At 37.7% G+C, this 72,089-nt stretch overlaps 1 protein-coding gene across 2 annotated transcripts; it reads right to left on the bottom strand.

Moving 5' to 3' along the window:
- Positions 1-17,170: 17,170 nt before the first annotated feature.
- On the bottom strand, positions 17,171-40,770 carry LOC149814926 (uncharacterized). 2 transcript variants are annotated; one of them, XM_089988620.1, is made up of 7 exons: positions 40,587-40,770; positions 39,995-40,035; positions 35,170-35,702; positions 33,937-35,074; positions 23,879-24,169; positions 17,819-22,183; positions 17,171-17,695 (listed from the first exon to the last, which is right to left on the bottom strand). In XM_089988620.1, exons 2-7 carry the CDS (start codon positions 40,031-40,033, stop codon positions 17,294-17,296), a joined length of 6,768 nt encoding a protein of 2,255 aa, XP_089844746.1. In that variant the 5' UTR covers positions 40,034-40,035; positions 40,587-40,770; the 3' UTR covers positions 17,171-17,293. The 2 variants fall into 2 exon arrangements, with proteins under 2 accessions (XP_089844746.1, XP_089844745.1); XM_089988619.1 differs by having other exon boundaries at positions 40,594-40,738.
- Between the last annotated feature and the right edge of the window lie 31,319 nt (positions 40,771-72,089).

A 72,089-nucleotide genomic window follows, 5' to 3' on the forward strand; every position in this document is an offset into this window, starting at 1 on the left:
TGCAAAGATAGAAATCTCCAAAATTTGTGGCTTTAACAAATCCGCATGGTTGTTTGGTATACGTGGAACAGTTCAGCTTAGGATTTACCACTTTCACTGGTATATGGCTATTTGGAATGTAGTTGAAAAGTTGAAATTAAGACTAAGAGAAGTGTTGGGAAGCTCACCAAAACCATTAGAATATTCACCAGTGTAAGGACTGATGTAGTACTTGGTAACTACCACCCTATCAAGGTGGGAAGTGAAACGAGGAATGCTTCATCCATCCCAAACGATTTTTGCGCTGGGTATTCTTCAGTTCCATTCTGGCTACCACCGAGGGTAGTTTCCAAAAATGGCCTTAGAGAATCGAAATTTGCAAAATAATATTTCAATCTGGCTAAGAGGATGGTTTGTACGTCTAGAGTTGAAGAGATGTCATGAGTTTGATAACTGTGAGTAGGGATGGCAGACGAGCTTGGCTCGCTCAAGCAAGTATGTATACAGGCTCCGCTCGAGTTCAGTCTGAGCCTGAACCACTGGAGTTCAAGCTTGGCTCGACTCAAGCTCGTGTTGGCCAGTGTTGAGCAGGATGCACACCGCAGGCTCGAGCCAGGATTAGCATGTACAAGCTTGGCTCACCCAAAAACAAGATGTAGAGGCCCATCCTGAGCCTGAACTAAGTTGAGCTGTGCTTGTACATGTTGAGCCCAGGTCACTGTTTCACACTGAGCACAATGACTCGAGCTGGCCCAAGTTCGATCCAGGCTCAACAGGCACACACACACAAAAGAGAGAGAGTGAGAGAGAGAGAGAGAGCATACCCACCATCAGCACCAGTCACCAGTGTGGTGGCGACATCGCCCTTCTTCTTCTTCTTCTTCTTCTTCTTCTTCTTCTTCTTCTTCGAGTGAGAAAGGGAAAAGGAAAAGGAAAAGGAGAAGAGATAGTGAAAAAGGAGAGGAGAGAGAGAGAGTGAGAAAGAGATAGAAAGAAGAAGAGAGAGCAAGAAAGGGGAAGAGAGAGGCCGAAAAAGGGAGAGAGAGCGAGAACAGGAAAGGGAGAGAGAGCGAGAACAGGGAAGAGAGAGAGAGAGAGAGCAAGAAAAGGAAAGAGAGAGGAGAAGAGATGGGACAAGTCACGTTACACATCACAGGGTGGGGCTCAAGAAGGGATTGGGGATAGAGAGAGAGGCTCGAGGAGAGGTGGCCAATCCAAAATGATCGTAAAACTAAGCCTTATCGGACCAACCAAGCTTTATTGAGTTCGGTAGGCCAATCTGACTTGGCTGCTCAGCCTAAGCCTTAGAGCTTGTACAAATTTGACTCATTTAAGGCATGAGCCAAGCTCAAGTTGAGCTTAATCGAGTTGAGCCTGAGCCAACTCGGTTCGTTGTGCATCCTTACTTGTGAGATGTGTCTCTTGTTGCAAGACTGAAGCTAATGGCTCCACTTAGTGGACAAAGTGTCCTATGAGGTTCTATGATGAGTTTGTCTCAAAACAAGGCATTGTAAACAAATACATGCTAGCCAGTAAAAAATAATGATTTTTTCTCTAGTTATCCAAAAATAACATTTTAGTACGGATTTAATACTAATTCCACCGTCACCACGGGGTTGCCTACAAGTGGAGTGGTTTTGAGGGCACTGAGATGAAGGTGCCCTATCAAACCTTTCTAGCACAAACTAAAAATTATATATGAATATAAAAGATATAATTAGTATTGACTTAATATGTTGTCCTAGAGTCTAAGATCAGTGACAAGAAAACTTATATGTCTCAGACTTCAGATTCATTCGTCAACTACCCATCACAAGTGGATGTCCTCTCTAAGATTTTAGGACAAAAAAAATGTGTATCACTACACGAAAAATGAAGATTACCGACAAATGTTATTCGTCGCTGAACTATTTAGCGATGAATAGCATCTGTCATAATTTTTTGGTCGCTAATTAGCGATAAAACTGATTTGTTGCTACTTTTGTCGCTAATTTGTGATGGATTAGCGACGGCTATAATCCATTGTGAGTCCGTCGCTAAATAAGTACAGATTTGGTTTTATGACAGATATATATCTGTCGCTAATCCATCGCTATGTTAGCGATGGATTACATTCCGTCACAAAACCAAATATTAGCGATGGATAATATCTGTCGCTAATCCGTTGCAAAATTAAAAAATAAATAAAACAATATTGTTGCAATCTGAATTATTGTGATAGATGGGCCCACTTTGGGGCACTGCTTGCAGCAAAACTGGCACCCTGGGCCACGAGTGGCTCTCGAGGTGCATCTCATGGAGGAGTGCCTATTGACACGAACTTGATGGTGGAGATGGTCGGAAGGTGGTAGGTAGTCTGGTCGAAGTCAGCCTTTTGATCACTAACACAAATTGTTAGTGAAGATCACAGTCTGAGCTAAGGCATGTTCACAAGACGGGCTGATGGGTCGTTGCTACATGTGGCACCCTGCACGAGATGGGCTGACAAGCCAGCTATGCACGCAATAGAAGTGTGCTCTCAAAAAACCATCGACCACATTGGGCATTGTCTGTTGAGAATTCTGATCGAGTCACCAGCATAATAGCGGCAAAAAGATAGAGTACGAACCTTGCCGAAATAGGGCCTGATTTAGCACTTGAATACCGGCAATCAATAATCGACGGCGTCACATGGCATCCAGAAATCACGGTGGCAATGGAAAGTCTGTGAGCTATAGAGGTGCACCAGGAAACGGGAAATTTTGGACATCACCGCAAATACGTAGCACATCGAGAGGAAGGTTGAGAGGCCGCAGAGAAAGCACCAGAGGCACTCCACCGTTGATCTCACCGCGAATGAGGATCACGGCTCGTGGGTTGGCAATATGCCAAACGGGGTCAAGGGGGAGCAGGTTGTGGGGGGATGGCCTTCTTGGCTCATGGTGGTGGCAAGGGAAGCTATCAAAGATTGGGTTCCCCGTCAGGCTGATTCGTTCGAGAAATTAGACAAGGTTAACCAATTTCTTCACTTTGTATACTTATATAGGTTTGAAGTGCACGATGCTTTGTGCTCTGATTGGTAGAACGCTACCGCACACGGATTGCCAACGTGGCAACCAATATGAATTTTTGACTACAAACTAACGACGAAGTAGCGACAAAAAAAATCCGTCTCTAATTTGCAACGGATTTTGAGACAAAATTTTTTTGTCGCAAATCCGTCCCTAATTAGTGACGAATTTTGAGACAAAAATTTTTCGTCGCTCAAAATCCATCACTAAATTCACAACTAATTCCAATTTTATGGATGACCCGTTTTCTCTAGCTAATCCCTCGCAAATTTTCATCGCTAATTAACATTTTTTTTGTAGTGTATGGATGTTTGTCGTGTGGTGTTCACCAAGGACGTGTTCGATGAAGGTCCAAGCAAGACAAAACTCTTTCAACAAAGCAGTATGTATTGCACCGATATAACTCAAATGCAAGAGAAAATCGGATATTTAAAATCTCAGTTTAGAGAGTTGAAGAAGCTATTCATGGGAATGATGGCCAACAATCAAACAAGTTTTTCACAAGCTCCTTAGGTAAGTTTATATAACTGAAGATTATAATCATGTACATGAATCTGTATTTGGTATATATAAAAATATATTTGTGTGTATGCATATGTCTGTAATTCTTTCACCTTTGTTTATTTGCAGGCCTCGTACAAGTATTGTGTAAGGTTCTAAGACTTTCTCCTTTATGTAATTCATGAATTGAGATATTGTATACATATTTGAAACATTTTTTTATTTATTATTTGACATCTGTTTAAAAATACTTCTGATTTATGCATGACTTTTTTCATAGTGGGAATTATGTACATGTGAATGTTGGAATTATGACGGATATAGTTATTGAAAGATAAAGGGAGAGTTATATAAGTATGTATAAATGCTTTGCATGTTGTGTTTCTTGTAGGGTTTCAATTGTCAATGTTGGAGTTATGAAGGATATAATTATAGAGGGTTGAATGAATAAATATGATAATATAGTATTTTTGTAATTGTTTTGCATGTGTTTCTTGCAAGTTTCAATTGTGAATGTTTGAATTATAGAGGAATTAAAGAAAAACTATAGTAGTGTGTGTATGAATGATTTGCATGTGTTTCTTGCATGGTTTCAATTATGAATGTTGAAGTTATGGAGGGCTGGAGGAAGAGATATAATAGTTTTGTATGAATGTTGAATGATTGGATGAATGAATGAATGTATAAACATATTTTGTAATCAATAAATTATCTCGTCATGAATGAATGAATGTACGAACATGTATATATTATTGAATATATGTATAGTAAGATTATTAATGAATGAATGTATGTATAAGCATTTTTTATATTCAATGAATGTATATATAGGTTCTTTAATTAATTAATTAATTAATGAACAAGTATACATTATTGAATGTATGTATGAGCAGGTTTTGAATGAATGAATGAATGAATGTATAATCAATTTTTTGTATTTAATGAATCCTTAGCCAGGTTCATTTACTGAAATGTATGTATGAACATATTGATAATGATGAATTAAAAAAATATTAAAATTACTAAAACTAATTTTGTGTCAATAATTCTAATACTATTGGCACAAAAATGCCAGAAAAGAAACATTTAACATTTCTAGCACATTTTTTGCACCAGAAAATATTACTTTACTAAAAAAATGTCAGTAAAATAGGCTTTATTGGTGCAAAAAATATGCCAAAAACAATGTCTTTACTAGCATGAAAATTATGCTAGTAAATATTTTTTCTAGAGAAAAATAAAATGTGAAAAATCTCTTTATTGGTGCAAAAATCATGCCAGTAAAAAGATTTTTATTGGCTCTAATTTAGCGCCAATAAAGATAGTCTTTACTGATGCTACAAGATAGTGTCAGTAAAGGTTTTTACCAACAAGACATATTATGATGCACTGACTGACTTTTTCACAATGCCAATAAAGCCTTTCTTTATACTATGGCAAAAATCATGCTGGTATAGGTGAAATTTCCTGTATGATTGGTTCTAGGGATGGCAATGGACCGGGGCGGGGGCGGGGGACAAGGTCTCCACCCCCGCCCCGTTTCAAAATCTTTACCTCCATCCCCGCCGGGGATGGATTTTAACCTCCACCCCAGCCTCCATCCTCGTTTCATGTCCTCCATCCCCGGTCCAAACGAGGGTGAGGCCTGTTTCCCCCTTGTCTATAGTCATCCCTTAAGGATTGGGTACAGGGCGGGGATTGAGACGGAGACAAGGCGGGGCGGGGGGAAACGTACGTCCATCCCCGCACGGGGATAGATTTTAACCTTCATCCCCTGTCCAAACGGGGCGAGGCGGGGTGGGGCCCATTCTCCCCCGGTTCACTGCCATCCCTAATTGGTTCAACCATTGTCCATCTTGCATCCGACCCATTTGCACTGTTGCTAGATCAGCCTGCCACCGGAATTGGGTAAGCTCGGACCCAAATCTTACTAAGAAATGCAAACCGTTGGAACCCTAAATCAGACCGCACCCTTTGTTACCAAACTCTAGCCCAACCCAATCTGGCACACTTTAAGATGGCTCCACCCCAAACCAGTTGACGCCCCTACATCCAACCTTAAAAGCTGGGCCGTGTATTCATTGATCTCCTTTCACGTGATCGTCTCCGTGTAGTGGCTCCTCCGCACATCCCAAAAATTTGATGGCGTAGATGATACCTCCATCAAAGCTACATGAGCGAGGTGCCCACGTAAGTACTCCTCATTTCCTTGCACCTTTCGATAATAAGGAAAAAGAGCCAAACTGCAGGTTCGTCTTTTATAAAAGTTGGGGAGGATAGGTTCGTCATTTCCGGTCACAAAGGGAGAGGCTTCCTTTTCGGAAGTGTACAAAAAGAAATTGATAATGCGACAGGCAGATCTGGTTAGCAATTTAACCATGGTTAAGTAACGTTTATCGCAAAAAAGAACGTAGTCGAAACAAATAAACTTGAATTATTAAACGTATTGCATAAATGCCATCTCGTTCACTCTTTATGCCAAATCACATATCAAAACAAGATGGCAGAAACGTTACTTGTTTCATTTCTGGAGTACTTTGTCGATCGTATTCCCAAAAAATTTGATAATACCACACGAAAGTAATTTCTTTGCTTCGTCTGGTTTTCTCAATTACCAATTTGTCCCCAATCGATAACAATCATCACCAATGCTTTGTTAATTGTGACAATTCTATGGATTCGGGTCATGATAAAACATGGGTATAGTAGGGAGCCTGATCCATATCCATTTTATAATGCTTACAGAGACTCGTACTAGTCGTCTGGCATGCATACCTTCACATCAAGGATGTCCAAGTGTACGTCAGTCATTTCTGGATTTTCCGGATCGAATAAGGATCCTAATGAGATTCTGTTATTTCACAAGTAATTCAGGATCCATTACAAAGGCAAGGTGGTAATTGGGTTCTGATAAACCAAGTGCTATTCACATACAACTAATAAAAGAACGTAATATAGAGTTAAGATCCTAACTCAATTATTGCGGTTCCTCAATCGGATTTGGCTAATTTGGACATAAACTGAATTAATACTATTTATTATTTGAATCAAAATATTCACAGATGACAGAACCCAAACCAAATCCCTACCATTTATGCACCCATGGTTAAGGGTGTCATCAGGTCAGACCTTGTTCGGATATAGATAGGTCCAACCCTGGATCTGACTTTGAGGTGCTGAAACTAGATCCATACCCAAGTCCCATTAGACCTACATAAGCACATGAACCAGACTCGGTTCATACCCGATAAAATAAAAAATTTCAATGAAAAATTGTCAACCTTAATCGGAACTTGGATCCACCAGGGTTTGGTATGAAAATTTCATGAACCACACCCAGCTCCAAATATGAATCACACCCTTTTGGGGATGCAAACATTTTTGCAGGCACAGCTGGCACAAAAAAGAGGACAGTCACTATTTGTTGAGTTTAACTCACTAGAATCTGGGCCATTCAAATTTTTAAGCTGACAAGCGTCAACCACCATGATGAATGAATATGAAACCATGATGATGTGTAAATTAACTTGGTTAATAAGGACCAAAACACAATAAAGGGCAGATTTTACTGAGTAAGATTGTATTCTGTGAAGCATGTTATGATTTATCTCTAAGGGTATGCTTGGAGGATTTATCTATCCCAGCATCCTATGGTGCGTGCACTGCCAGGTATATCTTCTTTGCCCTTCGCCTGAAAATTTAATATCCTGCAACCTTGCTTATCCAAACTGCTGTTTGCAGATTTCTTTGGCATGCCTGCTCAAAGCTGGGGTTTCCAATTGCAGTTCATATGCGTAATGTAAATCCCAACATGTCTTTTGTACTTGGACACTGTTTTTAACTGTTCTGCAGTTTGATATCATTTACTGAAATCTCATTTAGTTTGATATCATTTACTGAAATCCCAACATGTCTTTTATGATTTTCTAGCTTAGCACCAACAACAAAGAACCTAATTGTTGCGGGAGGCTTGACTGGATTTGTTACAGGTGTGTATTTTTACACCATGAGAGCGGTGGGAGGGACTGATGAGTTGCAAGTAGCAATCGACAAATTCGAGGTGCAAAAGAATAAGAGTGAAGCTGATGCTTAAAAGTCATGAATCTTTCTTTTAGCAAACTTCATATAACACAGAAGGATGTCGTCTAATGTTTTACTATATATGTCACAAAGTTGGCTAATCTGGATGAATTCACAAATAAAGCTGATAACTTGTTTGAATGATTGGAGCCAATTGACAAACCTCACCTGTTTCTTCCGGCATTGGCTTGATTGGCCTTGTTTAAGTTGAGCTGAATCTTGTCGTTGACTATACATGATGAGGTTTGTAGATAAGTTTGATTGTCTTCATGCAGGTTTTAGCTGAATATCACTTGTTTAGTTCTGCGACCAGCTTGAAATTTGTGTTGCAAAATCAAGGGTCTACTGATTCTGCCAGCACACACTTGCCTATGTTCTGTTGTGTTGGAGCAGCGGAAGTATCCAGGGCAAATACTTGAGAAGATAGAATTTGAGAAGGAAATATGATAAAACAAGTGTAGACTTTATTTTGAAAAATAATGAACTTAATGTTTTGTTTTGTTTTTTTAGGAGAGGAAGAAGAAGGCTACGGTGAAGAGAACTTTACTTCATTTTTTATTTCATTTTCATACATTAAACATTAGCATCTAGTCTTTTATATAGGTTTTAGATGGGGGTGGAGTCCAAAAGACGAAATGCTTAGGAAATTGGAATTCCTACTTACAAAGTATTTTTACAATTTTCAAGATTTTGGGGAAGCTCAAAGGACATTTTTATCCATGCCACCGTCCTTATCACCTTTGGGTTGGATTTGGATCTTAAATTTTGTGATCCAACTCGAATTACAAATTACTATTTTAACATCCCTTTTAATTTGAAATTCTCAATGAAGTCTTGAACTTTTCAAATTTGTTTGATGGTAGTGGCTTGGTAAATCTATCTGTTACTTGATTTTTGCTGGAGATGAACCTTTGCAAGATCTCTCTGTTTTCAACCAATTCTCTAATGCAGTGATGATGAATTTTAATATGCTTTGATAGTCCATAAAATACAGGATTCTTGTGCATGGCAATGGCAGATTTGTTATCACAGTAGATAATGGTTGAGCCTTCTTGCTTTTGTTAGAGATCTGAAAGAATTCTTCTTAGCCAAACTGCTTCATATGTTGCAGTTGTAGTTGCAATGTACTTTGCTTCAACAGATGATAATGCAATAATATTTTGTTTTTTGTAAGACCATGAAATTACCCTTGTTCCCAAGAAAAACACATAACCTGAAGTGTTTTTTCTATCATCAATGAAACCTACCCAATCACTGTCAATAAAACCAAGTAAATTAAAATTATTGTTGCTGCAAGATGAAGTTTACTTAGCTCATTCATAAATTTAGAGTTGATACTTACTGCATTCACAATATCAGGCCTGGTGTTTGTAAGATAAATCAAGGATCCCACTAAGCTGCGATATATTGATGCATCAACAATTTTTGCTCCATCATTTTTATAGAGTTTTTGTATTTACTGCCATTAGAGTGCTTACTGGTTGCAGTTTGACATGTTAAACCTTTTTAACAAGTCTTCAACATATTTTTGTTGAGAAATAAAAAATTCTCCATTTACCTTTTTGACCTGAATTCCTAAAAAATATTTCATAAAAATCGAGATCTGACATTTCATATTCCTTCATCACAGCTTCTTTGAATTTTTCAACCATTGTTGAATTTGTTCCAACATATATCAAGTCATCAATATACAAATAGAAAACCAAAAAAATTCTTTCACCTTTTTTCTTTACGTACAAAGATGGCTCACTTGGACTCTTTTGAAAACTATTTTGTATAAAATACTTATCGATTTTCATGTTCCAAGCTTGAGGAGCTTGTTTTAAGCCATACAAGGCCTTCTTTAACTTGTACACTTTTCCTTCTTTTCCCTTCTTTTTGAAACCAAGTGGTTGTTGTACATAAACTTTTTCTTTAAGATCTTCATTTAAAAATGTTGATTTGACATCAAGTTGGTAGAGAAAAAATTTTAATTTTGCTGCAATGGCAAGCACCGTTCTTATTGTTTTCATTTTAACCATAAGAGCAAAGGTTTCATTAAAGTCTACTCTATATTTTTTAGAATAACCCTTTGCAACTAATCGAGCTTTGTGCTTTTGAATTGAGCCATCTTCATTGAATTTATTTTTGTAAATCCACTTTAGACCAATAGTATCTTTATTTGGTTGTCTTTCTACCAACTCCCATGTATGATTTTTCTCTATTGCAAAGATTTCTTCATTTGTGTCAGTTTTTCAAATCATGTTTTGTATAGCTTGTTCAAAATTTTATAGTTCACAAGAAAATAATGTCAAATTACATTCTTCATAAATTTTAGAGAGTTTTATTACCTTTTTAGGAGAATCGTCTGATTTAGTATCTGATTTCTCCATGTTTGTGATGACATCATTTTGCTTTTTACCATCATGATCTTTTGAAGATGGTTCTGTTGATTCTGAGTCTCGACTCTATTCACTTGTTTCATACAAAATTATGTCTCTTGAAACCACAAAGTTATGGGATTTTGGATTGAATAGACAAAAAGCTTTAGAAGTATCACTATAACCAATAAAAATATATATTTTTTTTCATCAAACTTTTCCCTATCTTGAGATGTAATTTTTGCATATGCAATACAACCAAAGACTTTGAAATAATTTACCTTTGGTTTATGCTTGAACCAAGCTTCATATGGGGTCGTGTTAATAAAGGACTTTGTAGGCGACCTAACTAAGATGTGCGTAGCAGTATTGATAGCTTCAACCCAAAAAGTGTTTGGAAGGTTTTTTCTTTTTAACATGCTTCTTACCATTTCAACAATTGTTCTATTATGTTGTTCAATAACTCCATTTTGTTGTGGCATTTTGGCAACTCTCAATTGTCTTTTAATGCCATGCTCTTTGCAGTAGTCTTAAAATTCATTTGAAGTGAACTCTCCACCTCGATCTGTTCTCAAGGCTTTTAATTTGAACATACTTTTGTTTTTTGCATATGCTTTGAACTATTTGAACATTGAGAATGCTTCTAATTTTTGTTGAAAAAAATACACCCACATCATTCTACTATAATTGTCTATAAATAATAAATAATAAAAAATAAAAAATACCTTTTACCATTATGAGACTCGGTTTGAGTGGGTCCCACAAATATTTGCATGAAGCAACTCAAGTGGATGTTTTGCCCTCTATGAAGAATCAGAAAATGGCAATCTATGAAACTTTCTATAGATACACTCTTCACATATTTTTTTTCAGCATTTACACAAGGAAGTCCTATCACCATATTCTTTTGTTTCAGTAACTGCAAACTTCTATAATTTAAATGACCAAATCTTAAGTGCCAAAGGTTTGAATCATTTAATTTTTTTACACTAAGGGCTTGATTTTCACAGGGACTCATTGTCAAAGGAAAAACCTTGTTTGAAGACATTTTTGCTTTGGCTATGGTTCGTTGACTTTTCTAGTCGATTATTTCACATTTATCATTGTTGAAATAAATTGAATATCCTTTTCATATGAACTGACCAACACTTAAAAGGTTTTGTTCCAAGCCAGGGACATAAAGAACATCATGAATGAGTTTAGATTTACCTGCTTTTGTTTTCACAACAATGACTCCTTTGCCTTCAACTGCTTGAGATTTTTCATCTCCCAACCTTATTTTTTATCGAACGCTTTCATCCAACTTAGTGAAATAATTGTGATTGCCAACCATATGAATGTTGTACCCACTATCTAGATACCAACTATCAGGTGACTCTTGATGAGCATCCAAGCATGCGAAGAATAAATGATCATTTTGTTCATCATTTTTTTTAAAAAAAATCTTCATTTTTTTTAAACAAACACTCTTTTTTAGAATGATTTGGCGAATTTTGCAATTGATGCATTTGTACATGCAATCTTTTGATTTGTGCCCAGGCTTTTTGCACACATAGCAATACAACTCAAATTTTTCATTTTGCTTGTTATATCTTGAATTGAAATTACTTTTTCCTTGTCCTCGACCTCTTGTTGGTCTTTGATTCTTGCCATCTCTTTCACATTGCATCTTTTGAAAGTATTTTTCTTTTTCAACATTCAACTTAGATTGGAATGCCCATTCCAAATTCTTTGACTCAAACCTGGATATATGCTTTTCATGTGCATCCAAAGAACTCATTAGTTCATGCAATGATAGTACAGATAAATCTTTTGATTTTTTAATTGCAGCAACTACATAATCATATTTAAATGGTAAGCTTTGTAAAACTTTTTCAAAAAAATTTATCTTCAATCTTGTCTCTATAACTTCTAATTTGATTTATAATTTTAACAACCCGAGAAAGGAATTTTTGCATGTTTTTATTGTCCATCAATAATGTATCAAACTCTCTCTAAAGAGATTGAAGTTTGATTGATACAATTTTGTCAAAACCTTGAAATTTCTTTTTTAAGATGTTTCATGCTTCTTTTGATTTGGAAGCATTCATGATACAAGGAAAGATTGATTTACTTACCCCTTGTTGGATGAGAAGAAGTGTTTTAGCACCATTTTTTTTGCATTCTTTAAACTCCTTTTGTTTTGCAAGAGTTCATGAAGACAAGGTTGCATTATCATTTGATTCATTATATCCTTCAACAATGAACTCTCAGAGATCTTGAGATATGAACAAGGTCTTTATTTGAAGATTCCAAAATTCATAGCTTTCATCATCAAATATTGGTACTTGATTTTGAGAAAAGTTGAAGCTGGAGTTGGTGGAGTTTGACGTCATAGCTCTGATACCACACTTGTTGGAGTAACATAAGTGTTGAGGGCAAATACTCGAGAAGATAGAATTTGAAAAAGAAATATGATGAAACAAGTGAGGACTTTATTTTGAAAAATAATGTACTTAATGTATTTGTTTTAGGAGAGGAAGAAGGAGTCTACGGTGAAGGGAACTTTATTAATTTTTAATTTCATTTTCATACATCAAACATTAGTATCTAACCATTTATATAGGCTCTAAATAGGGTGCAGTCTGTTTAAGAATTTGGAATTCCTACTTACAAAGCATTTTTACAATCTTCAAGATTTTGGGGAAGCTCAAAGGACGTTCTATTCATGCCACCGTCCTTATCACCTTTGGGTTTGATTTGGATCTTAAATTTTGTGATTCAACCATAATTACAAATTACTATTTTAACATGTTGGTGACCGTTGCTTGGTTGTGTTCAAGAAATTCAAAGAGATGTGAGAGTTGCTTTGCAATCAACTGTAGTTACAAAAACTTGATCGGGAATTTGTGTTGGTGTACACTAGGGTGTTTGCATGCCAGGACAAATGTCACGCAGGCTGACCAACATGGTGTTTGTTCAGTCGCACCCCTAGAGTTGTGATCGACATGTCCTGTACAATGCCTTATAAAGCACCTGCACAGGAACCATTTGGGCTGTCATGAATGTAGTTGGGCTGTCTTTCATAGAAACCTTTGCTCAAGACTCGCAGGATCGCGAGTTTCATCTAATTCAGTGTATGACTTCTCCTAAGAAAGGCTCAAATTCTTTAACCGAGTACATAAGGAAGTTCAAGGCCACATGTGATGCCTTTGCTTTAATTGGCATGCCCATTGATAACAAGGCCAAAGTATTTTGGCTTTTACAAGGACTTGGTCAAGGTTACAAATCATTAAAACCACATGTGCCATCTTATGTAAAGAGGCACCTTATCAAACGCTGGACAACGCCTCAGCAGGGAGTCAGAGACTGATCAGTCCCCGTACTGGTCTGTTCGTGTATCAAACACACCCTAGAAGATGGGTTTAGGGACCAAGTGATGTGGTTGCTGTAAACTTGATCTGAAAATTGCGTTTGGGATCATTTGGTGCACTAGAATGGTTTCAGTAATCAACCAAGTGGAGATAGCGCAAGTCATCATGACTCAACTGGAGATGGGCTTATAATGACTTTGGTTTGGCTTTTAGGGTCAAGTTGCTTGGCAGTGATGATAGTATATGAACCTGTATCATGACTTATAATTAAGGATGTCAACGGGTCACATGCATAGCCGGACCTGTCAAGAGGCCAATGGGGCTTGGGCCTTAGGGCCCCTGGGCCCAAAAAAAATTTAGGGGCCCATTTTTAATAAGGTACCCAAAAAATTCGGAGGCCCCCAAACTCCTACTATTAATAGAGGGCCCATTTTTTTCCTCCGCCTCAGGCCCCATAAAACACAGGTACGGCTCTGGTGAGATGTAACCCGACATCTATCATGAATCTGGATCCAATTAGTAGGGTTTGGTAGCCAAATATGTATCTGGGTTTGGTATTATGTTTTGCATTCAAAGCTAAACTGAATCTAACCAAAATCCGAATTAAGTCTAAATACCGGATTTTAAGTTAGTAGGATCTGAGATTGGTTTTATCTTTTTCCATCTGAATCTGAATCTGAATCTGATTAAGTGAAATCAGATTAAGTCAGACTTGGTAATGCCTAGATCTGCCCCGAGTCTGACCAATTTACATCCCTACTTATAATGATGTGTCTGGTCCACTCGCTTATCCATAGAAATTGCATATGGATGCTGGCATGTTTGGGTAGCTGGAGTTGGTTGAACTTGGCAGTCAATGTCAGTCGATGCTATTTTGTTGCCCTTGAACGGTGAGAAATTGTCACATAGATACGATCAAAGAACATTGGACACTCCATTATTTTGCAGTCTTCTATTAGGAATAGTATACAAACATGGGCACAAGTTGAACAATCCTATGACGTGGGTATAGCAAGTTTTTCAAAAGTGTGAGATGTAATGAAAAGTTTTTTCGAAAAATATAAAGGAAGCTTGGGCTTCAATATTTTTCAGGATGCAAATATGAAAAAAAACCTATAAAAAATATACAACGATTAAAATAGATTTTTTTTATAGGCAAGCTGGGGTTAGCCATAACCATACCAGTTATACAACTTAAACATTGGATTTTGAAGCAACAACGTCTCAAAACAAGGTGACGAGCACTAACTGCTCTACCAGACAAGCCGAGTCCCAATTGGTTAAAATAGAATATTTTATTAACTATGAATCTTAAAGAAATAACAACTATTGCAAATAATCCTGAAAAAAGAAATCTAAGAAAGTTATGCTTTAAATGAAATGGAGCATGGGACAAGGTTGGAACCTGGATCACAACTATAGTAGGGAATTCGTGCACAATGAGGCTGAACATGTACACTCAATGCTATGTAAAACAGTCAACGTATCTACGGAATTTGGCCCGCAAGGGCTCCGCTCATCCACTTGACAGGACATCACAAGTTTGAAACTCACAGGTCGCATCTCTTGCCACAAGGACAAGGATGAATCTGGATGTACTCTTCGGTGGGCATGGGAGACCTCAAGGGTTTTACGGACTTGGGTCAGCCAATGTGAGGTTGATGGGATTTCTCTTCCATAAATTATAAAAAAAAAAATCTAATGAATGTCAGATATCTAACCTGAATCCAAACCATTTACATCCCTAATTATACCTTTCTATGTTTTTTTATTTTTTCAACAAAGAAAGCTGAGGTTAGGCAGACCCCTACCAGTTATACAACCATACCATGGGGTTCGAATTTGAAACGTCCCAACACAAGGTGACATGCACTAATTGCTCCAACCAGACAAGTGGAAACCCCCGTTGGTTATATTTCTTTATTTTGGCCCAAAGCACGATTACAACTTTCAGCTAGGGGTGTCAGTGGGTCGGGTTTACCTGGACCAAACCCTATACGGTCTGGGTATGGTGACAAATAAAAGGACCCAATCAAGACCCATCCGGATCCGAAGGTCCGATTAATACATGGAGTCGGGTATAGTTTGTAAAATTTTATATCAGACCCGGGCCCGACCAAAGTTTCGATTAAGAGCCACAAATTTTCAATATAAAAATGATAAAAAACATTGTTTTATGGGGTATGGTCTGGGTCTGATCCATCTAGTTCTTATTGTGTCCGGGTATGGTTTCTCTTATGGTTGACCTGATTAGACCCAGGTCCGGACCTCATACCATACCTAAAAATTTGGTCCAAGTCTGGTTTCACTTGAGCCTGAACCAAACCCGACCCGCTAAGACCCCTACTTTTAGCCCATTTCCATTTTTCTGATCACATAAAAAAAAAAGCTCATAAAGCAAGCTTTTGGTATTTCATTGCGTATAATGAAGTTGGAAAATTAACATTATTTCTGCGACATTTTTTTTATCACATAAAAATGAACTACATGTCATCCTCTTGTAAAGTTTTGGTTTGATCTTAAAATAGATAACATGAGAAAGAGAGAGAGGACATTAACTTGCCACGTTTCAGATTGAATAAAACTAAGGCAACTCCGTACATGTACTGGATTAAGGATGTGTGGGGACGGCTTAATACAAATGGATAACAGGTTTGTTAGATAGAATATGGGCATGTATTCGGTTCTGAACTCTTTGAGGCCTTTAAATGGATCTTAGTCCAGATCCTACCAATTCCACTAAGGGCATAGGCTGTCAATGTGCCTGGTTTGTGTCACATACTAACCAACTCAAACTCAAACATCTGGGTTTGTGAATGGAAATGCTGACCCGAATATTATTCTGGTCTACTCGAACACAACCCGAGTGACAAGCGGGCAGGGTTTCAGGTATAATTTTTGCCGGATGTCTGACTAGAGTCGGCTGAGCTAAGTATTATGTATGTACTTTGGAAGTGTAAAAATATGTTTTCAACTTTTAAGTACCTTCTAAATTACACAACTTGAGTTTGGATTTCGTTTTATTGACCCGACATAACCTGACCACCACTGGGGTATGGGTGAACCAAAATGGGTCTGATTCAGACCCGTTGACAGTCCAATGTGGGCAGCATGGTGAATTGGTGATGAACTAGTCCTGTCCTTGCCTGATGAACTCTTGGGAAGCACCAAATGGGAATGTGCCCGAGTGAGCTCTGCAAGACTACAAAAACTGGTAGGATTTATGTAACCCAAGCATCTCTGTGGTACAGCCTGTCAGCTGTTGGATCCAATACAAGATAGAGGACATATCAGGTGCCGCAAAGCACACTTAAATATGCCATGTGATTGCACCTGATCCACCGTCAATTTAGTCTACCAGATAAGGTTATGACACTGACAATTCTCCCAAATGATCGAGATTAGGGGTGGCAGTGGACCTGGGCGGGGGCAGGGGACAAGGTCTCCACCCCGGCCCCCATTTCAAAATCTGAACCTTCGTCCCTGCCTCCATCCCTGAATGGGGATGGATTTTAACCTCCATCCCCGTTTCATGTCCTCCATCCCGGTCCAAACAGGGGTGAGGCGGGGCGGGGCTCCATTTCCCCTCGATCTATAGTCATCCCTTAAAGGGTTGGGGATGGGACGGGGCGGGGAAAACATAAGTCCATCCCTGCCTTCATCCCCGCACGGGGATAGATTTTAACCTTCATCCCCGTTCATGCCCTTCATCCCCGGTCCAATCCGTTATCCCCCGGTCGGCTGCCATCCCTACTCGAGATGAAGGATGATAGATCGAATATCATTGTTGTCAGTATATTGTACCTCATTCTCTTTCACGAGTCCATATCTAGTAAGCCGCGAGGGTCGGTAGACTACCTGGGGTTTATTTTATGAGAGTGGGCCCATTTGATTTTCACACGGAAGACTTTTTCTTATTAATCTTCGCATCATAACTAACAAAATATGTGTATCATATCTCAGTCTAAAATCATTGTGGTGACTTAATTGACTCGTATTGATTGCCGATGTAACCTGTTCTCAACTGGTAACCATGTTGAGCTGTGGGAACGTGTACCATTACGTGGCCTTTCCTTATACGCCTCCATGTCTCCTCATATGATTCTTCTATAAACCAGTAGCAGCCCACCCTGCCATATTCCTTTGATGCTTGCTCAATAGATTTAGCAACGATCTCTCCATCTTTCACGACTTGGATACACATATCAATATCTGATCTCTCCTCAAAGCTTGTGTTGGAAAGTGACTCCTCACTCAGTTCAAATTCGCCTCTCATTGGAAAGAAGATATTCATTTTTGGAATCCCAAATAGCAAGTGGTGACCCACACGACTTCCAGAAATGCAAAAGTCATCCATTCCTTCGAATGAAGCCTGCAAGTCTCACAATTGTTAGAATCAATTAGTAGAGAAAAATGATATGAAATGCACTAAACCCCTCACTCTAATGGAGACGTCCCAAACTTACATACTCTTCTTGATTAACCAACAAGTTACCTGTGACAATCTCTTCATCAGATCACCTCCTACGCTTTCACAGCCACGAATGACTAATGTTGTCAATTGTTTGAGACTTTCAATACCTGGCACGTCAGTCAGATCCTTGCAACCGTAAAGCTCCAATCTCGTTAAAACCTTTAGGTTCGAAACATCTGGCCCTCTTTTCAGAACGGCACAATCTAAGAGAGAGAGTGTGTGAAGAGAAGAGGGAAGCTGAGGGAGAGACTCCAACCAAGGGAGGCCTTGTAAGCAAAGCTCTCTTAATTGGGAAATGCCATCAATGAAATCAAGATGTAGTTCCTCCTCAAGATCTTCTAAATATAGCTCACGAAGGTTCTTCAGCTTGCCTACAAAATCAAGAAGCTTCTTCGATGCAGTGCTACCACACATTTTTAGATGTTTTAGTGATTTCAAGTCCCACAGGCATTCTGGAACAACAATTTTTTTTTGGCAACCTCCAAGGCTGAGCTTCTCTAAAGACTCAAGCTCTCCAATAGAATCTGGTATGGCTTCTACTGATGTCCCTCCAAGGCCAAGATCTTTTAGGCATTTCAAGTCCCCGAGACTTTCTGGAAGAGCAGAAATCCTTTTGCAACCTTGAAGGTTGAGCACTTCTAAAAGCTGAAGCCCTCCAATAGAATCTGGTATGGCTTCTACTGATGTCCCTCCAAGGTTAAGATGTTTTAGGGATTTCACGTCCCCCAGACATTCTGGCACAAAAGAAATATTTCGACAACCTTCAAGGTTAATATCTTCTAAAAGTTGAAGCTCCCCAATAGAATCTGGTATGGATTCTACTGATGTCCCTCCAAGGTATAGATGTTTTAGGCATTTCAAGTCTCCCAGACTTTCTGGAAGAGCAGAAATCCTTTTGCAACCATAAAGGTTGAGCACTTGTAAAAGTTGAAGCCCTCCAATAGAATCGGGTATGGCTTCTACTGATGTCCCTCCAAGGCCAAGATATTTTAGGCATTTCAAGTCCCCCAGATGTTTTGGAAGAACAAAAATCTTTTTGCAACCTTGAAGGTTAAGCTCTTCTAAAAGTTGAAGCCCTCCAATAGAATCTGGTATGGCTTCTATTGATGTCCCTCCAAGGCCAAGATATTTTAGGCATTTCAAGTCCCCCAGACTTTCTGGAAGAGCAAAAATCCTTTTGCAGCCATAAAGGTTGAGCTTTTCTAAAAGTTGAAGCCCTCCAATAGAATCTGGTATGGCTTCTACTGATGTCCATCCAAGGATAAGATGTTTTAGGCATTTCAAGTCCCCTAGACAATCTGGCACAAAAGAAATATTTTGACAACCTTGAAGGTTGAGCACTTCTAAAAGTTGAAGCCCTCCAATAGAATCTGGTATGGCTTCTACTAATGTCCCTCCAAGGATAAGATGTTTTAGGGATTTCAAGTCCCCCAGACATTCTGGCACAAAAGAAATATTTCCACAACCTTCAAGGTTGAGCTCTTCTAAAAGCTGAAGCTCCCCAATATAATCTGGTATGCCTTCTACTGATGTCCCTCCAAGGATAAGATGTTTTAGGGATTTCAAGTCCCCCAGACATTCTGGCACAAAAGAAATTTTTTGGCAACCTTGAAGGTTAAGCACTTCTAAAAGATGAAGCCCTCCAATAGAATCTGGTATGGCTTCTACTGATGTCCCTCCAAGGTTAAGACATTTTAGGCATTTCAACTCCCCCAAGCATTCTGGAAGAGCAAAAATCCTATTGCAGCTATAAAGGTTGAGCATTTCTAAAAGCTGAAGCCCTCCAATAGAATCTGGTATGGCATCTACTGATGTCCCTCCAAGGTTAAGATGTTTTAGGGATTTCAAGTCCCCCAGGCATTCTGGCACAAAAGAAATATTTTGACAACCTTGAAGGTTGAGCACTTCTAAAAGCTTAAGCCCTCCAATAGAATCTGGTATGGCTTCTACTGATGTCCCTGAAAGGATAAGATATTTTAGGCATTTCAAGTCCCCCAGATGTTCTGGAAGAACAGAAATCCTTTCGCAACCTTGAAGGTCGAGCACTTCTAAAAGCTGAAGCCCTCCAATAGAATCTGGTATGGCTTCTACTGATGTCCCTCCAAGGTTAAGACATTTTAAGAATTTCAAGTCCCCCAAGCATTTTGGCACAAAAGAAATATTTCGACAACCTTGAAAGTTGAGCACTTCTAAAAGTTGAAGCCCTCCAATAGAATCTGGTATGGCTTCCACTGATGTCCCTACAAGGATAAGATATTTTAGGCATTTCAAGTCCCCCAAATGTTCTGGAAGAACAGAAATCCTTTCGCAACCTTGAAGGTCAAGCACTTCTAAAAGTTGAAGCCTTCCAATAGAATCTGGTATGGCTTCTACTGATGTCCCTCCAAGGATAAGACGTTTTAGGCATTTCAAGTCCCCCAGATGTTCTGGAAGAACAAAAACTTTTCTGCAACCTTGAAGGTTGAGCTCTTCTAAAAGTTGAAGCCCTCCAATAGAATCTGGTATGGCTTCTACTAATGTCCCTCCAAAGATAAGATGTTTTAGGGATTTCAAGTCCCCCAGGCATTCTGGCACAAAAGAAATATTTCGACAACCTTGAAGATTGAGCACTTCTAAAAGTTGAAGCCCTCCAATAGAATCTGGTATGGCTTCCACTGATGTCCCTACAAGGATAAGATATTTTAGGCATTTCAAGTGCCCCAGATGTTCTGGAAGAACGAAAATCCTTTCGCAACCTTGAAGGTCAAGCACTTCTAAAAGTTGAAGTCTTCCAATAGAATCTGGTATGGCTTCTACTGATGTCCCTCCAAGGATAAGACGTTTTAGGCATTTCAAGTCCCCCAGATGTTCTGGAAGAACAAAAACTTTTCTGCAACCTTGAAGGTTGAGCTCTTCTAAAAGCTGAAGCCCTCCAATAGAATCTGGTATGGCTTCTACTGATGTCCTTCCAAGGAAAAGATGTTCTAGGGATTTCAAGTCCCCCAGACATTCTGGCATAAAAGAAATATTTTGACAACCTTCAAGGTTGAGCACTTCTAAAAGCTGAAGCCCTCCAATAGAATCTAGTATGGCTTCTACTGATGTCCCTCCAAGGTTAAGCCATTTTAGGGATTTCAAGTCCCCCAAGCATTCTGGCACAACCGAAATTCTTTTGCAATGTTTAAGGTTGAGCACTTCTAAAAGCTGAAGCCCTCCAATAGAATCTGGTATGGCTTCTACTGATGTCCCTCCAAGGATAAGATGTTTTAGGGATTTCAAGTCCCCTAGACATTCTGGCATAAAAGAAATATTTAGACAACCTTGAAGGTTGAGTTTTTCTAAAAGCTGAAGCTCCCCAATAGAATCCGGTATGACTTCTACTGATGTCATTCTAAGGTCAAGATGTTTTAGTGATTTCAAGTCCCCTAGACATTCTGGAAGAACAAAATTTTTTTGGCAACTTTCAAGGTTGAGCACCTCCAAAGACTCAAGCCCTCTAATAGAATCTGGTATGGCTTCTGCTGATGTCTCTTCAAGTTTAAGATATTTTAGGGACTTCAAATTCCCAAGACTTTCTGGAAGAACAGAAATTTTTGTGCAAAGGTTGAGCTCCTCTAAAGACTGAAGCCCTCCAATAGAATCTGGTATGGCTTCTACTGATGTCCCTCTAAGCTCAAGACGTTTTAGGCATTTCAAGTCCCCTAAACTTTCTGGAAGAGCAGAAATCCTTTTGCAGCCACAAAGGTTAAGCACTTGTAAAAGCTGAAGCCCTCCAATAGAATCGGGTATGGCTTCTACTGACGTCCCTCCAAGGTTAAGATGTGTAAGGGATGTCAAATCCCCCATATGTTTTGGAAGAAAAAAAATCTTTTTGCAATCTTGAAGGTTGAGCTCTTTTAAAAGCTGAAGCCCTCCAATAGAATCTGGTATGACTTCTACTGATGTTCCTCTAAGGTCAAGATCTTTTAGGGATTTCAAGTCCCCCAGACATTCTGGAAGAACACAAATCCTTTCACAACAATAAAGGTTGAACATTTCTAAAAGCTGAAGCCCTCCAATAGAATCTGGTATGGCTTCTACTGATGTCCTTCCAAGGTCAAGATGTTTTAGGCATTTCAAGTCCCCCAGACATTCTGGAAGAGCCGAAATTTCTCCGCAAGATCGAAGGCTAAGGAATTCCAGCAATGTCAGCGCACAAAGACTAATGGGCAGTACAGTCAGATTGTGACACTCGTCCATGCTCAAGTGAACCAGCTTCTTAAGATTTCCAATTGAATCGTCGATTTCAGTCAACTTCACACAGTAGTCGAGCAACAGCTTCACCAGGCACGGGAGAAGAGTAAAATCAGGAGTCCTGATGAGCTTTCTACACCCTCGGAGATTAAGGACCTTCAGCTTTGGAAGCACCTGCACATCAATTTTTGTTTTCATTTTTAATTAGCAACGCATGCATCCGAAGTATGAGAAACAATGTGAAAATTAAAGATGACTTTGAATGTTGTTCATTCCCTAGGATGAGCATCTTGTAGATACAAACAGATCCAATTAGCATAGAATATGGTTCTAGGAAACAAAATTCTAGCAGAGTCTCCTCTATTTACGTACAATAGAAAATAGAAAAACTCTTTAATAACATAATCTTATAAGAGAGTCTTGGGTTGTACCTTGAGAATCTCAAAGACAGATCAATTAAAATTATGGATTTTAGCCAAGAGAGAGGGAGATTAACATGTTGATTATGGATTTTAGCTTCGGATATGGATTTTGAATTGGATCTAAAAGCTAAAAAAATATTTAAAATTTAGGTAATTTGAGAAAAAAATAAGAATTCATATTTTTTGGATATATAAATGTTGTAATCATTGTTATATGGGATCAAATTATGAAATTTTATCAAAAAATTATGGATTTTAGCCTCTAATATGGATCTCAAATTGGATTCAAGTACCAAAAAATCTTTAAATTTTGGGTAATTTGACAAAAAAATAGGATTTCATATTTTTATATATAAATATAAAATTCATATATAAATTACCAATAAACAAAAAACCCTAATCTACAAGAAAAATAAACCATAAATAAATCAAAAAGCACTAATATAAACCCTAATAAACAAAATCAAAGAAAAACAACCCTAATCAAATACAAGAAAAGCCCTAATCAAATCAAGTATAAAAGGCGCCTAATTAAAAAATTTGATTCAAAGTTCTAATCAAAGAAAAAAATCTCTAATCGAACCAAAGAAAAACTCTAATCAAATTAAAAATCAAAACATTGATTAAAGATATTTGATTCAAAGCCCTAATCAATGAAAATCAAAGAAAAAAAACCCTAATCAATGAAAATCATAGGAAAAATAACCTAATCAAATAAGAAAACCTTGATTAAAGATATTTGATTCAAAGCCCTAATAAATGAAAATCAAAGAAAAACCCTAATCAATGAAAATCAATTGAAAAACAGCCCAATCAAATAAAAAACCGTCATTAAAGATATTTGATTCAAAGCCCTAATCAATGAAAAAAACCCTAATCAATGAAAAACAACCCAATCAAATAAAAAAAACCTTGATTAAAGATATTTGATTCAAAGCCCTAATCAATGAAAATCAAAGGAAAAACTCTAATCAACCAAAAACAGTGTATTCAAGTAAAAAACCCTAATAAGGCTAAATATAAAAAACCTAAGTAAAAAGAAATAAGGAGATCACATGACTGCGTAAGCTGCTTTGGGTATAACGAGAATAGCTAAGTAGTAGCCTTCACATCCCATAGAACCTCGATTAGCTCACATGGTTGCTTCACAAGAAAAATCCAAAAAAAAAAAAAGCTGCTTATACAGCTGCTAATTAGGGTATGTCAAGTTGGCTATGACCCTTACATATCTCTCACTCAAATAGCCGCACTTTCCCAGCCATTGACTAATCCAGGTACCTCATATAACAAGGCAGGAGATTGCATTGGCTCTGCCTAAAGTAGCATTTGAATGAAGGGACTCTTTTAGTTGATCCTACACTAGGTTAGGCTAAATACCAATCGCATATGATCAATCTGCATGTTTCACATAATTTTTTTTACCGCTATATATCGTTAGAGGACTAACCATGTTACCCAGCTCTTCAAATTCACCATCTGATAGGTCGAGCACAACGAGTTGCTTAAGAGCACGGCCATCAAACAGGGGCGTCTTCAATCTACAGTATTCCCAGCTCAAATAATTTATCTTGCTTGGGAGTTGTATGGGTCCATCTTCAATTGCGTCGCCGACACCTTTATATGTTTCATTTATGTGAAGCATCTTGAGTTGGGGCATTGCTGAAAGCGCGCTCAAGCTCAAAAGCTCGTGTCCGTCCTCACGTAAAGAGAGATGGATGCCTTGGATGTTATTAGATCCCTGCAAAAAGTAACAAACAAAACAGACTACATCAAATTTGGTTAGCACCAGCTCAAACCAACCAAGGCGATAGGCATATAGTCTAAAATGGTGTCACCGATTCATCCATTACCAACCTAAGCAACAAACTTTTCTTTTTATTGTCACAAGGAAGTCGATGTGAACTGAGTCACTTAATGGGCCCACCTCCTTGCGAGGTAAACCTGGGGTGGATCCACGACCGCCCTGCTTTATGTGTTTCAACCGTTGCAGACAAACTCAGGCACACTAACGGAATTTGATCCAGCGCACGTCTTTATGTTAATGCTCTCACGCAACTCCCACTAACCATGCAGGTGGTAACAAATATGGTTTCTCACTTATTTCTTTTTTTATTGATAGAGAAAATTTTCTTACATAAGCTTTGACGTTGTATCTAACCTCTTTACTAAAATTTGAAATACTTTATGAAATTATCAAACCCATCGATTTCAAGAAATGTATAAAATATAAGTAACACTTCATGCTGTTGACTTCTTGTCACCGACTTAGGTATTTTTGTCATCTTCGTTTTAACTTTACAGAATTTTATTTTCTCTTTCCAAAAAGAAAAGTATCATCCATGCGGGATAACAACCATAGCAACATTCGGAGGAGTTGAGAAGGAACCGTTAAGTGAAGGCCAGCATTTGCATGGGGCCCACCATTTCAGAGTGAAGGCCCCACATAAAATGCTGTCACGTGATTAGCTATGGCGCTTAGCCGTGGCACATATCCGCTCCCTGAATCCCAGCTCTGCTGGTTCCCACATGATGGCATGTATAATTTTTTTTTATGGTTGCTAAGAGTGTCAATTAAAACCATGGTTTAAAAACTTGGCAGGTTGACCGGGTGACTCGCCCGGATCAGCTTTAACAAAACTTGGTCCAAGTTACGAGTGAGTCACGCATATATATATGTTGGACATGATGGGTTTGTGTCGAACCCACAGGGTGACCCGGTTTGACACTATTAGTGGGCCACATAATGGGGTTAGTGGGTGAAAGTTATATGAACGTGAAAAGTCAACGTTCACGTAACTGCTTATTTCTCCCATTATATAAGGGGGTAGTCTGCCATAAAAATGATGAGAGATTCATTGCAATTAACCTACCCCAAATACCACATAAGACTTACGTGGTAAAGGGTCCTGCTCAGCGTCGACCTAAGGCCTAGGCTCATCGTGGGCATCGACCGGATGAAGAGAACGTCGAATACTTTGCACGCGCACTCTATGGCGATTATAGGTATGTTTTTTGTGTTTGATTTTGCAAGAAACGTCAACATTGGGTTATGGACCCACCACGCTTTCACTGCACGTGCGTGTGTGTTGGGCTTCCAGCATTTTTTTGGATTCAAGACATGCACCAATACCGCTGACGGCATGTCGTTGTTGGGTGACATGGGTCACCCATCATTCTGATAGTCTGTCGCAAATAGCGACAGATGATGGCGATGCCAAATTCTCAGTAAACTGTTGTCGTGGGGCTACAGCAAAAAAATATAAATATAAATATATATATATATATATATATATATATATATATTTATTTATTTATTTATATTATGTTTGTCGGGGTTGTAGAAGTGGCCACCAAGGAAGGCATCGCCACTGTGTTTCACCAAAAAGAAGGTGGCCATTGGGTCGCTGCTTCAGCGACATCCTCACCGGTGAAGTCCCTCGACAGCATGGCTGGTGATCCGGGAGGGCGGATGCAGGTCACCATCGCCGACGATTTTTTCGGTCGGAAGGTGCCTACAATTGCCTTGTTGATGCCATCGCCATCAAAATCCTGAGGATGAGATCTTCGGCAACTTTCCAGCCGGCCGTTGGTGGCAATGAATGTCCGGACGACCGTTTGTTTAAAAAAAAAAATAGAGGATCGAACCCCATGCGTTGCCGGGTTGCAGGGTGGTCGACCTACGCCAGGGTCACCACAAAAAGGCATCGAAGGGGGGAGTTGTTTTCGTCGGATCGCCAGCGTCTATCCAAAGATGTGTGGCAACCAGGGTTTTGAAAACCCCCATCTTTAAAACCCCATTTTTCTTCTTCAGCCATTGGGCTGAAGTTTCGACCGGTGGCATTTCGCTGGGGAGATGAGAGCGTCGTGTATAGACGAAGGCCTTGCAGATGTGGCTGGCTGCCCGGCGGCATCACCGATTTACCGGCAGGTCTGACGACATATAAAAAAAATGGGGGTGAATACAGTATTCTTACCTCTCATCGGTGTGATGCTAGGGTGTCATTGGAGGTGTGTCACCCGGAAAAGGTGAACATTGTCGGTTGGTCGTCGGCGTCGGTCACCATACGATGACGTGGGTCACCGAAGATAAGAGAAACCTTTCGGTTTCTAAAATATAGTAAACAGATTCCCTTAGGTTTTTGTTTTAATATCGGATACTAGATCGGGTCTGACGTATCAACCTGGTGACAAGCCCGATCCAAACCCATTTGGGTGGATCAGGTCTGTTATTTTCATTGGATCAGACTCAGACCCATAATGGCTCTGAGTCTGGGTCTGATCCAGAAAGATCTGGGTCCAGTTCAGATTGTATCAGACTCGGTCCATTTCAGACCAGATCTAACTCAGGTCCAATTCGAATCGAGTCACACCTGGATCAAGTTAGGACCGGGTCAGACCTGGATCCTGTTAGGACTGGGTCAGACCCGGATCTAGTTTTGATCGAGTCCAACCCGAGTTCAGTTCGAAACATATCTGACCCAGGTACATTTTGAACCGAGTCGAACCCATGCTTCTTCAGGGTCCAGACACTATTTGGCCTGAACCGGATCAGGGTCCGATACAACCCTTTTCGGGACTAATTCGAAGCCAGTTTTGACTAATTCCTTCCAGTTTTTCATCGGTTCTGAGATGCTAAGAACTGTTTTTATAAATATATGAAGATTCAGGGATTTCGGCATACAATTATAGGGTTTTATGCACTTTTGTTCATACTTGGCACTGGTTCAAAAGGTTCAGAACCGGTTTGGACCCTTTGATGACCGGTTCGGGGTATTTTCAGACTAGTTCCAACTTGTGGACCCCAGGTTTTACCCATATGAGCTTGCTTTTGTTATTTTTTATGCTTTATAAAGTGTTTATTGTATGGGACGCATGACTTATATATGTTAATTCATGTATTTTATGTTGATTAAGTTATGAATAATGTATTAGGCATGAATTATGACTAAATTCATAACATTTTATCATCAAAATTAGTTTATGCATATAAGTGAAAGCATGAACTTGTATTTTGACGATATAAAGTATATTTTGTCATGAATATACAAACATTAAAATGTGTTCATGGGCATGCTCCATAATATGAATATGTTTTCGGTAAAAAGATCTTGATTGACTGATTCATGTTATTACCAAAGTGATATGAGTCATGCTGATTAAGAATTCTTTGGACCGTATTAAGATTCATTATTATGCTTGTGTGTAAATTTATGAAACATCGATTCTACCCAAAGGTAGGTCGTTATATTCCAAATTTACACAAGATGTGATAGTAGATGTATATTTCAGCCCATGAAGCATGTACGTACCCAAAGGTACAATACTGAATTATCTCTGGTTACATGATCTGCTAGTTTCACCAACTGAAGTTAATTCCTTGTGAATTAAAGAGACGAAGAAACTAGGAGTATTGTCGTTTCCACCAAAGTGAAACGTTAATAGTTCAACTGTGCTTGTCTCAGAAAAGGTAAAAATAAAAGGTCACACTTTTACCTTTTCAACACAAGTCTCGTCTGAGCACTAATAATAATGTTTTTTTGTTTTTCATTCATTTATGTATCAGGTTCCTTTCTTATCGACAGTTCTAGTAATATCCTCCTTTTAGACGGATATAATTTTTCTAATTGAAAAGAAATCATCTTATTCATTTTAGGCTATACGGATTTAGATCTGGCCCTTAGAATTGACGAACCTCCCGCTCTTACAGAGCAAAGCATAGTCTATCAGAAGTCTACCTCTGAGAAGTGGGAGCACTTGAATAGACTTAGCTTGTTGCTTTTGCAATTTCAGGTGGCTAAGAATATTTGAGGTGTCATTCCTCACTGCAAGACAATAAAAGAATTTCTGAGAGCCAGTGAGGCTCAATTTGTCACTTCTAATAAGGCAAAGGCCAGTACGCTCATGTCTAAATTAATGTCTATAAAATATTCTAGTGACAGTCACATCCGACAATACATTTTGAAAATGAGAAATATTGTGACTCAATTGAATGACATGAAGTTCACCATCTCGGACTCCTTCTTGGTCCATCTGATCTTAACCTCGTTGTTTACTAAGTATAGACCCTTCAAATCTTCTATAATACACATAATGATAAGTGATCTTTTAATGACCTCTTGGACAAGTGTGTTGAAAAAGATGAGAGATTAAAGGGTGAGAGGGTGCCAAGTGCATATATGATCTCTCATAAGAATAAACAGAGGTTGAGGTTAAAGAAAAGCTCTTTCAAGAAGAAGAATAAAAAAAAATCCACTGAGGAGAGTTCAAACTCTCAGGCGAAAGCTAAATCTCAGTCAGGATGCTATTCTATAAAGTGTTTCTTCTGCAAAAAAAAAGCATAATAAGATGGATTATTTAAATTATAAGAAGTGGCTCAAAAATAAAAGTAATAAGTCATTTATTTCTCATGAGTGCAATTTAATTCATGCTTCATTGCATAGTTGATAAATTGATTTTGGTGTCATGATACATATTGTCAACTATTTGCAGGCATTTCTGAATAAGAGGGAATCAACAGAGCATGAAAAAAGCATATTTTCAGGAAATAGGATACGTTCACATGTCAAGAATGTTGGAACCTACATAATTGTGTTGGAGTCGAGATTTATATTTGATTTGGTTGATACACTCTATGTTTCATCCTATAGTCGAAACTTGATTTCAATTTCAAAACTTGATAAGTTTGGCTTTATATTTAAATTTGAAAATTTCAAGCTTATTATTATAAAAAAAATCAATGAATATAGGTTTTGCATATATGTGCGATGGTTTATATCGATTAAGAACCAAATTCCAAATTCAAGAATCTCACTCCATTGAGAATACAATGATTGACAATAAGCGTGACCTAAAGAATGATCAATCCTAGTTGCTTTGGCATCGAAGGTTAGGACACATCTCGAAAGAGAGTCTAAAGACTCGTGAAAGAGAGAATCCTTGGATCCCTTGATTTGATGAATATAGAGCCATGTGTTGACTACATAAAGGCTAAGTAGTCTAACACGTATAAGAAAGATGTCAAACGCAATAATGAAAAGTTGAAAATAGTGCATACAGATGTGTGCGTCCATTTTTTACTGTGTTATACAGGTGAAAAGTATTTTATCACTTTTATAGATGATTACTCACAGTATATATATCTCTACTTATTATTTGAAAAATCAGAAGTCTTTTAGGTTTTTAAGGACTTCAAGAAAAAAGTAGAGAAACAAATTGGTAAAGTTATTAAGGTTGTTAGGTCTGATAGAGGTGGCAAATATTATGGTCACTATACTGAGATAGAACAAAAGCAAGGGTCATTAGCATGGTTTCTAAAAGAGCAATGCATTGTACCTCAGTATACCATGTCTGATAGTGCTTACTAGAATAATGTAACTGAAAGAAGAAACCTTACGCTTAAAGAAATGGTTCGAGCAATGTTGAATCACTCAAACCTTCCTTTGACCTTGTGGGGTGATGCTCTTAGGACAACAATACAGATTTTGAATAAGGTTCCTACGAAGGTTGTTCAAAAGACTCTTTATGAGTTATGGATAGGTAAAAAACCTTCTTTGTAATATATGCTTATATGGGGATGTCCGATAGAAACTAAATTGTATAACCCATATATAAAAGCCTTTGATCTTAGGACAACTAGTGGTTTCTCCATTGGTTATCCAAAAAGGTCAAAGGGCTTTAGGTTTTATTGTTTATCTCATACACCACAGATAGTGAAAATAAATAAAACAAGATTTCTTGAAAATGGTTATGTTGGAATAGATGTGTCTCAAAATATTAATTTTGAGAAAATGCAGGATTCAGGTTTTACACTTGCTAAGGATAAAGGCCCAATTTTTTCTATTATTGTCCCTTCGGATAATGTAAGAGAAAGTTCGATCAATGAACATCAATCTCAACTAGATCTGGTTGTTAATGAGGATATACAATAACAACAGGATACAATGGCTCATTTTGAATCACCTGTATCACATGTATGTAGGTTCACAAGAATCAAGAAATTTGTTATCCATTAGGACTATGTGGTGTATTTACAAGAGTGGAATGATTTCATGGACATTGATGAAGATCTCCTTCACATTTGCAGAAGCCATTAAAAGTGAAAGATCAACACATTAGATCAATGTCATGAAAGAAGAGTTTGACTCTATGGCGAAGAATCAAGTGTGGGATCTTATACCTCGACTAGATAGAGTTTGACCTGTTGGTTGTAAATGGGTCTATAAGACCAAAACAGACTCAAAAGGTCATATGAAGAGGTACAAGGCTAGGCTTGTTGCAAAAGGTTTCACACAGATAGAGGGCATTGATTATAATGAGACTTTTTTTCATGTCTCAACTAAGGAATTGTTGAGGATAATCATGGTCCTCGTAGCTCATTTTGATTTAGAGTTACATCAGATGGATGTGAAAAATATCTTCCTGAATAGGGATCTGAATGAGGAGATATACATGCAACAACCTCTTAGTTTCAGTATAGATGACTCAAATAATTTAGTTTGCAAATTAAAGAAGTCAAATTATGAACTTAAACAGGCCTCCAGCCAGTGGTATAAGAAATTCAATCAGGTAATTATGAACTTTGAATTCACTGAAAACGTTGTTGATCAGTGCATTTACATTAAGATTAGTGAGAGCGAGTTCATAATTTTGGTTTTATATGTTGATGATATTCTTTTTGCAACTAATGATTTGAATCTATTATATGAGACAAAATATTTTCTTTTCTCTTATTTCGATATTAAGGACATGGGTGAGGCCACTTATGTCCTTGAAATCGAGATCCATCATGACAGACTTAAAGGTGTCCTTGGCCTCTCTAAAAAATCCTATATCCTTAAGGTTCTTAAAAGATATGGGATAGAGAATTGTTTTCCTAGTTCGGCACCTATAATGAAAGGGGATAAATTGAGCTTAAAAGATTGTCTTCAAGATGATATTGTGAAGGCTCAGATGAATGTTGTCTCATATGCTTCGGCAGTTCAGTGTTTGCAGTACGCGTCAACCTGCACTCGACCTGATATAGTGTTTGTTGTGAGAATGCTTGGTAGATATCAGTCAATTTCAAGCATTGCGTACTGGAAGGCAGCGAAGAAGGTCATGCGCTATTTACAAAGAACGAAAGACTATATGTTGACCTACAGAAAAGCTGACCACCTAGAGGTTATTGAATACTTTGATGCAGACTTAGGAGGTTGTATTGACACTAGAAAATCCACTACTAGATACATTTTTCTACTAGTGGGTGGTGTTGTCTCATGGAGAAGTGGAAAGTAGTCTACCACTGCTGCTCATACCATGGAGGCAGAATTTATTGCTTTATACAAGACTTTTTCATAGGCCATTTGGATAAGAAACATCATTATAAGTCTTGGTATTGTGGACTCTATTGAGAGACCACTAAAGATCTTTTGTGATAATGAAGCAGTCGTGTCCTTTTCAAATAACAAGAGCTCAACATTGTGTCGACACATAAAGTTAAAATATTTTGTTGTTAAAGAAAGGAGTGAGAATCATCTTGTATGTATTAATATAAATGGAATGAAGAAAATGATTGTGGATCCCCTTACTAAAGAGTTAGTATTGGGATAGTATTGTCAACATGTAAAGGGGATGAGTCTTTTTAATTCTTTCTTATGTATGACAATATATTATGTGATCACATTTGTATATATGAATTTGATTCTCTATAGCTTTGTGTAAATTTTGCATAAAAGATCTTTCTTATGGATTGGAGAGATTAACCTAGAATAGCAGAATAACAATATTAAAGGACCAATAGAGTAGATAAGAGATCAACCTATTCATAAAGGTAATTTCAACATGCTTAAGCACTGAAGGTGAATTATATTGTAATACATGAGAATATGACATTTCATAAAGGAGTGTTCATCTTCATGACTCATATGATTCATCATTGTGATAAAGGATAACTTGTGAACCCACATGAAGAATTAAATCGAGATAACGGTATAAACCTCGATTTAGTGTATTTTTGGTGTCAATGGGTCAAGTGAGAGAATGTTGGACAAAATGGGTTTGGGTTCAACCCACAGGGTGATCCGGTTTGACACCGTTAACGGTGGGCCACATAATGAGGTTAGTAGGTGGGAGTTACATGAATGTGGAGAGATCATATTCACGTAACTACCTATTTCTCCCATTATATAAGGGGTAAGCTGCCATGAAAATGATGAGAGATTCATAGCAATTAGTCTACCCCAAATACCACATAAGGCTTACGTGGTAAAGGGTCCTGCTCAGCGTCGACCTAAGGCCTAGGCTCATCGTGGGCATCGACCGGATGAAGAGAACGTCGAATACTTTGCACGCGCACTCTATGGCGATTATAGGTATGTTTTCTGTGTTTGATTTTGCAAGAAACACCAACAATATATATATATATATATATATATATATATATATATATATATATATATATATATATATATATAATATCATGTATATTATATATAAAAATATGATTGTACATGTACTAATATAATTCTACATTCAATATATTATAAAAAATATCATACAATGTATATTATATATAATATATTAATAAAATATAGATAATAGATACATATATTTATAGATTTTATGTAAAATAAAAGTTAACATGACCAAGCCGAGTCATGTTAACTTTTAAAACACTGTTTAAAAGTATCACGTTGCAGCTGGTTTTATATATATATATATATATATATATATATATATATATATATATATATATATATATATATATATATATATATATATATATATATATATATATATATATAAAGTGGTATGCGCAGCTTCCTGCACAATTGTGCTGGCAGTCCATCATGGAGCTTCGTGGACGGGTATCGCAAAAATTGCTATAAAAAATGCTAAAAGCGTTTTTAGCAATTTTTTCGCAGGGACCTTTAGACTGTTGAGAACTAAAAGGCATTTGTTTTTTGTTTTTGATGTTATTTTCAGTGTGTTTTTGCAAAAAAAATGTTGAGCGTCGACCATCGCTCTCAGCATCGTTTCACTCGAGGTTGCGCTCCTGTGGATTGCGCAGCTATACCCCACTTACACACACATATATATATTTTTCAAAATTAATAGAAATTTCTTGCTCGTTTAGATATCATACCCTTGATGAATGCGATAATCTAAAAGACTACCTCATATTATAATCTTCCTTTCTAGAGCTTGTCCGAAATAACATGAGCTCTCTCGTCAGTCCATTCATGGGACATTAATGAGGCTTTTTGAAGTCTTGTTACATGCGAAGCAGTCAAGTAAACAGGAATTGTGTGACAACTCCAAAGTGAAGCAATGTGCAGACTCCACCATTTGAATTAACCAAGGTCAAACCCAGACATTGACTGAGAAACTATCTTGTCTCCTTGATTAACCCAAACATTGAGTGGGTCTATGCTTTGGGATCAATCATATGCCAATTAATAATAAAGTCAAAGGCCATTAATGTCTAATTCTACAAAAACAAATGACAGAAACAAGGTCAGATAATACCTGTGCGTCTTCCAACACCTTCAATATGTCATCCCTGTCCCAGAGCCTGCTAAAATCCTGAGGATTCAATTTCCCTTCTTGAACTATCGCTCTTCCCATGTCTCGAACTTGGTCATGCATTTTAAACATAAGGATGTGATTATCAAATCGGGCAAATTGTCTGTTGATTTCAATAAGACACTTGCGTTGAAGATCTTCCAGAATCTCTTCCAGAATGTCTGTTGATATATTTAGGATATACTCCCACATATATTTAGGATAATCTATCCTTTGCCAAATAAAAAAACATGTTATGTCTAAAAATATGCACTTTTGTTCCTTATTTAGACCGTCATAACTTATTTTCAGCCTTTCGTGAATACCCTTATGTTGATCTCGTTTCAATTGTTGCAACTTTTGTTGCCATTTTCTTTTGTCTCTTATTCCATAAAAGAGTGGCCCGAAAACTTTAAGGGCTAGTGGTAGGCCCCCGGTTACTTTCACAACTTCCTTGGCTAGCTCATCAAATTCCGCTATCGGTTGGCCACTCTCAAATGCATGGCGACTGAATAGCTGAAGTGACTGAACATCGTTCAGTTCCTTAGGGCGATAAATTTCTTCCTTTTCCAATCCATAATTTACGAGTACATCCTCATCCCTTGTTGTGACAACAATCTTACTTCCTGCACCGAACCATTCTTTGTTATGCTTTCGATCCTTTCGGTCGGCTGTAAATGCCTCAAGTTGTGTTATGTTGTCCACATCATCAATAATCAAAAGAACTTTCTTGGACCGCAATTTTTGTTTGATCAAACTAATACCTTGACAAACGTTGTCTATCGATTCGCCATTGAGGAGCTTTGCTTGTAAAGATGGAAGCACCTGTTTCTTTGCATTTTCCCTCACATCTGAGAGGAACCAACAATAGCCTTCAAATTTAGGAGACAGCTCATTATAGATGGCCATTGCAATTGTGGTCTTCCCGATCCCTCCCAGCCCACATATTCCAATCATGCAAACACTACTTGTTTCTGTCTTCAACATTTGCTTCACATCATTTATGGAAGAATCGATCCCAATAGGTTGTATTTCAAATTGGACCTTGTTCAATATAGTAGAAACTTGTTTAGCTATACGTGTGATTAGCTTTGCCTCGTTCCTGCAATATGCCAAAAACAAGAGCATTACTATAATTGATGACAACACGTTTATGTGTGTGTGAGAGAGAGAGAGAGAGAGAGAGAGAGATGTTACCCATCATCTATCTCAGGGAGATAATGCCCAGAAATACCCCCAGCTATTTTCAAGGCGTCCCTCCACTTATCCACCTTCTCCTTATCCAAATTTTTATTACTTTCGTGTTCTCTGAAAGCAACTTCAAATGTTCCCCTCTGTTTTTTTACATCAGAAGGAGAAACATCAAAGAATACAGGAATTATTGGCCTCCCTTGCCCCTCCTTATTGTTGATATCCACCATCTTTGAGATCTCCTTAAGGCACCATGTAGAATTTGCGTAATTCTTTGAGAAAATGGGTATAAAAATCTTGGATCCCTCGATATATTCCAACAGCTCTTCAATTCTATGACCCTTTTCCAAATCTTCACTGTCGATGAAGGCAGATAGACCACGTTGTTCTAATTCTTTGTGAAGATGACTCGTGAAGCCATTGCGGGTGTCTTTTCCCCTAAAGCTTAGAAATACGTTAAAAGGATCATGCTTTGATGGCCCTGGCTCATCCATCTTCCTCTTCTTTCTTGATTCTTCAAGAGGAGCCATAGTATTTTCCTGTTAAAACAAAGCAACTGAAAACGTTTTAGTAGCTTACTCAAGGGATGAACTATTCCTATTATCACTCACCCTATCCTATAGATGGTTGACTATTCATTGTTTGACAAAAGGATTGGAGGAAATGAACTGTCTTAGAAGTTTGTAAAATGGCAACTTGCTACCCATTGGATATCAAGTAACTTGGCTTCAGTTGGGTGAAGGGGGTCGAGTATACATGTAATTGACACCTTCTAAACGTATTCTTGAGAGAGCATACCACGAACCGTAGAAATTAATTAATCAACACCTTCTAAACGTAACTTACATATTGACTTGAAGGGGATGTCCTTCGTAGCCGAGCCAGATTTGGACCATACTCACAAATGTCATTCTCGATCAAGATATTCTCGGCAAGGAGGATATTTCGCGATATTTCGAAAAAATATTATTGAGGTCACAAACGTACCTTTAATTTGCTTTCTTTCTTTGGGAAAAAGTCCTACACCAAAGACGGTTTTGAGGTCTGTAAAATTAAGGAACCTTATTCTCACTTCATCTTGCATTAAAGGTGGCTGCACGGAGCCCTAGATACAAGGGTGGCAAAATCTGACCCGACCCGCCAACCCGCTTCTTAGCGGGGTTAGGGTTTGGCTTAAACGGGTTCGTGTTGTAAATGGGTCGACCCGCTTAACCCATTTATTAAACTGGTCGTGTTCGTGTTAGGGGTATGCCAACCCGCCAATCCGTTTGACCCGTTTAATAAACAGGTTAGGCGTGCAGGTCAACCCATTTACATGAACCCGTCAACCCGTGTTATCATGTCTATGTTATCAGGTCGTGTCAACTTGACCCGTTTATTAAACGGGTTAGCCGTGTCGGGTTACCTGTTTAATAAATGGGTCATTTTCGTGTTTGCCACATCTGACCCGTTTAATAAACGGGTCGTGTTCATGTTGAGGTATTCTGACCCGCGGACCTGATCCGATTGCCACCCCTGATCCGATTGCCACCCCTACCTACATGAATTGAGACGTAGACAGCCTCTACCCTATTATTTTATTTTATTATTATTTCTTCCTTTTAAGCGGAGATGAACCATCTTCGTAAATAAGCAAATAAAATTTGGTGATATTTTGAATTCTTGTGTTTAAATCATTTTCTTGTCGATGAATGATTTTATCGCTTTTCTCAATCAACACAACACTGATATTTGTGAATACGATTCGGAGAGATCCTAACTCAATTGGCCTCAATTATAGCTACAAATATAGGAGCTAAAAAAAATAAAAAAAATAGCATTCAACCACTTGAAGGGAGTGGGCAAAGGTGTCATTTTAAACTTATACATAAAGTTAACTGATATGAAAAGCAACTCAAGCAGTTACAAGAGGAATTTCTTTTGAAGGTAGGCATTCATCTTAAATATATTGAAACATGAGGTGGCTAACATAAATTTTCCATATGTTAGATGTCGTCTATATGTACATTATCCTTACGTGAGTGGCTCCAATCAAGACGGGCTTGGAATGACGGTAACAAAAAATAAGAGTTAGGATCGGTACAATCACACAGAAAACTTGATCCAAGTCCAAATCCTAAGATTTAAGTTGAATCCAGAATACATCAATTACCTCCTTACGTCCCGAACCGATTATACCCAACTCAACCCGGTTTTACTAGATACATGGGTTTGGTTGGGTCCAAAATATGGACCCATTTAGAAAAATGGGTCCGATCCTGGATATGATGATTGTAAACTCAAACCTGTTTTAGGGCCCTGGTTTTAAAGGGTCCAAAATTGCTAAGACGCCAACTAATGGGCTTAGTCCATAGTCAGCAAGGGCAGTTGAGATATTTTTTAATTTTTTTGAACTTAATGAGGCCATAAAAATCTCTCTCTCTCTCTCTCTCTCTCTCTCTCTCTCTCTCTCTCTCTCTCTCTCTCTGGCAAATAGAAAAAGGAGACATACATATAATAAAAATTGTTGTGATACATATGTATCGCTTTTTTAATGCTTAACTGATACGCTGAGTTTTATAATTATATTTGTGTGGAAAGCTAATAAGATGATTCAAGTCATTTGATCAACTATCAATTTTCAAAACCTTCTGATATTTTGAAAATATTGGAAATTTAAATTTCTCCTGATAATATCGGGAAAATCTCTAGAATTTATATTTCTGTGTTATGCTCATGTTTTCTTGTTTTTTTGCTTAACTTATATCTTTTCTTAGTTATATTTATCTTCATGTTTTATTGCCTCTTTGCTTAACATCGACTTTTTCTTAGTTTTTCCAACTTTTTTACATTTCCATGAGTTTTTCCCGATATTTATCCAAAAAAGGGACAATATTCAAGATTTTTCCTCACCGAGATATAATCAAGACCGGTATTTGTGACTATGATGAAGATATACCTAATCTAGTGCCTCAACACATAGTCACAAATATCTGTCTTAGCTAACCAAATCTTGCGATAATATGAGTTGTATTGGTAAAATTTTCAAAAGAAAAATCAGAAAAACTTGAAACTAAAAAGTTTTAAAAATAAAAAATGTAACATAAATAAGAAAAAAATATATTTAGATAATAAATTTTTTATTGAAATGTATATATAAGTTATAAAAATCTTAAAATCTAAAAGAAATGAAAGAAAGAAGAAAAATTTTAAATGCAGAAAGAAAATATGAAAGTAAAAGTGACTAAAACTATGTCACATATGGATGTGTGAGCAGTACACAATGCAGATTCACTCAGTACAATTCGATAATAATCAATAATTAGGTTACAAGGACACGTGTACACACATATATGTATGTGTGTGCGAATGTATAAAACAATAATTCTAAATCACTATAATTAAAAACATCAAATAATGAAATTAATTTGCAATTGAAATGTATGTAATTGATGACAAATTTTAAAAGAAAAAGAATTCAAGTGAATATAAAACAAGCAAATAAGATCATAAAACAAAATAGATAAAGTTAATGACACAATGTTAACCATCTGAAACTGGTTTGACCGTGCCCATGAATTGTCATGTCGTGTCACCATAATGTTTAGTATCTTGTAGATACGGGATACACATGCTAAGTGAAGTGTCTATGTGACATAGGACTAAAAATATCATAACATTACCACCACAATATCATGATAATATTGTAATAAACTTATTTTTTAAAAAAAATTGCAATTTTTTACCTCTTAAATAGATATTTTCAGAATACCACTTATATCTGACAATGCCTCCACATGCTAAAAAGTTTGTCTCCTCTAGTTTCATGGTTTTGGTAGTTTGGTTGCTATAGCCTTAGGGCCCATAATATTTGAAATTAAAAAAACAAACTTTATATGTGAAAATATCAACACAAGTAAACTATATAAGATAACTAGTGACGAAATCCAATCCAAATGATGGTGAACCAGACAAAGCAAACAAATAACAATGCGTTTGTGTCAAGAAGCAACCACAAGTCTATAAACTAATCACATTTAAAGAGATCTAAGCACTTTTCTTAATTAAAAAAATTTCTAGCTGCTTTTCCGCAGGTCAAGAAAGATTTAATGGCTCTTTTTGAAAGTTCAAAATGAATCAAAACATTGCCTACACGAATAAAGCCACTTCTCTAAACTATTGTTAAATTTAGACATTGTTAGTAATTTCAGAACGGCTACACTGCAATTACATGAAAATTGAACCACTGAAAATGAATATTCAATAAATAGAGGTACTAAAATGTTTTCAGAACCAAAACCACTTTTTCTTAATGCAACTTTAGAGGAACTGAACTGCAAATATGTTAATTTTGGATACTGAACATCAAAACTATCACCCATTTCAGCAGTCTCAGAAAGCAAAGACCCTACAAAACCGATTCTAGAGAATATCATAAACAAAACGAAAAAATAACTTTGGATAATTTTCATATACGCACCGAATATGGCAAATTCCATGTCTCAGGTTTCAAATATTTAAGATAAAGGATTAGTTGGTACAAATGAAGGTACAGAACTATTGAGTAGAAATCACATTCTTTTCAAATTTTTATCTCTCTTTTGTAATCGAACCCTATGGATGTGAAACACAAGGTTCATATGTGGTCAGATTGAATCGATACAGCACGAACCTATGATTGCTTAAAAAGTGTGATCAGTTTTTCAAGATATTTTTTATTCACCCCAACTTCCGGTAATTGCTTGATAAGTGTCGGTTTGGGCCTCCATTTTCTTTAAATTAATGAATATCACCATTTTCTCTTTCCTCCTCTTTTAGCCTAGAAATAAATAAATAAAAAACATGGTTTGACCTGGTTGCTCCTCTTCCTCCTCCTCCTCCTCCTCCCCATACCTGTAAACAAAGCAGAGAGAAAAAGGGTTCAACACATAAATGGCATCCAACTTATTGAAGCTCAGCAACCCAAAATAACACGATAACCAACAGACCAAGCAGAACCAGGAAGCCGAAACTCCCTGATCAGGATCTCAAGTGCCTCAAAAGATTTTCGGAAGATGGTTGTTTCACCAAACAAGGATCGTGAATGGATAGGTTGGCCAGTGATTTTGAGGGTGGTTACTGGTTAGTACTGATCTTAGTGGATCTAAGAATACCTGATCTAGCAGGCAAGATAATCATGGGCTTGGAAGGAAGGGGTAATTAAAGCAGGGGAAATCCCACATCAAGGAAAAGATAGAAATGCCTTACAGGATCCTGCAACTCTTACAAATCTCTTATACCATGCAATTTATCAGGATCCTCCGTTAGCAGGTGATTCCCGGTCAATAGAACCACCAAATTTTGATAAAAATACTGATCACGCCTCAACAACATTGGTCTTTAATAAGATTTATTTTCAAATCCAGAATATAATCAATGTATAGATCAAGTATGAAATAAACAACCGTTCACCAGAGATCTGCTTGCTACAAGCTTGATTTATGCACCAGGAAACAGCTACACGTTAAGGGCGCGCTTTCTATCCACAAACAACAATAATGGAAGCAAGTGGAACACAGGGGAGAGGGTCTATGAGATTGAGAGGGATGATGATGATGATGATACCAACAATACCAAACCAATGATGTTATATGAAATTGCTAGGAAGTAGAGAGCTCTTATAAGGGTCGTTGGACAGAGCAAGTGGAGGATTATTTAATTCTTCCAACTGCTGACAGGCTGTACCCCATTATGACAGTTGTTAGGTGGGGGTGGCACATTCAAAGCGTGCAATAATTGAATAGCACTTATAAATGCCGTTGATCTCAAGATCAACAGCATCCAAATCCTCCACGAATGAGATGCCCCCATAACTCTTTTTTTTTTCGTTTGTGTTTCGGATGAACCTTATCAGAATGATTTAAAATGAACGGCTGACAACGAGCTTTGTTTCACTGTTTTGATCGGAATGACATCCAAGGCAGGTAGGTAGTTGCCTCTCAAGTGATCCTCTCTACAATAATTGCACCTCATCTGTCCTCCAATAATTACACCTGAAATGCATGTGGTTATACCGGATTCAGAAAAAATGCAATCACGCTAGATTTTCATCTAGATCTGAACTTAAAGTACCGATTTAAATCCAACCCAAATCCAAAAGCAAACTTATTTTAACAGATCCAAGTCCCAATGCATATTCAAATTTATTTAAAAGGATCTTTGAGTAAAAAAAGGATTTACTTAAAGGATCTTCTAAATCTAGAAATTTAAATACACTGCTTACCAAACCAATGATGTTGTTGTAAGAAATTGCGAGGAAGTAGAGAGCACTTATAAGGGTAGTTGGACAGAGCAAGTGGAGGATGCTTTCTTCCAACAGCTGACAGGCCCTACCCCATTAAGGCAGTTAGGTGGAGTGGCACACTCAAAGTGTGCAATATGTGCTCTGACCATATTTCTCTCGTATCACTTCTTTCTAAATGAGATGCCCCATCACTCTTATTTTTTTGTCGTTTGGGTTTCGGATAAACCTTATCAGAATGATTTAAAATGAACGGCCGACAACGAGCTTTGTTCACTGTTTTGATCGATGTCGTTCATTTCCATGAATGAACAACATCCAAGGTAGGTGCCTCTGAAGTGATGCTCTTTACAATAATTGCACCTGAAATGCATGTGGCTGGATTCGGAAAAAATATATATAATAAAAACAAGTTATTTACATGTAAACTGATTTAAATGCAACCACGCTAGATTTTGATCAAGATCTCAACCAGATTCGGCATAAAGTACAGATTTGAATCCAACCCAAATCCGAAAGCAAACTTATTTTAACAGATCCAAGTCCAAATGCAAATTCGAATTTACTTAAAAGGATTTTTTAGTAAAAAAAAGATTTACTTAAAGGATCTTCTAAATCTAGAAATGACATCAAATTTGGATAAAATATCTAACAATATCATATCCACTATTATATCCACGAATGATCTCAACATCTTCGGAATGCCATCGCCATCGGAAGGCTGATGAGAATGAGAGGACGAAGAGGAAGAAGAAGGAGAAGAGGAAGCGAGACATGGATTGGGTTGGGAAAGGATGAAGGAATAATGCAAGTGCCTTTTGTTCTTTAAGAATACTGCATGAACTTTGACTTTTCTCTGGTTTGCTGTTTGGTCCAATTCAACAGGCACTTATATTTTTTTCTCTTCCTTTTTCTTGCTCTATGTTTTTCCTTTTTATTTTGGCTTTGGGTATGCCCATCTCCTTTTTTTTCCTTCATCTTCAGTTCTGCATGTGGTCCGCCAAATAAGACTAGACAAAAAGCATTGGAATCATGTTTGTGAGGTTGCTCCTAACCATTACTATCCTGAGTCCTCACTTGATAAGTGGATCTTACCCGCTTATAGGTAAGATTTGAAGACCTCAACCCAGCTCTCCTCTGTTCTCTTTTTCTTTAGGGACGACCAAAAAAAGAGCATCGTTTTGTGTATGTCCCATTAGAGAGAGAGCTTTGTTTTATGTTTGCTGCCTGTGTACCGACTTAGAGAGAATAAAGCAAGATGACTTTGTCAACCATGACTAAGCGAAGAAAATGCATGATTGAACAATAATGCTCACAATCATTATATAAAGAAGGTGGTGACACTACAAGGTCCAAGAGAAACAAAATACAATTACATAAACAGATGTCAAAATTCACACGAAATTCTATATTCCCTAGGTCTTTGGAATTACAGCATCACTACTTGATTAAAAATGCATCATCCACTGTGGGCTTGAGTCATTCTCTAAAATAACAAGACAATACAAGGAAAAAACAGGGAGTTCACGATGGCAACATAGTTTCACATACTAACATACGCAAATTGATACACTATTCATTTTAAGTCTGTCCTTTAGAGCAAATCTAGAGAACACAAGAATTCGTGAGACATAAAAATCCTACTGACAGGCATTCAACGGTCATCCGTGAGTCGGTATACATCGCTGTCGACGAGCCAAGGCTTGAGCCATTTGGAGAGGGCAGCAGGGAGGAGGACGATGACCAGTTCTTGGTGGATATGGGGTTCGTCTCCGACTGGCTCTTGGCCATATCTGGTGGGTTGTGATCGTTGTCATTCTCGAGCTACTAATCGCAATCTCCACGGTGCTCGCGGTGGTCTCCTCCTGCTGTGAGCTTCTCTCTCTGCAATTAAGGGGAAGAAAAGTTATGGGTGGTGTTTGGATGAAACTGATTGTTCGAAAAACTAGGAGAAATCTGGAATCTTTCAATATGAAGCACCATCTAACATGAAAAATTACCTCAGTTGATACTATTTTTTTTTTTGGATAATTGGGTACATCCTAAAAAAGGCCTTTGGGTGCTCATTTGTCCAGAAAAATTGGCCAAAGTTGGGATCTTTTTCTTGCAAAAGATTATGTGGAATAGTAGAAAATCTCAATTTATCTCCTCTTTTTTGGAATAAGTGGGTGCACCCAAATACCCTAGAGTGTGTTTGGATTAAAGGGACCAATTCATTCTTTGTTGTTGTAAAAGGAATGGGGCATTTCATTAATGATGCTAAGATTAATTTGCATATAGAGTTTAAGATGAAGGTTTTGCATAGAAATTATCAAAGTAGTTATCAAATATTATAATGTCAATATGATGTTAAGCCAAAATAATAGTTACAAATGATTGTGCAAAGTAATGGCTATTTGTTTAATGGCTATTCATTGTTTTATGCTAAGAAGATAAGTGGAAATAGGAAGAATTAGGAAAGAAACCCAAAAGATAAGAAATTTGATTTAAAGCATTTTAATAGATTTTAATGTTTTTTTAAGGTATTTCAAGGGAGCCTTTTTTGACCAGTTACAAATAGCCGAGGATTCAATTTCAATAAGACACTTCCGTTCAAGAACTTTCCATGTGTTGTCTGGAAAATAACCATAATCGTCCCACATATATTTCGGATATTCCATGTTTACTCCAGTAAAAAAGCATGCTATGTCTAAAAATATGTTTATGAAAATATAAAGAATCAGTAAATATGTTTCGGATATTCCATGTTTACTAATGGATTTCAGTAAATTTTTTATGAAAATATAATGAATCAGTCAGAGAACACTACAATAAAGACACTAATTAGCGACGGAACTTTGCGATAGATTTTTTTGTCACAAATTTGTGATGAATTAGCGAGAAAAAACTATTCATCGTTAAAATGCGAAATATTTGCGAAATTAGCGAGAGAACAAATTTCGTCGCTAAGTAGCGACGGATTCGCAACGAAAAAAATGTCTCAAATTTCATCGCAACTTAGCGATAAAATTTTTCTCATCGTGAATCCGTCGCTAATTAGAGACGGATTAGCGACGAAATTTTTTCGACGCTGATTTCGTCGCTATTTTTCGATAAAAACAAAGCGCAAAATTCTACCTCCCTCTCTCTTTCTCTCTCTGATTACCCCCAACCCCTTCTATCTCGTTTTCTGTCTTCTTTCCTCTTGTTTACCCCCTCTCTCGCCTTTTCGTCTTCCACAATCAGCCACTGTGAGCCCACCACTGGTGAAATTCCGGTGACCTACGACAGGCAGTGAAGAGGTAGGATTCCAACATCCTTTCTCATGAAAAAAAGGGGGAAACCCCTTGAATTTTCATTTTCTTCTTTTCCTTTTCGCAGAAACGAACATCGTTCCCTGGTAATCCGTCTTCCTCTCTCTATTCTTCAAACCCTAGGTAATTTGTCTCTTCCTCTCTCTATTCACGCTTTGATTTCTAAATGTTGGTGGCAGATTTGTCGTGGGCATGAAAATCTTACACTATATTTCAATAATAAATACCAATTGTTGGGCACGCCTTTGAAATAGGAACCTACTCACTCTCCCCCGCCAAAGATCGTCAATTTGGAGAATGGTTTAAGAACTTGTATCGCTCCACCGGGTAATGATGAGTTTCAATGCTCCTGGCTTCATTCATCATCAGTTGAGTTCTCCATCTCCTATTACAATCTCGTGTTCGGCTGCATTGGGGTTGACCCATTTTCAAAGGGGTTGCTTTGGTCGGCTGGTGCGTCTCCCCGATACAAGTGTTTCATTTGGCTAGTGGCTTCAGATGGGGTTCTCACGCAGGACAATCTTGTGTGTTGGGGCTTCGCTTTAGCGGGCTTTGTTGTCTTTGAAAGACTACCTGAAACCGTCTGCCACCTGTTTTGGGCTTGCACCTATTTCCAGCACATCTTTAGGGCTTCATGATTGCAAATGACAATCTCTATCAGTGAGGAAGCGAGACGTACTTTTGAACCAGTCATTCGTTCCAATGGGGTCTGGCCGACTATTCTTTTGGCATGCCTGGCTGCTTGTAGCTTGATGGGCTGTTTGGAAGGAGCGTAATGTGTGAGGACCTTTGATGGAAAAGAAAGCCCACCAAACATTCTGCTTGTGCGGATCTTATCTGACGTCTTGCTTCTAGCACAAGCAAACTAGCCTGGACATAACCTGATTTGAATGAGGAACATTTTTCTTTAATCCTTGGCAGGTTATAGTGGTCGACAGTCCTTCGACTCAATCTCCTAATATGTAACTTGATGACTTTGTCATTCATATCTCTAATAAATAAAATGTTTTCATTCTTCTTCTTCAAAAAAAAGTAAAGGATCAGGTGCAATGTGATTTCACACTTTTAATGTACTGCTGCACCTGATCACCCTTCATCTTCATCTCTGGGATTCAGTCTGTGAAGTGCAATGCTAGTGTCATATAAAACCAATGTTAAGGATGTATTCATCTTATAACATACGATTTGTTTTGCAGTGGTGAATATGTAGTGGGTAACAAACACCTTCTTCATGACTTGACTGAGATGGGTCTTTGGTCTCCATCTCTGAAAAACAAGATAATATATGAGAATGGCTCTATACAGAAAATCCCTAAGGTTCCAGATGGTCTCAGATCAATTTACAAGTATAGGAATGCAAACCTTTCTTCCATTGTGTTCAGCCATTAGTTTGAAAAACAACCTTTTACAATTATCTTTGTTAGAACTGGGAGATCAAGCAAAGAACTACGGTGGATCTGGCTATTGACCGTGGATGCCCATTGTTTGCTAATCACATCTTTCTGATTTTTAGATGATGTTTGTTTGAAATTCAGTAGTTTGATCCATCGCAACATGGTTTAGTGGTAGATTGGCTTTACATGATCTTTCTAATTTCCCTGTTTTATCTTATTTAGTTGATTAGAAAGTTCATTTTGTGTTTTTGTGCTTTGCAGTTGTCTCCTTGGAAATTGTTGTGTTTTTTATCAACTAAGACAAGTTAGGAAGTTACTCGGTGGATCATGGAGTGTGGGTCTTAATTGCTCCATTGTATTGTCCATCTGAAGGTTGCTGAAGATGATGATGCAGTTGCAAGGAAAAAATAGGGCATGGGTTTTGCAGGAGTGTTGTTTATTCATCTGGGAAACTAAGATGGGTGTTAATTGCTTGTTATAAATCTTAATCTATGAGATTGATCTTAACATGTTTCTGTTTTCACCATTGTAGGTTGCATGATCAGGAACAACACATCATCTGGCAATGGTAAGCTACTCATTCTATATCTCATGTGTATGGTTGTATGTTTTGTCATGTGATTGTCTGTATGCACACATGGGGCACATGAAAAAGTTTATAATGTAGTAGGAATGGGTATTCTAACTTGACAAATGTGGCAATAGTTTTCAGGAAAGCCTTTGGTTATAACAGAAATGGTGCTGGTGGAGTCTTTGATGGAAGCACAGATCTTTCCTATCAGCAAGTTGTAGATGATGGTGCTGATATAATTGATTGCTCTGCTCAAATGACAAGAACGCTAGGCCAGAGTAAGAGGTCCAAACCCATCCCACAATAGGCAATAGGCATGCCTTAGAGCTGGACAGATTTGTCACATTTGAGACTTAATACTGCTCATTCATATATATTTTTGAGGTGAACGCGCATATATTTCGTGAAAAATACTATCTCATTCTTCTTGTGTCTAGTTACACATGGCTCAGAACACTTTGATGTGTGATTGTAAATCTTTTATTCAATCTTGGAAATGTACTTGAGGCATCATGGATGAGCACTTTTGTTAAAAATTATAGCATCTCGTAGCCAGTAAGGATGTGTCATTTCTATCAACATCTGCATTTATCATGGGTCATCTTTGAGTTGGATGGCGGCTTTAAGCCATAGTATTCATTTTAATGTATTTGGTAAAATATTGTCTTGTATCTGTACTGTGAATGATATGATTTACATTTTACACTAACAAGCATTAATCTAGCATTTAATCTCTAACATCATGAATGTAGTATCTAGCATTATATACCTGCAATTGTACTAAAATGTAATAAATAAATTATCTAAAATGCAGTATATGCAACATCGTGTGTAATGGATCTGTTGTTGAATCTTGTGTTTGCATGTGTGTGTGCTCTATCAAAGCTATTTTTGTGTCTTTGTTGACCTTTGAATTTGCCTCTGTAATTTCATTCTTGGAACTAAGATGTTTTTTTACCTTATCCACTTAATTCTCATGCACCCAAAGAACAAACTGATTTTGAAACTAATGTGGTTAATGTATCACATGTAGTCATAAGAAAGGTGGCATCTCCTGATCACGGTTTGACTTAAAGTGGTCAAAATCAACAGCCTGATGACTCATTCATGCTCAATGAATTGACAGATACATGTCAAGTTCAGAATTGGCCACATGCCGATGAAGAAATTAGTGAGGGAGCACATGGTTCAATGAATTCAAGTGATTGCATTTCACAGTCATTTGTAAGCAATGAAAAGCTTAAAACTCCTATTTATGATGAAAATTTGCACCAGTATAAATCGTTGTTGGAAGACCGGATAACACTATAAATCGTTGTGGGGCTTGTTGGAGACCCGAAAACACTACAAATCGCTGTAGGAAGGCCCGACAATACTACAAATCGTTGTTGGAAGGCCGGATAACACTATAAATCGTTGTTGGGCTCGTTGGAAGGCCGAAAAACACTACAAATCACTGTAGGAAGGCCCGACAATACTACAAATCGTTGTTGGAAGACCGGACAACACTATAAATCGCTGTGGGGCTCGTTGGAGACCCGAAAACACTAAAAATTGTTGTAGGGGAGTCATTGAAAAAATCGCGGGAAAGAAACAGAAAAAAAAATAGAAAAATCGTGGGAAGGGGTGTTACGAAAACCTCGAGCAAGAAACAACCGAAGGAAACATGAGCCCCACGATTAAACAAAACGCTTTATTGCTCTTTTTCGATAGTTAAAAGAGGGAAAGAAAATAAAAAAAATTATACAAGGCCCCAAAAAAAATTGGTCCGGGGGGGCGCTGCCCCCCGAGCCCCCCCGCCAGGGGCGGCCCCCCCTGGACCGCTGACCGCGCAGCGGGACTCGCACCGGGGGGGAGCCCCCGGACCTCACTCCTGTAAGGGCAAAAACTCTAAATCAGGCTCCACAACTCATCAAGTTGAATTATGCTACCCACGCTGGGAGGAGCCCCCAAACCCCCTCCTGTAAGGGCAAAAACTATGAATCAGGCTCTACAACTCATCAAGTTAAACGATGCTACAGTCAGTGTGCAGGTCAGTCGGTGTTTGATGAAGCAATGTAGGATCGTCTGCTGGATGTGCACAGAAGTAGAAAGAGAAGGGAGAGAGAGTGAGAGGGTTGATGTTCATGGCCTTCTCCAGGGGGAACTCTTTGTCTCCCTTGATTTCTTCTCTAGAGAGAGAGAGGGTTTTACAGTATTTTACGGAGAAGAAGAAGAAGATGGCGATGAAAAGTTCAAACAAACATTTTTGATGGCTCAGGTTCGTTTCGCCGGATGACCATCGGATCACCGGCTCACCATCGTTTCGCCGGATCACCATCGGTGAAACGATTAAGGTTTGTTTTGCTGTGTAGACTTTGAAGAGTCAACATCATCCTCGACTTTCTGGATGGAGGACATGTTTGTCCTTTTTTTGAACCGTTTGTTTTTTCTTTTTTGAATGAAGGGCATTTTTGTCATTTTCTCAAATCATCGTTTTATGAGAAGAATAGCAAGAAAGGGTACTTATGTCTTTGCAACCACACCAGACTCCAATGCTAAGTGATGTCAACATACACAGGAATACGAGCCCCATGTGCTTGTATACGTGGTGCTCATTCAGACCCCCGAGCACAGACGTGGGATTCGGTGAATCATCGGGGGATATTATACACCACGGTCCCGAGTGGTGAAAGCCCCAAGGGGTTGGTCTAGTGGGGTGGAGCCTTGGCTGCTAGAAGAGCAATCAAGGTTCAATTTTCATAGGCATCGTCTCTCTGCGCAAGCCAAAAGGTAGCATAGGCCCCGGAGGCAGGGGTCACAACAACTACAACTGTAGGTATAGCAACCCACAATATCATAGCTCTATTGTCAGAAAAGGAGGGACATTTTAGGAATTTATCAAAAGAAGAGTGGCTAAAATAGGATTGAAGGATTCCAAGAAATGCATCAAGTCGACGAATCCTCTCAACCTATGTCACAGGGACATGCCACTTAAGGGGCAAATCGCATGTCGTTACGATAAGACACAGATTCGCAGGCCATGATGCGACAAGGGCAGGACACATGTAATAGTGTGTTTGACACATTGAGACGATAAAAATGCTTATAAATATATTGTTTTTAATTTTTAATAGATAATATATATATATATATATATATATATATATATATATATATTATTGTATATAAATATATAATATATGTACAATCGTGTCTCGGTATCTTAATTTTTAAAAATTATGAATAGTATCAAGCGAATCCGCATAATATGATCCTAACGGAAGAACCAGTACTAAGATTGCCCGACTGTCAGCAACCATTTGAAGTGCAGACTGATGCGTCTGACTTCGCAATCAGAGGGGTGTTTCTCCAGGAAGGACATCCCATTGCATTTGAGAGCAGAAAGCTAAATGATGTTGAGCGTTGATACACTGTGAACGAGCGTGAGATGTTGGCGATCATGCATTGGGATGACAATGTTAGCCAACCAATGAGTAACCTTCTCAAGCAGGTTAGAGAAGCTTTAAAGAATTATCCAACGGCCCAACAGTTGATCACATTGGTAATGAAAGATAAGACAAAGATTTTTGCTAGAGGACGATTTGCTCCGCTCAACGAGCAATCATTTATATATTCTTTGACAGGATACTTTATGAAGGTGCTTAATGCACGAGTACCATGAGACTACTTGGGCGGGTCACCCAGGACAACAAACAACATTGGCATTATTGAAACATGCATATTAGCCACAAATTCACAACCATAGTCCATTTGAAGTTGCAATCGGACAACAACCACAGACTCCACACTCACTTGCTATATGAGAATGTGGCAAATCACCTTATGCATATAAGTTTGTCAGGAACTGACAGGATCAGATAGAGTTAGCAAAAGCGTATTTGAACAAGACGACCAAGCGTATGAAGAAGTAGGCAGTTGAGAAACGTCGGCCAACCGAATTTCGTGTTGGAGACAAGGTGTTGGTGAAGCTCTTTCCCGAACACACAACCATCTTTCAGGGTCACCACCGAGGCCTCATTCGCAAGTATGATGTCCCTTTACAATCACCAAGTGTTTTGAAAATTTGGTGTGCCAACTAGACTTGCCATCAAACTTTCAGGTGCATTCGGTCTTCCACATATGCAACCAAAATCCATTTCATGAACATGAAGGAGACCCTCAACGAAGCATGCCTCAATGTGCTCCCATTCTGCAATGCACACCATCAACGGTTAGCATCCTAGCTAGAGAACCAAAACTCATCATCAACCACTTCAATAACTATCTTGGTGAAGTCAAAAAGTACCTAATGCAGTAGAAAGGTCTGCCAGAATGTGAAGCCATCTGGAAGAAAGCTACCTACATGTTTCAGCATCGTCAACTTGTAAAAGACTACCATGAACAATTGGTGTCGAGGACGATGCCAACTTAGGTGGGAGAGCGTGTTATGTATTGCTATGTTTTTACCTTTTTCTACTTTGCTTTCGAGGTAAGGATGTATAAAACATGTTTTTTTTATAGATACTTCTTACTTTCTTTATGATTTTGTACATGCCTAATCTTGCTTTCGCTCCTACACGTGTGTTTTGAGTTGCTTGTGCGCTTAAAAGACCTGCTTTTGGTGATTGTGATTACATGAAGCTACATTGTAGGGGCCTTTGCTTCTAAGCCTGTGAGAGTACCTTACACTAACAAAAACCCTTATTGGCGACGGGCATGGGCCATCATGATACCATTCACCTTGAATGGCCCTGTAGACAGCAAGCAACGTTAAAGGTTGTGGTAAAGAATGAAATCAAATGCTAAGCAAATACAACAGATCAAGCTTCAAGAAACCCAAGCCCACATCTGAAGCAAGTCAGCAGAACCACAATTAAAAGATCACACCTAAAAATAGGGGTGGACATTGGGTATCTCATTTATTCAATTATCTCTATCTCTTCCCGCCACCTAGGAGATGCAAGATAGCATCCTTCTTGTGTACCGGACCAATACTAAAACCACTAACTGAAATTTTAACACTAAATTCTCTACCAAAGCTTCCAATGGGCCAAGATGCTTACACGTACACACCTTCACCATTCTTCTCAATCATTTTCATTATATTCTGAAGGTCAAATGAATGTTTTTCAATGTAGATATTTTGGCTTTAAATTGCAAATTTGCCACAACGTATGATATTATGACCAAATTTGAGAATGTTTTTCAATGTAGATATTTTGGCTTTAAATTGCAAATTTGCCACAACTTATGATATTATGACCAAATTTGAGACAATATAGCACTCTAACTCAAGATGAAAGGAAATGCACTACAAGAAAAACGTGGATTAGCGATTGACGATATCCGTCGCTAATCGTCCGTCGCTAAACTGTTTAGCGATGAAATGACGATGGATTAACGACAAATATCGTCCGTCACATAATTTTGATCGCTAAATAGCGCCAGAACTTATCTGTCGCTAATTTGTGATAGATTAGCGACGGATCATATCCGTCACGAGTCTATCACACCTCAAGCCGATGCGAGGCACACCTCAAGCCGAGGCGTACACGCCTATTCATGGAAAAAGTTGCAACTTATGCAAAAGATACTTGCAGATAGGAATCTAAGTGTGATGTTATGATGTTATACGCAACACTGAAACTACAATCAGCTCTGCAGCATATCCAGCTAATCACCGTAGAGTGTATATATCTTTTTTCATATGAGGTGCTGAGATGAAAGCACCGGATCAAGCCCCACCGGTGCATCCGTAGCTTTCAGAGGTGGGCCATGTAAGGCAGGGTGGTTGTGGGGCCCCACCTGGGTTTTCATCACTTCTGCAAGGGTTCCTCGTCATCAAAAAATATATATCTTTTTTCATATGAATTGAAAGTTGAAGCTATTTTCCTCTGACAAAGAGAAGAATTCAATCATCGCCAACACCAAAGAGTTTGATAGAAGATATTGCATATATATTAAAACTACTGAGACCTCGAACCTTCCACATGTGAAGCTTAATCCAGGAAGGTGAACCAATAATAACCATGAACTTTTTTGTAGTACAACAGAGAATCTTTACATGACCAAAAACAAAATGTTACCGTATTTCACACAGAAATCCAAATGCAACATTGGATATTGTTTTCAACTAAATCAGAACAATATCCTTCAGAATAGTTAACAGCCTCAACGAGCCAGATATACACCATCAATTTTTCACATCCTCCGGTGAGAAACGAAGGAAACGTCGTAAATAATCTAAAAACAACACGAAGGAAAATCCAATGCCTTCAAATCAGCAATCATGTATCAAAAGCAAAAAATCTCAAAAGAACGAACCAAAAATGAGGGAGACACGAATCTTTACCGTCGAATTGGAGATCTCCTCTCTCAAGACGCCGAAATCCCTCCAGAATGTACCAGCAGCACGAGAAACACCTGAAATTTCTGCGGAAGAAGCAGAGAACGCATCGATGGAAAGAAACGAACCCGATCAAAACGAAACCAAAGGAAGAGGAAAGATCAAATCCTTACCCAAAATCAGGTTCCCTCCCTCCTTCCCTTAGTGGCGTCCGTTTCAGAGGAGAGAATGACAGATCTCGCCTCCTTACGCTTTTCTGAGGATCCAAAAGGGAAACGCCCTCCACGTTACGGAAAGAGAGAGAGAGAAAGTGAGAGAGACGTAATTACGTATATACGTTTCCAGCGCCTCGACGCGCCCCATCTCCTCCACGATGCCCGTGAACAGGCACCTCACCACCGTCGTCATGTGCCCTCTTCTTCTTCTTCTTATCTTTCTGCTGCTGCTGTTTCTTGAGATTGGGAGAAGGCGGATTGATGGATGGGCGATGCGCTTTGGCACAAATGGGGTTAGTATGGAGAGAAACGAATTGAGGAACCAAATTCGGGAGAGGGGAAGGATACCGATGGAAGAGGGGGAAGAGAGAAACAGATCGAGATCGAGAGGCGTTGCAGAGATATCGGCGGAAGAGGAGAGAGAGACAGCGAGGGAGGGAGAATTTCGTGCCCTTGATGGGCTTTTTTTATCAAAAATTAGTGACGGAAATGGTCCGTCTCAAAATCCGTCGCTACTTAGCGACAAATTTTTTTTATTACAAATCCATCGCAAAGTTACAACAAATGTTGAGACAAAACGTTTTCTGTCACTTATCCATCGTTAATTAGCGACGACTTTTGAAAAGGATTTTTTTGTCACGAATTTCGTCACTAATTTCAATTTTGGCGACTGCTAGAGTAAGCCTCGTTCCAAACTCCATATTTCTTTTGACGGTTGTTTTAGGACTTTTCGAACAGGCCCATTAGGAATGCTTTGATACCCATATAACTTGTCCACCTTTACATTCAAGATAACTAATTGAATTACCACAACTGATAGCAGACTTCCCTGCAGGAAAATGTCCTGGCCACTTGTCGTTAGCAGCCAGCAACGCCAAATAAACACCCACCTCTGTTCCCTAGAGGTGATGAAATCTGCAATCAGAGGTACCCTAGGGAAAGGGATAGCGCCCCAGTTGATATGAAAATCTTTCCAAGGTTCTCGAAGAACCAATTTTGTGAAAGGACAATCTCAGAACAAACGTTAGTAACCATGCCATCAAAGAACCCAGCAATGGGTGAACCAAGAGCAGCAACCAAAAGTCCCCATTGTTGCCCTTTAGCGATGACATTTTGGGTAATAGCTTAGAAAAGTATATTGTTCAACTCTAGCTTTATTTTTCAAGCACGTATTGAAAATCAATTTAAATATATATATATATATATATATATATATATATATATATATATATATATATATATATATATATTGAAAATCACAAAGCTTACATGTATTTTGACAATAAAAAATTAAAAAATACATTAGTTTATGACATTGAAAAGTCCACCCTATCCTTTGTACTTTCATGTCATGTTTGTGATGAGGGCATTTACCTTAAAAAAGCCATGACATGGTTAGCATGAAGGTTTGTATATTTCCAATTTACATGATTGTGTTACTCATAATGCAATATCATACTAATTGTCTATAGGGTAAATATTATAAAACCATTTTTCCTTTTGCATGATAAAAAGATGGTTGTAAAAAATGAAATTAAAATATTATAATGTAAAGATTGCAAAGGCTTGCCAACATTTAAAGCATACCTACCATGCCAAGCAAATTTTGTTTTAAACAATAATAGAATATGCAAGTGTAACCTAAATATTTGTACTACAAAAAATATAAAAATTGTTTTGTATATCAAGACAGATAAAAATCTGAAATTAATACTACAAACTTTGCTTAGGAAAAAGGATACCTAAAGAAATATCTAATAATGAAGAAAGTTCAAAAGGTCATATGTGTCTAACAGTAAAAATCAAAATACATGCTACACTGTTAAAACTATCCAAAGAATGGATAAATCTAGCTTTTAGCATGGTATCGATAGAACAATTTTACCAACACCTAAATAAATATATAACAAGCTTATGTAGGCTAGAAGTACTATATTAATTGTTAGAAATATAGTCAAATAGTCTGCTTAAGAAATGACAAATTAAATCATCAACAATCTATTACGAGAAAACAACATACTAGATAAGGTTTTAACATTCCAATATTTGTGGGTCACATGTTTGTTGGTGTATTGCTTCCAAAATCAAAAGCGAGCTTACAACGAACATTTCTTTCTTCAATCTTGTTCACCCCTATTAAGATCACATGAACACCTTGAGATCTTGCATACTATATTGTAAAAAACCTAATAACTAACACTTGGATCAACTTTTTTATGTAAATTGATGGTAGGCCAAAAAAGGGTAGGTAGCAACCCTTTTAGTGACGCTTCATGCTGTTGACTTCTTGTCACCTAATTATGTATTTTTGCCATCTTCGTTTTAACAGAATTTTATTTCTCTTTCCAAAAAGAAAAGTATCATCCATGCAGGATAACAACGATAGCAACATTCGAAGAAGGAGTTGAGATCAATGGAGCCGTTAACTGACATGGCTAAGTGCCATAGCCAACCACATGCTAGCATTTTCATGGGGCCCACCGTTTCAGAGTGAAGGCCCCACATTAAACGCTGTCACCTTAATCCCAGCCCTGGTGAGCCCCACAAGATGTCATGTATAATTTTTTATTTTTTATGCTTGGTAAGACTGTCAATTAAAAGCATGGTTTAAAAACTCGGCAGGTTGCCCCGGCCCGGATCGGCTTTAACAAAACTTTCATCGGTGAGTCATATATATATATATATATTATTGTACATGTACTAATATAATTCTACATTAAATATATTATAAAAAATATCATACGTACAATGTATATTATATATAATATAATATATTAGTAAAATATTATAAAATATAGATAATAAATACATATATTTTATAAAAAATAAAAGTTAAAATGACCTGGCCGATTCACCGGGTTTTAAAACACTGATTAAAAGTTTCAGGTTGTAGCACGTTATATATATATATATATATATATATATATATATATATAGTGGTGTGGGCTGGCAGTCCTTGATGGGGCTTCATGGACCGGTATGGCCAAAAATGCTAAAAAGCATTTTTAGGTTTTTTAGGGTCGCTAAATGTTCCTTTTTTCGTTGGGACCTTTAGCAGTGGTGGTCGAGAACCACCGCTAAAAGGCTTTTTTTGTTGCATTTTTTATGTTATTTTCACATTTCTTTTGCAAAAAAAATGTTGAGTGTCCATGCTCTCAGCATCGTTTCACTCAGGGTTGCGCTCCTATGGATTGTGGAGATACACCCCACTTACACACATATATATACACACACGATTGGGCAAACCACCGAATGCCCAATAGTGGAACTCGTGTCGGAGAACAGAATGAAAAAAAAAAGGAATGGGTACACCCTTAACTATATGAATCACTTGAAAAAAAAACTTATTTGTGTGGCATTGTGTCACACGTTCTTTTTTTATCCTTTAGTGCAGTTTTGAACCGTCACTAAAGACCTGGTTTCTGTCCAGGTCTTTAGTGGTTATTTACTGCTGCTAAAAAGTTTTCTTGCACACAACGGTCTGACGTAGTGTTTGAGGTTACACCCTACTCTCTCTATGTATAGAGTTGGGTGTAGCATCAAACACTTAAAGTGAATGTACACCATTTCACGTGTCGATCAACGACGCACAATTTTAAAGCTAAAAAAAAAAAAGCCCTGATGCATTTCATGCCAAGGGCGTTGGGTGTTGTAACTGATTCTATATATATAAGTAATACTACGGTGGAGCACCTACTTCCACATACAAGAAATTACAGTTGTTGGTTGTTTCTTCTCAATCAGACTTTAGATGATAACAATCATGTTTTGTGAAAATAAAAATAGTTTTTTTTTAAGTTATGAATTTTTGGTACATTGTAACGGGTGATTTTTGAAAATATTTAAAACCTACATCTATGCCATAATCACATGATCCAAAACTTGTTTTACACTAAATAATGATTGTAGATCATATCTATAAGGTTTGATCAATGAAAAAAAAAAAGCTCAAAATTTTTAAAAAATTGAAACTTTTATTAGGTGAGTAGATGCTCCGGGTGCATCCTATCGTTACTATATATATATATATATATATATATATATATATATATAGAAAGAGAAGGTGGTAGTTGCTAACCACCTTCTCAGAACACATCACGTCGTGCAGAAAATAAAACCTATGAAAAAGGCTGACGGCCTGTCACGGCGGGAAGGAGGCAGGCAGCGGCGACCGACGTGCAGAGGTGCAGCGGAAACCCGGTGGTGTGGGCTCATCACCCAATGTTATGGGCATCGTCGGACGAACACAAAGAAAAAACAAATTATCTTACTTGAAGCCGCCATTGATGCAGGAGTTCATCAACCGAGTCACTCTCTTCAGCCGATTGTCGCCAATTGATGAGTACAGGCACTTGACAATGGTGAACAGTGACCGGTTCTAGATAAATTTTGTTTGATAATAACTATCAAAGATTATCAAAGTGATCATAGGCATCATATATATATATATATATATATATATATATATATATATTAAAAGTCTTTTGAGAAACTTTTCTAAAAAGAACCCTCTTGAAAATCTTTTTAGAAAACTCTTTTCTTAAATTTCCATGTTTATTAGTCGACCAATAGACTTACCAGTCGACTAATCCTTTCGCGCCATATTTTCTAAAAAGTCATTTTTGTAAAATTAGTCGACCGAAGGTTTTATCAGTCGACTGGACAGAATGTCTGTTTTCTGGAAAATTAGCAGCAGTCGACTAATGATTTTATCAGTCGACTCAACAGAACATGTGTTTTCTGAAAATTTAGCAGCAGTCGACTAATGCTTTTATCAGTCGACCGAACATAATGTTTGTTTTTCAGAAGATTTTAGCAGCAGTCGACTGAAAGGTTTTTTAGTCTACTGATGATATTATCAGTCGACTAATTTTTCTCTAGTCGACTAAGTTTCAAAAGTTTAGATTTTCAAACAGCTCGATTAACAGATCAGTCGACCGACGATAACTGTCAGTCTACTAATAACTAACTATTAGTCGACTAACTGATGTTTCAGTCGACTAATTTTGCCGTTTTCCTGAAACTTCAAAAAGGCGTGTCTTTTCATTTTTCAAACGTTTTGATCGTTCAATATGGATAGTTTTGACACCCTTTCATACCCTCAACGTATGGAAAACTTTAACTATAAATATGAGTGCATTTTACACTAAAAAAACAAGAATTCAATCGATTTGAATCATTTACTTATTGCTTTTCACTCCTATTCATTCAAGTATTTGTTTTCTCACTCACTTGATATTTTCACTTCAGTTTTTCACTCAAATCACTTTGAGAGATAGTGAATTCATGAGTAGAGTATTTCAACAACCTCAAAAGCCAATTGCATCTCATTTGCATTCAAAAGAAAGGCTCATAGGTTGTCTTGTAAGTTGTTACTTATTTTTCTATAAAAAGGACTCCTTGGTTTAAAGGAGTTGTTTGCTTTCAGTAGGGTTGTTACTGAAAATGGGACCGGTTTTGGTCTGTGTGATCTTGTAGTTAACAAGGTTGATAGTGGAAATCTCAAGCGGGTTTTGCTTGGAGACTGGATGTAGGTCGGGATAGACCGAACCAGGATAAAATCTTGTGTTCTTTGTGTGTTTGCTTTTCAATTTGCAAAATCCTTCAATATTCCGCAGAAAATTTTTAAAAGCACTATTCACCCCCTCTAGTGCTCGTTGCCTCGATCCTAGTGCACTTTCATTTGGTATCAAAGCACATGTTTGCTATTACTTTGATTTGACCATCATCTAGCATAACAACTACAACATCTCAGCACAAAGAAAGAAGCTCCTATGTTCGTCCTCCTCTCTTCGACGGAACAAACTATGGATACTGGAAAGTAAGAATGACAATATTCTTGCAATCCATGGATATCGAAATCTGGAGAGTTGTTTCAGAAAAGTACCAAACTCCATCAACTGATTTCAGCCGATGGACCGATGAAGAAAAGAAGACTGCTTCACTTAATGCCAAGGCAATGAATGCATTATATTGTGGCGTTGACAAGGTAGAGTTCAATCGCATCTCTCAATGCTCTACAGCAAATGAAATCTGACATACTCTTCTCGTGACACACGAAGGTACGTCAAAGGTAAAGGAATCTAAAATTGCTTCTTTAGTTCATAAATTTGAATTGTTCAAAATGAAGCAAAATGAATCTATATCGGACATGGTAACTAGAATGACCGATATAACTAACACTTTGAAATCCCTTGGAAAAGAATATTCACAAGTGGATTTAGTCAGAAAGATCCTAAGGTGTTTAACTCCTGAATGGGAGAGAAAAACCACCGCTATTGAAGAAGCAAATGATCTCAATACTCTCACTCTGGAAGATTTAGTTGGTAACCTAATGGCATATGAGGTCCAACTTCAAGACAGACAAGAAGAAGAGCCCAAGAAGAAGTCTCTTGCTTTTAAGGCTACTTCTGACTTAGAAGATTCAGAAGAAGATGAAGATGAAGATGAAGATATTGCCCTCATCACAAGGCAATTCAGAAGATTCATTAAAAAGGGAAGATTTCAAAGAAAGGTAAAGAAAGCAGATTCTTCCATTCCCAATGAAGTCAAGTGCTTTAACTGCAAAAAGGCAGGACATATCAAGAAAGATTGTCCTCTTCTTAAAATCAAGCCCAAGGACCAATTCAAGAAGAAAAAGGCATTTCAAGCATGTTGGGATGATAGTGACTCCTCTTCCGATGAAGAATCAAATGAAGAAGTCGCCAACATGTGTTTTGTAGCAAAAGAAGATTCGGTAAGTCAATTTGACTATGATGAATTATTTGAAGCATTTAATGATTTATATGCTAAATTTAAGAGTCTAAGTTCTAAAAATAAAGAGTTAAAAACTGAAAATTTAACTCTTGACTCTCAAAATAAATTGTTACTTCAAGAGATAGAAGATCTCAAGAAGGAAAACTCTTGCCAAGCATTTGAGATAAAAGAAATTGGAGTTAGAACCAATCTCTTACAAAAAGAAATATCTAGTCTTAAAGAAAAATTAAAAGACCTTCTTTCCATAGTGACCAAATTCACAAATGGTCAAGAGAATCTAGAAAAACTTCTTGGTTCTCAAAGATGCTCGGTTAATAAAACCGGATTGGGATATAGCTTCTTTGATACTCAAAATAGACCAAACTATGTGGTGAAAAATCAAAGACATTATTCTCAACCATTTGTTCATAGAACTAAACTTTCTAATTCTAATAGAAATGCATCTAATCATGGAAACTATAATGCTTATAAGCCTAGACATGATTATCCTAGACATGATTATCCTAGACATGATTATTCTAGACATGATAAATCCTTTTATAGAAAGAATATTTATTATCAAAAGAAACCAAAATCCAAATGGATATGGGTTCCTAAGACTAACTCTCATGGACCCGAAAATAGAAAGGGGTCAAATGCTCTGTTTTCTAATTTTGTTGTAGGTACACAACATAAGGAGCAAATGGATATTGGACAGCGGCTGCTCCAAACATATGACTGGAAGACCAGAGTTATTTTCCACCCTCCAAAATAAGGATGGAGGAACCGTCACCTTTGGTGACAATAACAAGGGAAAAGTGATAGGTATTGGTAATATTGGTAATCCAAAATTTCCCTTGATAGAAAATGTTCTTTTAGTAGATGATTTAATGCATAATTTAATATCTATTAGTCAATTATGTGATAAAGGTTTTCATGTTTCTTTTGAAAATGATTTATGCTTAATTTCTGATTTTCAATCTAAAAAGATCATTTTTAAAGGTAAAAGAAGGAACAATGTGTATGAACTATATCTAGATGAATTACCCACTTTTAATGAAAAATGTCTTATTGTTTCAAATGAAATTCAATGGTTATGGCACAAGAGACTTGGACATGTTAATTTTAAAATTATTTCCAAGTTATCCAAGAATGATCTTGTAAGAGGCCTACCCAGAATACCATTTAAGAAAGATCACTTATGTGATGCTTGCCAAAGGGGTAAACAAATCAAGAGTTCTTTTAAAGCAAAAGATATAGTTTCAACAAAACGTCCTCTTGAACTTTTACATTTAGATCTATTTGGACCATCTAGAATTCAAAGTTTGAATGGTAGCAAGTATGCTTTTGTTATAGTAGATGATTATTCTCGTTTTATATGGGTAATTTTTCTAAAAAGCAAAAATGATGCTTTTTCGGAATTTTCTAAACTTTGTAGAAGAATTATAAATGAAAAATCTATATCTATTATTAAAATTCGTAGTGATCAAGGTGGTGAATTTGAAAATGAATCTTTTCTAAAGTTTTGTGATTTACATGGTATATCTCACAACTTTGCTTTTCCTAGAGTGGCTCCACAAAATGGAGTTGTTGAAAGAAAGAATAGAACTTTGCAAGAATGTGCTAGAACCATGCTTCAAGATAAAAATTTACCAAAATATTTTTGGGCTGAAGCAATTAATACAGCATGTTATGTTTTAAACCGTGTTCTTATTCGACCAATTTTACATAAAACATGTTTTGAATTGTATTATGATCGAATACCAAAGATCTCATATTTCAAAATTTTTGGTAGTAAATGTTACTTGTTAAATACCAAAGATAATCTTGATAAGTTTGATTCAAAATCAGATGAATCAATATTTCTTAGATATTCTTCTAGAAGTAAAGCTTATCGTATTTTCAATAAAAGAACATCTTGTATTGAAGAATCTTTACATGTTGCATTTGATGAGAATTGTGAGCAGGTTATACCTCTAAGCGAAGGAGAAGAAGTAATACTTCAAGAAGAACCCTTGATAGAGAGTACTTCTCAAGAAAATATTTCTCTTCAACCGGTTTGGAAAGAAGTTCCTAATCATCCACATGAACAAGTTATTGGAGAAATAAAGAGTGGTGTCCAAACTAGAAGGCAATTAGAAAAATATATTGCAAATGTTGCTTTCATATCTAAATTAGAACCAAAGAATATCAATGAGGCTTGTGATGATGAATTTTGGCTTTTGGCCATGTATGAAGATTTTATGAGAATTAGGAGAGAACTAGGTATTTGCTCATTTTTGGATTTATAAAAATGTTGATTTTTGAACAAAATCTCAAAGTCGCACATTATTAGTCGACCGATAAAGTTTTAGTCGACTGATGTTTTAAAATTTTAGAATGAATCGCACCATATTAGTCGACCGATATATTTCTAGTCGACTGATGTTTTTAGAATGAGTCGCACATTCTTAGTCGACCGATAAAGTTTTAGTTGACTAAAATTTTTAAAAAAAATTTAAATGAAGGGACCCGATACCCTTTGGATTTTTTTTACACCCGTTCTTTTTAAAATAGGCATCGTTTCACTTCGTTCATTTTTCTTAAAAACGAAACCCTTAAAACGAAAACCCTCTTTCTCTTTTGCCTCTCTCTCTTCCGAAAAACCCTCAGAGTGCCGTTCGATCCTATTTTCGCCAGGATTTTCTTGCCGTGACAGGGAGACGCCGGAATCTTCTGGCCGTGATCTTGAAACGCCGGAATCCTCTTGCAGTAACTGGCGCATTTTCAACACGCTGGAACCCTCTTGCTGTGACAGTGTATTTTTTCGCCATTGACGGAATCCCCTTGTGGCCGACTTCTCCTCGCCGTCAGCCATCGTATCCTCCTCTGTTTCTGTTTCACAACGCCGGACATCATTCTCCTTCTGCCGGAAATCGTTTGGAAGCCGACATTTTTTTTGGTAACTCTGTTTTTAACCATGCCTCGTACGAAGTCTGCATCTGCAAAAGGTTTAGGTTCTCCTCCTCCTACACCTTCTTCATGACATGGTTTTTCACTCAGATTACTCCGAAATCCTCTTTTGTATGATACTTTTGGATCAATTTCTGCACTACCTATTTTACCAGGCCGAAATGTTCTATTTCACTTGTTTTCTCGTTACAAAATAAGAGAATTATTTCCTGGAATTTCACATCTTTTTGATGCTTGTGCAGATACCCTTCACTATCCTTTTCTTATTCACTTGTTTTACACGAATTTACAAATGGATCATGAAACTGGAGTTTTGTCCTCTCTTGTTCGTGATGTTGAAATCGAGTTTGATTCGAAACTACTTGGAGAAATTCTTGAAATTCCACCTTCAGACACTCTTTTCAACACTATTGAATTAAATGATGAAAGAGTTTTTGAACAAATTCTTCTTCCAAGTGCACCTCACTGCCCTCCTTTCAAAAATACTAATCTTCAAACTCGTGCACGCATTGCTGTACGAATCCTTGCCCATAATGTTCTACCTAAAACTGGTTCTTTTGATTATTATTCCACAAATCTATCTACGACTCTTTATGTTTTATTTGGAAATATTTCTGTCAACTGGACCAATGTGTATTTTACAAATTTGTGGAAACAAAAACCGTATCTTCCTTATGGTTGTCTTTTAACTCGTATTTTTAGACATTTCAAAGTTCTTTTAACAAATGAAAAATACATTGAGCAAAAAGAGTTCTTTGATCAAACAATTTTTAAAAGAATGAAAATTAAATATCTGCCTCCTTTAAATGTTGATCAAACTGAACCATCTGATCCTACTGAACCATCAATTTCTGAACCTTCACCTTCTGCAACACCTTCATCTCATGCAAAAAGAAAGAAATTTTCTACAAGTCAAGACCATGATGAAGTTATGCAGAGACTGGAAGCTTTGGAGTTGCATCAACACACTTTTCGTAAAGATGTAACTCAACAACTTTCTTCGATTCAGAAGGATGTAACTGCAATTAAGGATTTGCTAAACTCACTTTTCTGATCTTTGTTGTCTAAACTTTCATACTTTATGGATTGTAATATTTTAAACTTGTATCTCTATTTTGCTTATGCTATTTCTGCCCTTCCTCTTTTTGATTCTGACAAAGGGGGAGAAAAAGATAAAAGATAACATTACATTGAAATTGCAGGAGATCTTGCATGAGAATTGCAAGGAAATTAAGAGAAAAAGTAAGCTTTGAATGAATGCATGAAGTTATGATGAATGGAAATGCAAACCAATCAATATGTGATATATGTGCTTTAAATGTGCTAACTTTTAATGTTTTGCGGCATATTGATAGGGGGAGTAAAATCTCCATCTATGCATCTAAATGCTTCATCTTTGATTAAATTTGTCATCATCAAAAAGGGGGAGATCGTTACGACAATGAAGCCATACATGATACTTCAAGTACAAGGTTTTGATGATGAGCAAGTGGAATCAACTGCATTTCAGCTAAGGCTATGAAGAAATTGAAGAATTCGATGAAGAATCTTTGAACACTAGTGTGCAAATGTTTAATTCATTAAAAGTCTTAGATTCTTGTAAGAGCCTTACTTAAAGTGCATATTTAGGTTGCATTTCACCTTAAAAGTCTTTTGAGAAACTTTTCTAAAAGGAACCCTCTTGAAAATCTTTTTAGAAAACTCTTTTCTTAAATTTTCATGTTTATTAGTCGACCAATAGACTTACCAGTCGACTAATCCTTTCGCGCCATATTTTCTAAAAAGTCATTTTTGTCAAATTAGTCGACCGAAGGTTTTATCAGTCTACTGGACAGAATGTCTGTTTTCTGGAAAATTAGCAGCAGTCGACTAATGATTTTATCAGTCGACTGAACAGAACATGTGTTTTCTGAAAATTTAGCAGCAGTCGACTAATGCTTTTATTAGTCGACCGAACAGAATGTTTGTTTTTCAGAAGATTTTAGCAGCAGTCGACTGAAGGTTTTTTAGTCTACTGATGATATTATCAGTCGACTAATTTTTCGCTAGTCGACTAAGTTTCAAAAGTTTAGATTTTCAAACGGCTCGATTAACAGATCAGTCGACCGACGATAACTGTCAGTCTACTAATAACTAACTATTAGTCGACTAACTGATGTTTCAGTCGACTAATTTTGTCGTTTTCCTGAAACTTCAAAAAGGCGTGTCTTTTCATTTTTCAAACATTTTGATCGTTCAATATGGACAGTTTTGACACCCTTTCATACCCTCAACGTATGGAAAACTTTAACTATAAATATGAGTGCATTTTACACTAAAAAAAACAAGAATTCAATCGATTTGAATCATTTACTTATTGCTTTTCACTCCTATTCATTCAAGTATTTGTTTTCTCACTCACTTGATATTTTCACTTCAGTTTTTCACTCAAATCACTTTGAGAGATAGTGAATTCGTGAGTAGAGTATTTCAACAAAATCAAAAGCCAATTGCATCTCATTTGCATTCAAAAGAAAGGCTCATAGGTTGTCTTGTAAGTTGTTACTTATTTTTCTGTAAAAAGAAGGACTCCTTGGTTTAAAGGAGTTGTTTGCTTTCAGTAGGGTTGTTACTGAAAGTGAGACCGGTTTTGGTCTGTGTGATCTTGTAGTTAACAAGGTTGATAGTGGAAATCTCAAGGGGGTTTTGCTTGGGGACTGGATGTAGGTCGGGATAGACCGAACCAGGATAAAATCTTGTGTTCTTTGTGTGCTTGCTTTTCAATTTGCAAAATCCTTCAATATTCCGCAGAAAATTTTTAAAAGCACTATTCACCCCCCCTTTAGTGCTCGTTGCCTCGATCCTAGTGCACTTTCAATAACATCATTCAACTTGATGAGTTGTGGAACTTGATTCATAGTTTTTGCCCTTACAAGAGAGGGTTTGGGGGCTCCTCCCATCGTGGGTAGCATCATTAAACTTGATAAGTTGTGGAGCCTGATTTAGAGTTTTTGCCCTTACAGGAGGGGGGTCTGGGGGCTCCCGCTGCGCGGTCAGCGGGGGGAGGGGGGGGGTCCAGGGGGGGCCGCCCCTGGCGGGGGGCAGCGCCCCCCGGACCAAATTTTTTTGGGGCCTTGTATAATTTTTTTATTTTCTTTTCCTCTTTTAACTATCGAAAAAGAGTAAGAAAGCGTTTTGTTTAATCGTGGGGCGCATGTTTCCTTCGGTTGTTTCTTGCTCGAGGTTTTTGTAACACCCGTTTCCACGATTTTTCTATTTTTCTTTTTCTTTTTCTTTCCCGCAATTTTTTCAATGACTCTCTTACAGTGATTTTTAGTGTTTTCGGGTCTCCAACAAGCCCCACAGCGATTTATAGTCTTATACGGTCTTCCAACAGTGATTTGTAGTATTGTCGGGCCTTCCTACAACGATTTGCAGTGGTTTTCGACCTTCCAACGAGCCCAACAATGATTTATAGTGTTATCCAGCCTTCCAACAACGATTTGTAGTATTGTCGGGCCTTCCTACAACGATTTGTAGTATTTTCGGGTCTTCAACAAGCCCCACAGCGATTTATAGTGTTATCCGATCTTTCAACAAGATTTGTAGTGTCGGGACCCGCGCTGGGGGGAGCCCCCGAACCCCCCTTCTGTAAGGGCAAAAACTATGAATCAGGCTCCACAACTCATCAAGTTGAACGATGCTACAGTCAGTGTGTAGGTCAGTCGGTGTTTGATGGAGCAATGTAGGATCGTCTGCTGGATGTGCACAGAAGTAGAAAGAGAAGGGATAGAGAGTGAGAGGGTTGATGTTCATGGCCTTCTCCAGGGGGAACTCTTTGCCTCCCTTGATTTCTTCTCTAGAGAGAGAGAGGATTTTACAGTGTTTTACGGAGAAGGAAGAAGAAGAAGATGACGATGAAAAGTTCAAACAGACATTTTTGATGGCTCAGGTTCATTTCGTCGGATGACCATCGGATCGTCGGCTCACCATCGTTTCGCCGGATCACCATCAGCGAAACGATTAAGGTTCGTTTCGCTGTGTAGACTTTGAAGAGTCAACATCATCCTCGACTTTCTGGATGAAGGACATGTTTGTCCTTTTTTTGAACCGTTTGTTTTTCTTTTTTTGAATAAAGGGCATTTTTGTTATTTTCTCAAACCGTCGTTTTATGAGAAGAATAGCAAGAAAGGGTACTTAAGTCTTTGCAACCACACCAGACTCTAATGCTAAGTGATGTCAACATACATGGGAATACGAGCCCCATGTGCTTGTATACGTGGTGCTCATTCAGACCCCCGAGCACAAACGTGGGATTCAGTGAATCATCGGGAGAGATTATACACCACGGTCCCCATTTGACATGAGAGTGATTATAACCTAATTAAACTGACTTTATTATTAATTCGCATATGATTGATCCCAAAGCATAGACCCAGTCAATGTTTGGGTTACTCAAGGAGACAAAATAGTTTCTCAGTCGAAAACTGGCTTCAAACTTGATTCAAATGGTGGAGTCTGCACACTGCTTCACTTTGGAGTTGTCATACAATTCCTGTTTATTTGAGTGCTTCAAGTGTTACAAGACTTGTAAGGGCTCAAAAAGCCTAATTAATGTCCCATAAATGGACTGACGAGAGAGGTCATGTTAATTAGTTCGGACAAGCTCTAGAAAGGAAGATTATAATATGAGCTAGTCTTTTAGATTATCGCATTCATCAAGGGTATGATATCTAAACGAGCAAGAAATTTCTATTAATTTTGGAATATATTGATCAGAACTAAGCACAAGTGACTTAAATTGGAGATCAGATCCTTTTTTTCTTGTGAAAAGGAGAGGCTCTCGTCCTTCTTTAATATGTTTTGTTTACATGAGCATGTTTATGGTGGGGGACATCTTTCTATGTTAGAGAACTGTGTCATACGATGCGGATTCGCTTGATACGTGGGGGACATCTATATTTTATATTATTTTATTAATATATTATATATAATATACATTGTAGGATATTTTTCATAACATATTTAATGTAGAATTATATTAGTACATATACAATCATAATTTTATATATAATTTACATAATATATTATAAATTCATAAAATATTTCAAATTTTAGTTAAAGAGGTTAAATACAATGCCCAAGCTTATTTAAGAAAATTTTCTCTATCAATAAAAAAAAGAAATGGAGGTGACCTGCATGGTTAGTAGGAGTTGCGTGAGAGCATTAATATAAAGACGTGCGCAGGATCAAATTCCGCTAGTGTGCCCCAGTCTGTCTGCAACGGTTGAAGCTAGGGGTGGCAATCGTGTGGGGTTGGCAGGTCAGCATACCTCAACCCGAACCCGACCCGTTTAATAAACGGGTCGGCTGTGGCAAACACAAACCTGGCCCATTTAATAAACGGGTAACCCGACACGACCCGCCAACCCATTTAATAAATGGATTGGGTCGGGTAAACGGGTTCGCAGGTTCGCGGGTCAGGTTGGTGGGTTGGCGGGTTGACCCACCCGCCTAACCTGTTTATTAAACGGGTCAGCCGGGTTGTCGGGTTGGCATCCCCTAACACGAACCCGGCCCATTTAATAAACGGGTTAGGCGGGTCGACCCGTTTATTAAACGGGTTCATATTTTCCAAACCCGAACCCGCCTAAGAGGTGGGTTGGCGGGTCGGGTCAGGTTTTGCCACCTCAGGTTTACCTCGCAAGGAGGTGGGCCCATTAAGTGACTCAGTTCACATCGACTTCCTTTACGTGACTATAAAAAGAAAAGTTTGTTGTTTAGCCTACGCATATATGCGTATTGCCTTGGTTGGTTTGAGCTGGTGCTAACCAAATTTGATGTACTCTGTTTTGTTCGTTACTTTTGCAGGGATCCAAGAATGATGTCATCCAAGGCATCAGTCTCTCTTTACGTGAGGACGGACACAAGCTTTTGAGCCCGATTTCAGCAATGCCCCAACTCAGGATGCTTCGCATAGATGGGCGTTCTAAGGCAATTGGATATAGATCCATACAACTCCCAAGCAAAATAAAATATTTGAGCTGGGAATATCCTGCCTTGTTTGATGGCCGTGCTCTTAAGGAACTCGTTGTGCTCGACCTACCAGGTGGTGAATTTGAAGAGCTGGGTAACATGGTTAGTCCTCTAACGATGTGTAGCGGTAAAAAAAACATATGTGAAACATGCAGACAGATTGATCGTATTTAGCCTAAGCTAGTGTAGGATCAATTACTAAAAGAGCCCCCTTCGTTCAAATGCTGCTTAATTAGGCAGAGCCAATTAATGCAATCTTCTGCCTTGTTATATATGAGGTACCTGGATTAGTCAATGGCTGAGAAAGGGCGGCTATTTGAGTGAGAGAGATGTGTAAGGGTCATAGCCGACTTGCTTAGTCGGCATACCTTAAGCAGCTGCTACTAAGCTATTCTTGGTATACCCAAAGTAGCTTACGCAGTAATGCAATCTCCTTATTTCTTATGCGAAGGCTACCGCCGTGTCCGTCTCTAGCCTCCTGTTACAATGAACGGGATGGATAGAACATCACTTAAAAAAAAAATTAAAAAACTCTATCAGAAGGGGTCTAACCCCAACTCTCTCTGTGTGTGTTGCGGACGGTCAGCGAGGGCAGTGGCGAGGCAAAAGACATGATCTCTCTCTCTCTCTCTAGCTGGTCACGAAATCCGTGTCGTCGATGTGCATCAACGGACTGAGAGGGGAAAAATTCAAGTTGGCTAGAGGTGTGTGACAGGGTTGTCCCCTAGCCCCCATCCTTTTTAATATCGCGGCAGAGGGTTTACCTATTCTCATGAAAAGGGCAGAACAAACAGGCTTCTTGAATTCGTTGGGCATTCCTAGTTTTGTTGGTCACACAATTCAATATGCAAATGATACTATAATATTTGGTCATGCGAATGTTAATCAAATGTCTAGGTTGTGTTTCATTATTAAAATATTCGCTGCAATCTCCGGCCTTCGCCTGAACGAGAGTAAGTGCGCTCTGGTCTTACTCAATGCTGACCCTCTCCTCCAATCGGCTGCTGCAAGGATCTTCAACTGCCTGATATCCAACCTTCCTGTTAATTTCTTGGGTCTATCATTGCACTCACTGCAGTCGTCGATAACTTCATCTTGGACGTCTACTATAGAGTGGGTGCAAGGGAGATTGCAGTCTTGGAAGGCCTGATATTTATCTTTTGCGGGACGATTGACGCTGATTCGCCATGTTTTGGCCAGATTACCAGATTTTCGTATGAGCATGTCCATTATACCGACGACAGTAGAACGAACGATTAACCGTTTGCTTTCGCACTTTCTTTGGTCTGGGAATGCGTCTCACAAAAACTACCCGATTGTTTCTTGGCAGCAGATCGTTCTCCCGAGGCAGCGAGGCGGCTTGGAGATTCCGGCTCTGAGAAAGAGGAGCATCGTTTTAGTCTTGAAGTGGGCATGGGTCGCTTCCACATCTCCATCTTCTTGGGCTACGTTTGTTAGGGAAAAATATGGTAGTCTACCTGACTCCCTTCTTTCGACGCCCAGTTCAGTGTGCCATTCGTCTCTCTGGTTGGAGTGGCGGAAAACACTTCTTTCCTTCAGTGACAGGGATCTTAGGCCTGGCCATGGCCGCCCGTGGCTTCACTGGGCCATGGCGAGCGGAGATAGATTCTCCATTAAGCAAGTTTACTATTCCTTTTTGCCATCCGGGATGGACTGGTTTTCCACTGATTGTATATGGGGTAAGGGGCCCACTCCAAGGGCAAAAGCGTTGGCGTGGCTAGTGGTTCTGGATCGTGTTCAAACCCAGATTAATGTCAGGAAACGAGGGCTTCAATTTTCCAGCATGTGTGTTGTTTGCGAGAAGGCAGTAGAGGACACGACTCACCTATTTTGGTTTTGCTCGGTAGTTCTAGACCTATTTTTTCAAACTTGGGGTGCACCGCCTGTTCAAACTCGTTCGAGTTCTGTTATTCGGGACCTCTTGTTTGGTCCCATGAGTTTACGAAACAAAATAAAAGGGAGATTATTGTGGCGGGTATGGTTGTTTTCAGCATGGTGGGTGATATAGACTGAAAGAAATGATATCTTTTTCAGGGGCATCAAATTCAATTTTGGAAGGCTATGTCATCGGGTTATGTCTGATGTGTATCTGGCTCTTAAATTACATAGTAGAGACGGGGGGTTGGATCTACTTGTACTCTGAACTGTGCATAGTCACCATCTAGATGGTGGCTGTCTTACTCTTATGTTCCTCTCTCATCCAATATTCGGTTAGATGTATTTTGGTAATGTTGAATGATAAATGTTCTCTCTCTCTCTCTCTCTCTCTCTCTCTCTCTCTCTCTTCGTTCTTCTTCTAGGGCTTAGAATCAATTTTTTTTACTTAGGTTTTTTATATTTAGTTTGATTAGTTTTTTTATGTTGTTTGATTAAGGTTTTTTTCTTTGAATTTCATTGATTAGGGCTTTGAATAAAATTTTTTACTTAGGTTTTTTTATATTTAGTCTGATTAAGGTTTTTCTTTGATTTTGTTTGATTTTTTTCTTTTATTTTCAATGATTAGAGCTTCGAATGGAATTTTACTTATGTTTTTATATTTAGTCTAATTAGGTTTTCTTTATTTGATTAGCACTTTTTTCCTTTGATTTTCATTGATTAGGACTTTGAACCAAATATCTTTAATTAGGGTTTTGATTTTTTATTTGATCAGGGTTTTTCTTTGATTAGGACTTTGAATAAAAAAAATTAATTAATCTTTTTTATTATTGATTTGATTAGGGTTTTTCTTGTATTGTATTAGGGTTGTTTTTCTATGATTTTTCTTTGCTAGGGTTTAAATTAGGGCTTTCTATATTTATTAAGGTTTATTTTTCTTGTAATTTAAGGATTTTGTTTATTTGTGATTTATTTATGGTTTTTATATTAATACATAAAAATATGAATTCTTTTTTTTCTCAAATGACCCAAATTTGAACATTTTTTGGTACTTGAATCCAATTTTAGATCCACATTCGAGGCCGAAATCCATAATTTTTTAATAAACTTTCATAATTTGATCCCATATAACAATGCTTAAACATTATATATATATATATATATATATATATATATATATATATATATATATATATATATATATATATATATATATATATATATATATATAAATTATATGAATTCTTATTTTTTTGCAAATTACCTAA

The sequence above is a fragment of the Nuphar pumila genome, chromosome 15, assembly GCF_984573655.1.
Source record: "Nuphar pumila chromosome 15, dmNupPumi1.hap1.1, whole genome shotgun sequence".
NCBI lineage: Eukaryota > Viridiplantae > Streptophyta > Magnoliopsida > Nymphaeales > Nymphaeaceae > Nuphar > Nuphar pumila.

Coding starts and splice junctions, on each gene's coding strand:
- LOC149814926 (XM_089988620.1), bottom strand. CDS start 40,033: ATGGGGAGGAGGAGGAGGAGGAGGAAGAGGAGCAACCAG. Junction 35,075..35,169: donor CTCCCTGAGATAGATGATGG/GTAACATCTCTC, acceptor GGCATATTGCAG/GAACGAGGCAAAGCTAATCA. Junction 22,184..23,878: donor TTGAAGAGCTGGGTAACATG/GTTAGTCCTCTA, acceptor ATTGATGTGCAG/GTGCTTCCAAAGCTGAAGGT.